General features: G+C 58.1%; 1 protein-coding gene and 1 long non-coding RNA gene across 2 annotated transcripts; both read right to left on the bottom strand.

Annotated features, from left to right (window-relative positions):
• Nucleotides 1–32,704: 32,704 nt before the first annotated feature.
• Nucleotides 32,705–33,903, bottom strand: LOC127027989 (uncharacterized). Its single transcript, XR_007767911.1, has 2 exons — nt 33,747–33,903; nt 32,705–33,101 (listed from the first exon to the last, which is right to left on the bottom strand). It is a non-coding gene; the product is annotated as an uncharacterized LOC127027989 (long non-coding RNA).
• An 8,358-nt stretch (nt 33,904–42,261) lies between these two features.
• Nucleotides 42,262–54,291, bottom strand: LOC127027988 (adenylate cyclase type 10-like; the record flags this gene model as incomplete). The annotated part of the gene is made up of 15 exons (XM_050913823.1): nt 42,262–42,439; nt 43,122–43,300; nt 43,459–43,566; nt 43,953–44,167; nt 44,932–45,270; nt 45,964–46,218; nt 47,117–47,233; nt 48,105–48,241; nt 48,863–49,146; nt 49,586–49,672; nt 50,219–50,411; nt 51,113–51,266; nt 52,747–52,799; nt 53,724–53,913; nt 54,215–54,291. Coding segments are annotated over 15 exons (2,566 nt in total), but the record flags the coding sequence as incomplete, so codon positions are not given.
• Nucleotides 54,292–54,594: the final 303 nt, after the last annotated feature.

Raw genomic sequence — 54,594 nt, 5'->3', positions numbered from 1 at the left:
GCCCACGTGTCACGGCTTGTGATGACAGCAACTTGAGATCAGGTGGCTGGCCCCATCCCCATTTATGGGCCAGTCGCCCAGAAGGGCCTGCCTCTGGCACCAAGGAGCCTCTCGCCCTTGCGAGGGCTCGTTCCAGCGCGGTGGCTAGCAGGCTGTGCTTGGAGAGACTCTGCCTGGCTGCCGTGGGCTAAGCCCAGGGGTCACCTGCCATCTCTCAGGGCGCTGCCTCCTTCCTGCCAGGGACAAGGCGGGGCAAGCTAGAAGGCACGTCTCTTTCTGGTAAGGCCCCTTGCGCCGTCCCAGGTGGCATGCACCCCCCCGCACCCCTGCCACAGGCTCACTCGATTTCCCCGAGCATCGTGGAGCATGAGTTGAAGATCTCAATAGCACTCTGCAAGGCGTGAAGGCTCTCGTAGGGCAGCTTTTCTCCAGTGAGTCCAAACACACAGAGGAACGTGCAGCCCTGCCAAGGACAGATGCAGCACATCTTGCTACAATGCCTAAGAGGGAGTCTCTCCCTCTTGCTCACTGCCCACCCTCTCGGGATGGGGGAGGCGATTCCTCCCCCACTCTCACTTTATCAAACAGGAGGACTTTGTTGATTTCGCCCTTGTGAGGACAGAGGATTTCTACCATCATCCTGCTGGCATTGTGGAGGATCGTGCCGAGACCCACTGTGCTGATATCTGCAGCAAACTGCAGTTGGACAAAGAGGGTGGTGACTGGCCGTAGCTCAGAGAAGAGGTCCAGCGGCACTCTGTCATCAAGCTGCAAGACAAGAGCACGACAGCTTCACCAGCCTGCTCTCCTGGGGGCTTACTGCCCACACCAGATACCGAGGGAGAGCAGGCGTACTGGCAATAGCAGGTACTACCGGAGGAAGGGATAAATCCTCCTCTCAGTGCAAATGGCGGGCAGGCCGCCCAGCCTGCGGCAGGCAGATACTGAATCATAACACAAATGACAAAGGAGAGAAAGGTGCTCCGGTAACACCCCATCTTGGGACAGGTATGGACATGAGGGGCGACCCTCAGGGATGCTCTAGGGACTTCAGTGGAATCTCCCCTTTATCCCACCGTCACGACTGCAGCACATCCAGAACCACACCCATGGAAAAGACAGAGAGACAGAAGTCCGCCTCCCGCCACCCGTGTCTCTCTGAGGACAACGCACGCAATGGTGCAGCACCGGTGCCCCTTGGCTCAGTTTCCGCGTGCTGTTGTCTCAGGGTGCATTTTCTTTTGTTTGTTCTTGTGAGAATGCACCACTTCTTCTGCCCTCCAAAAATGCAGCCCTCAGCAGTGGTGGCCTGGCCGTACCTTCCTGAGAGCAGCTTCTGGTATGTACTTCCGAAGCACCTCCTCTGCATTAGGATCATTGGGCAAGAGAAGAGCAGGCCTCATGGCACCTGAGGAGAGAAAATGCAGGTGGTCGCTGGGAGGATGGGACTACGAGGTGTTGGAAAGCAGGGGCAGGCACTGGAAACGGGGGAGAAAGTGTCTTCTGCATTTGCTCATGTTGCCACCTCCAGATGCTCAGGGCAGAGTTGTCCCCTGGAAGGAGGAGGCAGCAGCAGCGACTGCCCCAGCTGATGCACAGGAGGGCCAAAAGCACGAGTGCTAACTGAAAGGGGGAAGAGGGCAGAGGTGGTTCCTCTCTGGCCCCTGAAGCAGCCAGGCCCCATCTTTCCGGGCAATCACAGAACAAGGTGAAGTTGGCACTCACCTTCCCCTTCCAAGCGGTGGCTCCTTGGGTATTGTACAAGGTTGCGTAAAGCCTCTTGGCATTCTGCCCAAGACATCCGATCCATGCCCATAACCTGAAGACACACAGAATGAAAGCACTGCCACTGGCCTCCCCAGGAGTCCCAGGGGACAGAGCCTGCTCTCCACCGTCACTGCCCCGAAAAGGGGAGAACAAGCCCACCTGGCTGGATGGGACAGCAGTGCTTCCTCAGAAGCACCAGAGCTGGGCAGGAATCATCCAGGCATCCCCCAGCAGTCAACAACAGCTCCGTGACCCACAGAGGACATTGCTAGTGGGGCTAAAACCCTTCCAGTACCTCCCAACCCCTCAAACCAAGCAAGCCCAGCCCACAGTTACCCCTGGGATGGAAGGACAAGAGCTTCAGCTGCCTGCCCACTTTCACAGCTACAACTCTCTCCACATTCAGCTCCTCAGCCTTCTGACACCTCCCTCCTTCATGGTCACGTCTGGGTCCTCAGAATGGCTCTAGAGGCCATCCCATCCACCTACCTTCACAGCTCTTTTGCCTGCAAGACCCTTGGTCCTGAGCCGGTGCTGCTCACAGAGCTCCCAGGAGGTGGCCGAGAGGATAACTTCACCTGCATTTGCAAGCTGTTCGGCCTCACAAACTTCAGCCAGGGCCTGGCCACAGATACAGAAGTACCGCCGCCTCCTGTCTCCGACAATCAGGAGGTTCATGGACCCTGCAGAGATCCCTGGGGAGAGAGAGAGGGAGAAGCAGAACTGACACAGGGAACATTTTGAGCTCTACAGCCCCCAGCATCTCAGCTGTTCAGAAGCTAATCTGAAGCCCAGCGGGGGGAGACGGCCATTATGGAGGGGGAGGGCATCCCCCGTCCTACTCGGGGCGATACTGACACGGGTGTCTAGAAAGAGACAATGTGTTGAGAGCGCCGGGTGTCTTACCCAGCTGCCTGCCCCAGAAGCCCAGCAAACCAGGTGGGCTTGATCACTGCCTGCTCCGTTTACATGCAGGCACGTTGTAGCTGTCTGCTTGACAAAACACAACAGCCTGCCAAAGCCCTTCTCACAGCCCTAAGCAAAGCAGTTCCCCTTTGCTCTTGGTGAAAGGCAGAGGAGAATCCAGCAGGGGAAAGGATGCAAAGCTGCGCCCACCTGAAAAAATGAAAGGATAACTACCTCCCGCAGACATCTGTGCTAAAGCAGACATTCAAAGACCCTAATACTTGATCTGACACCCGCTCTGCCTTTAAGCTTCCTCTGCATCTGCAAATGCACGCAAACCCAGCAGTCCTGGTCTCCCATCCCCACTCTGACTACAGCTGGCCTCTTGAATGCTTGCAGGAGATGCTTTCCTTTGGCACTAGCCCCAGTAGGGATCCCCACATTCCCTGCCGGTGAGAAGCACCCTGTGACACAGGAGAGTGCCACGGATCTGCACCTGGCACAGCGCCCGTACCTATCTTCAGTTGGACCTTCTGACCCACGTGCGTGTCATGACTCCCATACTTCTTCTGGATCTGCCGGCTACATTGCAGCACCAGGCTAATGGTCTTAGCCAGCTCCTGGGGTGATGTTCTCCACAGCACCAGCACAGCATCCCCTGGGGAAAGCAACGGGAAAGTAAAGGCTCTGCTGAGACCTGACTCTCCCCGACCCACGCTCAGAGGCAGAGACAGCAGAAACCGGCTGACGTGCTGAGGAAGATGGGCTTGTGGGAGGGCATCGTCCTGGAGGACCACACCCTGGGCAACCAGAACACCTCTCCTCTCCCGGGCCAGCCACAGCAGCAGCCAGCCGGCAGCGGTGGCACCCCCTGTCCCGAGCGCTCCTCTGCAGCTGCAGCATGCCAGGGACTCCTCCTTCCCTCGCAGCCTGGCAGCCTGAGCTCTGCCATCACCAGGGCCTCCCTGCCCTCACCACCACCCCGGCACACGCCGTTGGCTGCGCTCTCTAGGGGGTCTCCTCCTCTCAGGGCTTCCTTGCGCCCACCCCCAACCCAGGGCCCTACAAGTGGGGGCAGAGTGAGGGGAGCCACAGCCCTTGCCAAAGCCAAGCCGCAGGCAGGCCTGGGAGGAAAGAGAAGCCTGGAGAAAGGGCACTGCAGGGGGAGGGGGGTGTGGCCAGAAAGCTGGCTCGAGGTGCTGCACAGAGCCGCCTGAGAAGGAGAGCAGAGCAAATGGCCGCCACAACAGTTAAATGCTGCAGATCAGTACACGTGGGCATCGTCGTCCTAAGTACATACCAGCAAACTTCAAGATGTCTCCTCCAAAAATCAGCATCTCTGCGGACAGAGAGAAGGAAAGGAAGAGTCACGCGGACACCTTCTTCCAGAAGCCACAGAGCAAGCCCCTCTGCCCACAGAGGAGCACCTGGGCGAGGGTGCAGCGTGGGGCACAGCTCAGGAAAGCACCACTCTGGCCTGTCTCCCAGGCTCACAGCGGCCACAGCCCTGGTACCCGCACAGCAGGCAGGGAGGCAGGACCTCGAGCTGCCACCAAATCTCAGAAAGGTGGAGGCTGGAAGGGACCTCTGGGGTCCATCTGGTCCAACCCCACTGCTCAAGCAGGGCTGCACAGAGCCAGCTGCCCAGGACAGTGACTAGATCATTTCTGAATAGTCTAAGGAGGGAACCTCCACAACCTCCCTGGGCAAGCTGTGCCAGTGCTCAGTCACCCTCGTAGTCAAAAAGTGCTTCCTGTCTGTCCTCTTTGCACCCTCCCTTCAGGTCTTAGACACATTACTAAGATCCCCCCTGAGCCTTCTCTTCTCTAGGCTAAACAGTCCCAGCTCTCTCAGCCTTTCCTCATAGGAGAGATGCTCCAGTCCCTTCATCATCTTTGAGGACTCTCTTGCTTTGCTCTACAAGGGCTGCCAAAGGGGTGGCCACAATGTGCTCACGGTCAGCTCGGAAGGGTCAACATGTCTGCTGTGAAAAGGAGCTTGTGAGGGTCTATCTCCATCTCCCTCCCTCCCTCCCCCCCCCCTCCCCCCCCCCCCGGTGTGTCAGTGCCAGCATCCTCAGGTCACTCGTGTGCTGGCACTTGCTGGATGCCCCCAGCCTGCTTGGGCCCTAACGCATCACTGAGCCAGGTGTTCATGCCAGAAGCACAGAGGTGGCTGCTGAGAAAGGCCTCAGAGGCCTCCTCGGCCACAGCAGGGAGCAGAAAGGACCTGCACTGGTCTTGACTCGCCAGGAGACCCTGGCTGCTCTTGCTGTTCCTCTGGGCCACAGAAAGCCCCCGCCCTTCCAAGGTGGCAGGACCAGGCTGCCCAGCATGTCTGCCTCCACTCTCCATGAGCAGCCTCACGGCCCGATGCCAGGCAGTCCCGCAGCATGGCTCTTACCCTCCAAAATGTCACCCAGGTAGTAATTGAGGGTTTGCGCCAGCTCATCAGTGCCTCTGTCTGTGCCGCTCCTCTGGATGAATTTCTCTGTCAAAGCAGTAAAACCTGTAACAGGGACACCCAGAAATCAGGAAATGCCCATGTGGGCCAAAGGACCTGGCAGCCACGCTGCCCGGCCTGAGAGCCTGTAGGTCACACCTTCCCATGCCCCGGCTCAGTGCTGGTGGTGGCAGTGGTTGACCGCCCAAGATAACCCATCCCGCTCTCTTTGGGCATCCCAGCAGAAGACCTCAGCAGTGACAAGATGGCCACTCCGTCTGAGGGGCAGGGGCAGGGCTCCAAAGGGCCTGGCGTGTCCCAAAATGGCTCGTGTCCGTGGTTGCTCCTCCCTGCTCAGCCCACCTGAAATATCCGCAAAGAGCAGCACTCCGTGGACAGTCTGAATGAGGATGTCTCTCTTGAGGGAGTCCTCAGCAAGGAGATTGGGGAGGAAAGCCGCTACTTTCTCCAGGTCTGAGTGGTGATGCTTCCTCTCCCAGGCAGAAGCCATCGTCAGCGCCCTGTGGCACACAGGGTACCTCAGGAGAAGACGGCCATGCCCAGCTGGGAGGAGGACGACGACCTCACCGCACAGTGCAAGCTGCACAGTGAGCCCGAGGCCTCTGTGCGGGACGACTGACCCTCTGCCCTCATGGGGGTGGTCACAATCACCTGGCAGTGACCTCCTCTGTAGGTCATCGCTTACCCGTCAGCTGTCCTCAAGCGACACAATCAGCTAACAGTGACATCCTCCGTATGTCATCGCCTGCTGAGCAGCTGCCACCCTGACCCAGGCTCCCTCCTTGATGCTGAGCCACTGACTCAGAGGCGGCCAGCGCCACCCCACTTCTTTGAGGACAGTGCCAAAGGGAGGCTCGTGCAGCGACCTGTTGCTGAATTTGCAGCTGCTTCCCCCATTCCCAGGGACCAGCTGCCCCCGGCACACACAGCTGTTTGCTAGCACTGGTCCTTCTCCCTGCAGCTACACAGCCTGTCGCCATCTTCCCAGCAGGCTCGCTCCTTTCTTGCTCCCTTGCTCCCTCCCCAAGCCCCAGCTGCCCCAGCTCAGACAGGGGAGCCCTCCAGCTCTCCCATCCCTCCATGTGGACCGTGCCTGTGATGGACGGTGGCCTGCCTCTGGCAGAGACAGCAGCTCCTGAGCTGCCCCGTTCCCTGGGCTGTGCGAGAGCTCCAGCAGGCGGAGCCAAGGCCTCTCATCCTTGACAGCAGCTGGGGTTTCCCAAGGGAAAGGGAGGCCAGGGCATACCCGCAGGCTGCCCCACAGCTGCCAGGTGGCAGAGTGGAGGCCATCAGAGAGACCCTGGTGGAGCAGCGATCAAGCCTCCCGCAGCTGCACGACGGCGTCCTCGGTTGTGCCGAAGCGCTGTGCCCAAGTGCCACCACTCTCCCAGGGCGATGCCAGAGGAGGCAGAGGCCATTTGCAGCGAGTCAGCAGGAGGTGCTGTGCCTCCTGGGACTGGCATGAGAGCTGTGCAACCTCTCATGCGGCAAGGAAACCTCCCCGGGCTGGGAACCCTGGGTCACAAACAGCCCGCCTCCACCAGGCTCTGCACTCCTGCCAGCTGTCGCTGTGGGCCAGGCAACACGCTACCAGAGAAGCACGAGCACTGCCAAGAGCAGGACTGTGAAGGTGAGGAGGGCTACCAGTCAGCACCACTGGGTCCTCCAACGGCCAAAGCTCTTCTTCTCCCTGTTCAGTCAAAGGAAGGGGTGGATGAGTTGGGGTGCCAGGGAGACGGTGATGCTGGGGGGCACGGTGGTCTGCGCAGCCCCCTCAGTGCCCCTCTGACTTGGCCTCTGCCTTGGGAAGTGAGTGGGGAAGTGAGCACCAGCCCTGGGAAGGGGCTTCAGGCCAGCCTGTGCCATCCTGCTGCTGACAGCAAACAGCCGAGCACATGACAGTAGAAAGCCGCCTTCCTCCTCTCCCTTCCTCAGCGCTACAGGAGAGGTTGTCTTGCCTGCCTAAGCCTTCCCTGAAAGACCAGTACCAAAAAAGGGTCTCAAAAGCAAGCAGAAGTGACTCACTCAAAATAGGTACACCCGGTGCCTGCCTGTGACATTCTGACACGCACAAAAAGACCAGGAAGGTTTCTGTGTGCCTGCCCAGCTCTCACACCACAGCGCTGGGGCAGAAGGGCCTGGGAGCTGCTGCTGCTGCAGCAAAAGGAAGGGAGAGAGCTCTCTGTTCTGGACACAAGAGGTGGAGAGGGACCAGGGACCCTTGCTGGGCCATATCTGAAGAGCACCGGGCAGCATGCAGGCAGCCAGCCAACAGTCTCTCCTGTGAGGAGCAGCAAGGGCTGGCTGCTCCCTAAGGGAAGGTGAGCGGGGAGCTGCCCAGTGCAGGCAGTGCCCTCACCAGCGGCTTGCACCGAGGGCTACGCTTGTTCCATCACTGATGGCTACAGCTCTCTCACAGGCCCTGGTGCAGGCTCATGATTGAAGACACTTCTGATTTTAGGTCCCATTAAAAACAGAGACCCTCTAAAACCCCAGCCCTCTCTGTTGCTCCTGTTCCTCACCACCCACATGTGGTCAGCTGGCTACTGCTGTTCCCTATCTTTCCCCAGCTAAAGGGGAGGAGAAACCTGTTTAAAAAGGCAAGGGTGGCAGGAAAAGCCCCAGACACCAAGGGGACTTTGGACAGGTATCTCCAAAGGTTTTGCCTTGTCTGAACCCGTTGGGGGACTTGAAACCACACACCCTTCTGCCTAGCATTGCCCCTGAGTCAGCATCTGCAGCAAAACTTTACAAACAATTATGGTGTATAAGCAGCGCCGCAGACACTGGGGAAAAATGTGGGGACACAGCATGCAGGTCGGTCATACGTCCGCTCCTCCTTCCCTTCCAGCTGGCAGCACTCCTTCTAGTGGCAGAATTCCTTAGGCTCATCCCCTCCGGCTGCCTACCAATGGCTTCGGCATGAGAAAGGTTTGCATCTGGAGGTTCTGCGCTTCACACTGAGGCACCTGTAAGTTCGTGGCAGACTTCAAAATTGTGGGCATAGTTACAGGTGTGCTCCCTGAGATGGGCAGGAGCTCACTGGTGAATTGCAGCTCGGTTAGGGAACTGCAGAATGGCAGGGGCTTCATTCCGGGAGCTTCCAGTCACCTGCAGGAGCTCTGCATATGCAGCTTTGCCACAGGCACCCTCCTTCTTAGCACAGAATTTCCATGGCCACCACAGAAACATCAGGCATGCCGAGCTTACAGCTCTGCCACGCCTTCTGGTCCGAAAGCTTCCATTTCTTCACACAGGCGTTAAGCAGGACTGGGGTCCCTCTGGCTGCACGTCATGGCCTCCCTGCTGCCAGCTGGGACTGTCAGTATGTGTGGCATCTACTTCAGTGGCCAGTTGTGCCTTCAGCCAGGAAGGCTGTGGCTGTGCCACAAACGATTGCCTTCCTCCTTACGTTTCTGTCTTACAGGGTATGGATTTAGATGTCCAGCTGGCTGTTTGAAGGTTGTAGATTTTCACCGGCACGGGCACGCACTGCCGTCCTCAAACTCCTTGCAAACTACCTCCTTGCAAACTCCACTATCTTTTCCATCCTTTCAAAACGGTATATATATTGCAAACGGACACCTGCCAATACCTGAGAGTAACATGAAGGTTTGGTGGAAAAAATAAAATAAAATAAAATAAAATAAAATAAAATAAAATAAGATAACATAAAATAAAATAAAATAAAATAAAATAAACATACATATTTGTCCATAGCCCCTTCTTCTTCTTCCTCCCTCTTTTTCCTCTCACCTATTCTTTCTTCTTTAATTTCTACTCGGCTTCTGTGCCGACACAGCTGCACTGTGTCTGGTCTCTCTCTCTGAAGCCCACCCTTGCAAACCATCCACCTCAGAGCAGTTTGCAAAGTTGTCCTGTTGATCTTTGCCTGTATCAGCAGCTGGAAGCAAAACAAACTCCAAAGCTTCTGTTAAACTCTGGGAGCGTGGCTGCACGGACGTGAAGAGACTGAAAGTTGGTACTGTGTCGAACCCAAGCCAGGAGGAGTGTTCAGTCGAGATTTTGCGGTGGGCATGCAGAGGTTGCAGATCGAGGTAGACACGCTTCTGCATAGGCTCCCCCTTGACATCCAAGCCCTCCCACCCAGGAAGCAAACCTTTGTCGTCCAGCTGTTATTCTTGTAAGGTTTCAATTTAGTGAATTTCAGAAGATGCTCTCTTTTTCTTCTGAGGATGGCGTAGTGATCTACTATCAGAAAGATTTCATAATCCATCCGGACTGCTCAAAGCCTCCATGGATGGTGAGGGCTATAAGAAGTCAGAGGCTGGGGCAGTGGGTAAGGTGGTGACTTGGCCTTGGCTGGGAGTCAGGAGGTGAGGTGACTGCTCCAAATGCGCTCCCTGCCATGGTGGGGCCTGGTGGCTGCCTGGGCACCTTTCCAGGCATGGACCTTGTCACAAGCTGGAAATTCTCTTTTTCATCCAGGCAAGAAAAATGCAGGTCTTCCTGCCAGACTTGATGGAGGTCCTGCAGGATGGCAACCAAGATCTCAAGAGGAAGGCCCTGGCGGTCTTCTGAAATGTCATGGCTCACCTGAAGAGGAAGGAGGCCAGCCCCATCGCTGTGCAGCTGGTGGAGAAGCTCCTGTCCCTCTTTGCCGAGGTGAGGCTGATGTGGGAGCCTGAGCCCCGCAGATGGGCACTGGGCAATGACAGCTGCCCTTCAGCCCAGCCCTGCGAGCGGCCCTCGCAGCAGGGGCTTCTCCTCTCCTTTCTCCCCCGGGCTCCTGGGCGATGGCTCCTGGCTTCTGCAGCCCAGCCCACCTTCTCCCTGAGAGCTGCTCTCAGAGCCCCGAGGGCTGCCCCAGCTGCGCTGCAGGGCAGGACCAGATGTCCTCCCCAGACACCGTGGCGAGGGGCTGGGGCTGGGGCTGAGCCACTGGTGCATGGCCCGGAGGCATTGCCGAGGACCAGCCCGGTCTCCTCCTCAGCCCGTCTGGGGGAACCTCTTCCCTAACGCGGCCGGTGCAGCTGCTGGGCAATGCTGGGTGGCCGGGAGAGCACTTGGAGGCACAGGCGCTGCCTGAAGGAAATCTCCTGAGGGGCCTTGCACGAGCCCGGGGCCAGTCAGCCGCGCCTCCACACCTGGCCCTCAACTCCACTGTGCCGAATCCGGCCCTGCAGCATCTCCCCTCCCATCAGCCGTGCCAACGCTTCTGCTCACCGTGGGCAGAGCAGCTGTTGCTCAAGGGCTGCTGTGCTTCTCCCTACCAGGGCTTCAGCCAGCTGAGAGAGCTCTCCATCAGCCTCTTTGGAGACTTCACCAAGACTGTGGTGGGCAACAACAGGAGACAGATGAGGGACAAAGTGCGAATGGGCCTGCTCCCGCTCTTCTTTCGCATGAGTGACCAAACGCAGAGCGTGGCCAAGGTGCAGATTTCAAAGCTAAGCAGTGATGCAGGGAAGAGACCCCCACATGCTTGGGCCAGGGCATCTCCCAGCTTCCTAAGGGCGGGATCACCCCAGGAACAAAGCCAAGAGGAGGGGGACGCCAGGTCTCCTTCCCCAGGCCGTGGTGCCATCTCCCAGCTTCTGCTCTGGTTAAAGGTTATTGGTGCAACACTAAAATGGCTCCCTTTTCTCACAGAAACAAATCCTTTGCTGGGAAAAATCTTTGACTTGCCTCTGACTCAACTTTGAACACGGCTTCTACCTCGCTAGTCTCTTTTTAAATTCCCCAGCTATTGCTGGTCTCAAGGCACTTAATCTAAACCAAATCCTTTTTTTTTTTTTCTTCTGCACATTGGCATGGAAATCCCCCGTAGCCAGGGGAGCTGGATGGGGGAGTTGTCAATGAGTGTCCTTCCTCTCTAGGCGTAGCCATTTGTATGAACCTTGAAGAAATGTCATGCTAAAGCATTCCTGCGATTAAGTTGTTTTGTCCAAAAAAAAAAGAAGAAAACCAAAAGAGAGGAATAGTATCGTCTGGCCAAGTTAAGACAACCGTTGTGGGGAGCTCTGAGTCCACCTCTGAGGTGGGGCAAGTTCTCTGTTCTCTGTGGGCACTGTTGGGCAAAAACCTCCTCCAGACCGGGCAGGGTACATTATTTTGAAGCGGAGCCATTTTCAAGACGCCTGCCATGCGTTGCGAATGCCCAGCAGGTGCAGTCCTGAGGAGAGGAGGCCAAAGTCCACCCCCTTTCGTGTGTTGAAGCTTTCCAGCCTCTCCAGCCTCAGCATGGGGAACAGGCAAGAGAGAGACGTGGTGCTTCTTTTTGACAGAGATTGTGCTGGCTCAGCTGGACCGGATAAAGCCGCTGAAGCAGATGGTTTTGAAGTTTGCCGCTGTCATCGGGCCGGTGTTTACCACCCAGCTGCTGTCACACATCCTTCCCGCTGGCGTCAGGCACAAGATGAATTGCTTGTTGGACATGCTGGTGAGCGACAACATCCTTAAGTGGCTGAAAAACACAGAGGTGCCAGAAGGTGTGCAAGATCCTACCAAGGGGCCAGCCACCTCTCCGCAGGCAGAGAGAAGTAAGTGGTAGCAGTAAGGTGGACAAGGAAGCTCCCCGCTGTGTCCCGGCAGGGCTCCCCCAGGGCATGGTGCGCTTTCCCCCCCCGGTGCTGGGTGGGTGGAGCTCAGGCAGGCATGGCTGTTCGGGATGGGTTGTTCAAAGATCTTACAAGTCAGTCTCAAAGCACACTGGCTTTGTGCTGGCGGGAAGTTCCCACCAGCCGTCCCAAGTGCCTCTGCTCCCCTGCCTCCAAGCGCTGCTCGTAGCACAGGCATGGGAGGGCGTGTGGAATCCCTGACATCTTCTCCCAGCTGCCTGCAGCATCCAGATCAAAGATGCCTTCCAGAGTGCCCTGGGGCCTTCAACAGGCTTTAATGCAGCTTTGATTCCCCTGTGGCACAGGAAGGGAAGCTCAGGAGGCTGGGGACTGCCTGGCCAAGAGCGGGGAGAAAGCGCTGGCTGGGGCTTGCTTTGGCTGGTGGCAACACCCCCAGGTCCTGCCTGGAGCGCAGCTGAGCACTGCTGTCCCCAGGGCTGTGCTAGCATCAGCAAGGCAAGCCAGGCCCTTTTGCCCCGTGCTGCAAGGCTCAGTGTGCAGCAGCGCTGGTTCGCTGCCAAGGATGCGCACCAAGGCATGACTTCTGTGCCCCGGGTGGGACGGCCCTGAGCCCTGGCCCCAGCTCGGGCTGATGCAAAGGCCCTTTGCCTTGCAGGTGTGGAGAGGCCCTCTCCGAGCAAGAAGACCGTGGAGCGGCAGCCTGGCGTCCTGGCCTTCTGTGTCCCGCTGCTGCGGGAGGCTGCCTACGAGCTGTGGCCCGAGAGACAGCGGGTCGCCTTGCACCACAAGTGTGCCGCCTTCCTGGAGCGGTACGCGCACAAATGCGAGAGCTGCCGCCAAGGGGACTTTGTTGCCTTCCACCGCTTTGCCGTCACCAGCACCCAGGATGGAGGGAGCTGTCAGGGCCCTGCGGACCCGGGCGACTCATGCAGCTGGGAGGCCTTGGTGCTCGCAGGAGAACAGCTGAAGAGGGATAGGACCCACGCCACTGAGGGTATGCTGTGCACCATGTTCCGCAGCCCGGGCCCTCTGGGAGCCCAGCGGGGTGTGCTGGGGATCGGGTGGGAGGAGATCTGCTAGGGACGAGCCCAGGAGGTGAGGACGACCACTGCAGACTTTCCTCAGTGTGTCGGGACCCTTGCAAGGATCCTTGCAAGCCCGCCGGGAGAGGGAGAGCAGCTCTTACCCCAGGGTACGTGGGGAGGTGTCTAGCCCCCTGTTTCCTTTCCAGATGCTGCAGATGCTCCGCAGCAGCAGGCGGCTTTCATGGAGGAGGATTTTGGGTGAGCAGACAAGGTTTTGATTATTTTTGAAGGCAGGGAGCTCAGGGTCTCCAGAGGAGACAAAGGAAGTGCCGGTTGTGACTCTAGCTTAGGGAAGAGGCTTTCTGTGGGGTGGGAGCTGGGAGGAGATGGCCATGGAGATGAGGGAGTGCTTGAGGAAGCCCATGGGCTCAGAGTGATCATCACACTACGCTGGAGCAGCCCTTGCTTTCCAGTTCCTACTGGAAAGCATGCCTTTGGATAAAAAGCAGCTCGCAGCCGGGGCTGTGTCTGCTGGCACATGTTGGCTGCGGCAGGGGATTGGTGGTGGCTGGGAGAGAGAGGGCTGTAAACAGGGAGTAGAGGCTGAAGAGGGGCAGGGGGTCTGGAGGCAGGACCAGGACACGGGGAAGGAGCAGGAGGTGGAGGTGAGGTGTGAGAACGAGGAAGCTCAGAGGGCGATATCCGCTTTCCTGCCGGTTCCTGGCTTTGCTTGGCCCCCCTGGTGCTGTAGTGCCAATACGTCCTCTTGAGCGGTCAGCTTCCCCCAGTGACACTTCTTCGTTTGCCCCCTTCTCCTCCGGCAGCCCTCCCTCCATCAGCTCCCTTTCCTCCGAGGAGGTGTACCTGGCTTGTCCGCCGCCCTGCTTTCCCCCGGCCCTGTCCGATTTAGCACTGTACAGCTAGAGGCTCCGGGCCCAGCAGTTTCTCTTGTGTGGCAGGAGGAAGAGGCTAGCCTGGCTGCTGCGGCAGAGCTGCTGCCTTTCCTTACTGGAGCACGTCTTCAGCCTGGAGGGCACTTCCAGCGGACGAACGTTCTCCCGCCTGGCAGCGCGCATGAAGGACAACACGGACAGGGCAGCGGACTCCTATCAGGCAGCAGACTCCCGCCACAGATAGACTTAAAACAGAAGGGTGGAAATGAAGTTCTCATTAAACATCTCCTTTACTATGACCTTTGTCATTGGGCCTGCCTTTCTTTCTGAGGCATGGAAAGATACACTGTCTTGTCTTTTCTGTTGAGGGCAACTGTTGCTCCATCAGTGATGGCTAGAGCTCTCTCGCAGGCCCTGGTGCAGACTCGTGATTGAAGACGCTTCTGATTTTAGGTCCCATGAAAACCAGAGACCCTCTAAAACCCTAGCCCTCTCTGTTGCTCTTGTTCCTCACCACCCATGTACGTCAGCCGGCTACTGCTGCTCCCTATCTTTCCTCAGCTAAAGGGGAGGGGTTCCCAGGGTTGGGGGGTCCCAGGTTTGGGGGGTCCCAGGTTTGGGGTCCCCAGGGTTTGAGGATCCCAGGTTTGGGGGTTTCCAGGGTGGAGGGGTCCCCAGGGTTTGGGGGCCCTGGGATTTGGGGGCCCCAGGGGTCTGGGGGTCCCAGGCTTGGGGGGCGTGCCTGGGGTTTCGGGGTCCCCAAGATTTGGGGGTGCTGGGCTGGGGGGGGTCCCAGGGTTGGGGGGGTCTTCAGATTTTGGGGGTCTCATGTTTGGGGGTCCTAGTTTGGGGAGTTTCTGAGGTTGGGGGTACCTGGCGTTTGGCGGTCCCAAGTTTGGGAGTTCCCAGGCTTGGGGGGTCCTGGGGTTGAGGATCCCCAGGATTTGGGGGTCCTGGAGTTTGGGAGTCCCCAAGGTTTGGGGGTCCCCGGGGTTTTGGGTCCCTGGGGTTTGGGGGTGCCAGGGTTTCAGGAATTGCATGTCTGGGGGCCCCTGTTTTGGGGGATGCTGGGTTGGCAGTTCTTGGGGTTTGAGGGGTGTCCGGATTATGGGGGGTCCTGGAGTCTGGGGTTCCAGGTTTGGGGGTCGTAGGTTTAGAGGGGTCCCTGGGATTTGGGGTTGCAGGGTTGGGGGGTCCCAGGGCTGAGGGGTCCCCAGATTTTGGGGGTTCCTGGGTTTTGGGGGATCCCAGGGTCTGGGGATATCAGATTTGGGGGTCCCAAGCTTTGGGGGGGGGGGGGGGGGGCGGCCTGGAACTTAGGGGTGCTGGGTTGGAGTGTCCCAGGGTTTTGGGATCCCCAGGGTCTGGGGGTTCCCTGGGTTGGGGTGTCCCTGGGGTTTGGAGGTCCCAGTTTTGGGGTTCCTGTGTTTTGGGGGGTCCTGGGGTCTGGGAATCCCAGGTTTGGGGGGTCCCAGTTTTGGGGGGTCCCTAGGATTTGGGGTCCCCAGGGTTTGTGGAGTTCCATGTTTGGGGGGGATTCAAAGGTTGAGGGTCCCCGTGTTTGGGGGTTCCTGGGGTTGGAGGTGCTGGGTTGAGAGGTGTCCCATGTTTGGGGGTGACTTTGGCAGGGTTGAGGCAGTGCCACGGCTTCAGCTCCAGCAGGGCGGGGTCAGTGGTCCCCAGGGCCAGGGTGACCGGGACTCCCCAGCCACAGCCCCAGCACCATCACTGTTAGGGGGGCCTGGGGGTGCAGGGTGTCCCCCTGCTGTCCCACCCCCACCCGCACCTGCCCCCACTGGGATGAGCCAGGGAGCCCAGTGCTCCCAGCACCCCTAGCCCCTCCCAGTCCCTCCCAGTGCCCCCAGTGCCCCCCAGCACCCCGCACCTGGCTGTGGCAGGAGCCCACCACGGGCACCTCGCAGGCTCCCCAGTCCCCCCAGTGCTCCCAGTGCTCCCAGCCTGCCCAGTGCCCCCAGTGCTCCCAGTGCCCCCAGTCCCTCCCAGTGGTCCCAGTGCCCCCAGGCCCCCCAGTGCCCCCTGCCCCGCACCTGGCCGTGGCAGGAGCCCACCATGGGCACCCCCCTGTCCCCCCAGTCCCCCCAGTGCCCCCAGTGCTCCCAGTGCCCCCAGCACCCTGCAGCTGGCCGTGGCAGGAGCCCACCATGGGCACCCCCAGTCTGCCCAGTCCCCCCACTGCTCCCAGTGATCCCAGCACCCCTAGCCCTTCCCAGTCCCTCCCAGTGTTCCCACTGCCCCCAGTGCCCCACATCTGGCTGTGGCAGGAGTCCACCACCAAGACCAGGTGGAGCCGCAGGGCCATGGCTGGCCAGGGTCACCGGCAGCGTCACCTCCATCACCATCCCCCAACGCACCTGAGCAGGGCCGGAGTAAATCCACGCACCCTGTGCAGGGAAGGGGCAAAATGAGCCTCCGCAAGCAAGAGAGGGGAAAAACTCAGCTGTCCCGAGAGGGACATGATGAAAGCAAGAAACCTGAGCAAGGCAGTGACCAAACTGGATGCCTGAAGCAAAATATAAAAAGAAAAAAGCCTCCCTGAGTGGAGCAGGAGCCAAACTAACTGCCCTGAGCTGAGCAGGAGTACAACTAACTGCCCCAAGCAGGACTGGGGAAAACCAGATGCCATGAGCAGGGCAAGGGCCACACCAGCCAGCTCAAGTGAGGCAGAAATAACAACCAGCTGCCTTGCCAGGGCAGGCGCAATACTCACTGCCCTGCAAACAGGTCAAGGAATTAAACCTGATGCTAAAAAGCCACCCACGAATGTTTTTCGGAGCTCGAGGGTGAGAGAGCAGCTGGGTGGGGGCCTGGCAGCCAGCCAGGGTCAACCCAGTGCAGTTGCTGAAGGTCTTTCTTTGGTAGCGCTAGTTCAGAGTCAGCCTGTGGCTCTGTCTTGGGGGGCAGATAAAATTCATTGGAAATGAACCTGTAAGAGACCACGTGCTTTGCTACACGAGTCTCATGGACACAGTCCTGTACCTGGCAAGAGTGGAAAAGAAACCCTCAGCAACCCGAATGTGGCAGCCAAAGCTGTGAGCAGGCACACTTACGGCCCTGGGCAGGTTTTTATTCATCTGGCTGGTGTGGCTCCAGGAAGAGGCGGGAGCTCTGCCAGCAGATAGACAGCCCTTCGCCAGCAGTGCGTGGGGAAGCCCAGCAGCTGCCGGCTGCGGGAGGTGCCTGGGCTGTGGCGGCTGCATGGGGACACGTCCCCATCCAGCCCCGTGTCAGAAAAGGGCAGTGATGCGGCACCTGCCCGGCGCTTGTGAGCTCACCTGGCCAGGGCTTGGGATCCTGAAAAGAGGGCCAGTGAAAGCTGTCTGAAAAGGTTTGAAGATTTCACCGGCCGGAAGATCAGTAAGGTGTGTACGCAACTGGCGTGCAACTTTCTCTTCCTGCAGCAGGAGATTTCCCAAAGCAGTACACTCTTTCACAAGTTGTTCGTGTTGGGCTTTTTGTGTTCTTTTCGGGTGAGATGAGAGTTCCCGTGGGAAGACAAGCATGTTCTCTGCTCCGACAGAGCTGCTTTGGCTGAGAACAGTTTCCTGCCACCCAAACCATGACATGTTGAAGGCTATTTCATGTAGTATTTCAGGATAATTTCTGAACCCTCTTGGTCTCTCCATAGCTTGTGGAGTATCCCAAGTACTTGGATCTTCAGCCATACACGTCTCAGACAGCTGGAGAACCGCTCCTCTACACCTTATATGCTGTCCTGGTACATAGCGGTGGCAACTGTCATGCAGGACACTATTTCTGCTACACAAAGGGAAAGAGCAACTTCCTTCCTAACGGGGGAAAAATGTGTGCTGGGGAAGACAAACCTTCACAGCAGTGTTACTGGCAGCCAAGGTTTTGGGGGAGAAGGTCTCCTTAGGGGCTGGATTGGATTTGTTTTGGCGTACTCTTAGTTCTGTAGTTTTCTGCCTGTGTTTTTGTTGAGAAACCATGCAGTTCATCTCCAGATATCGATGCCTTTCTTTGCAGGCCAGCAATGGACTGTGGTAGGAGATGAACGATATGTCTGTGGGTGGTCATGGCATTGACCCAGTTCTGAGGCAGCAAGCCTATTTACTGTTTTAGGTCAGGTAATAACAAGTATTAAAATGTGTTCAGAATACATTTCCTTTTCCTGGCTTTGCTATTTTTCTTCTCGTCATCCTGAGTGTTTCTCTTTGTGTCATAAGAGACAATTACTACCTGCATCATTCAGTGCTGTCAGATCTGAACTACTCCACGTCAGTCCTTAGCTTCCCTTGCTGGGCTTTAGGCTGCTGCCCTGGTGTAAACTGCTACTTGTCTGCTATCTGAAGCTGGCTAAGGTAGAGAAGGGTACTTAAAGGGGGCCTACAGGAAAGACGGGGAAGGACTCTTTATCAAGGAATGTAGTGATAGGACGAGGGATAACAGTTCTCAACTGAAAGAGGGAAGATTTAGATTAGATATTAGGAAGAAATTCTTTACTGCGAGGGTGGTGAGACACTGGAACAGGTTGCCCAGAGAAGTTGTGGATATCCCATCCCTGGAAGTGTTCAAGGCCAGGTTGGATGGGGCTTTGAGCAACCTGGTCTAGTGGAAGGTGTTCCTGCCGGTGGCAGGGGGGTTGGAACTAGATGATCTTTAAGGTCCCTTCCAACCCAAACCACTGTATGATTCTATGATTCGATGGAATGGAGGCCATAGGGGGTATAAAGACGCGGACTTGCTCTGACAGGGGCAGACCTGGTGGGAAGACCCCAATCAAATTTCCCATTTGTAGACTTGGTTACATCTTCTCTCTGTTGTAGACACCGCTCCAAGAAAATTACTGAACCCCAGAGGAGGCTGCAAGAACAGCCTTAAACGGAGATCACTTTTTTCACCTCCAGGTGCTCTGATTTGAAAATTGGAGAAAGGGCTTCTTCCTCACCGGCACCATCGTATGGCCGTTCCTTCCTCAGTCAGTGGGGGGCCAACAGCAAGCGGCAGATTCTGTGGGACCGCAGGGTCTGCCTCGTAGGACTAAGGTAAGTCTAGAGAGATGGGTCAGGGCACCAGCTGGACAGTGGATTTCTTTCTGGGATCTTGGCATTGCTCTCTTTTCCCTCCCACACTGCAGCTTTCTTCACAGCCACAACGCTGCTCCCTCTCAAAGCATCCCACCTAGATCCATCCCATTTGTCTGCCTTTGGCCCTTCTGCCTTTGCAGCCCTCCAGGAGACCCTTTGGGAGGCCCTTAGCTCTCCCCTCCCACAGCTTCTGGGGTTTCCCCACTGTTCTGGTCCTTTCAGGAGCAAATGGCAGGACCTTTTCACAGCTCTCTTTGCAGGACTTGGCGGTGGGCATGGAGGACTCTCCAGAGGACAGCAGCTCTTCTGCAACAGCCAGCACCAGCCAAAGAACCTGGGCAGGTGCACGGGAGGTGTCTGCAGGCTGGCCGTGCCCCATCTGGCCCGGCAGGCTCAGCATCGCCTCCTACGTGGGCTTCTGCTTGCATCGCTTCTTCTGCGGCTGTGTAAGGCTGGTATCCAGAAGGAAAGCTGCATGCCTGGTCTGCTGTCAACCATTTGACCATGTGCTGCACACCATGCGAGAAGACAGCAACAAAGAGGAGCACGGATTCAGCCCTTCTTCCCCCTGCCAGAGGAACAGTGCCAGGGAGAGGGCCCGGAGCAGATCCCTGCAGTGGGGAAAATATCTCCGCAGCTGGTTCATGGACACCACGGACTACGACCACTCAACAGGGAGGAGGAGGAGGAGAACTAGTCGTCCAAGTTGCGACCACGCTCCGCAGCTCCAGGGCCCTCCAACAGCAGCTCCCAGTCAGCTCCTGCACCCAGGGCTGCTCGGGAGCAAACCCTGCCCATGCAGAGAGAGCAAAGCAGATCCCTGTGGCAGGGCTATGATCTCTGCAGCCGGTTCGTGGACATCACGGACTACAACCACTCAGCAAGGAGGAGGAGGAGGAGGTGGAGAACAAGTCCTCCACACCGTGACCGAGCCCCAAGGGATGATGCAGCTCCAGGGCCCTCCAATGCCAGCTCCAAATGGGCTCCTGCACCCAGGGCTGCTTGGGAGCAAACTCAGCTGAGGCAGAGAGAGCGGGGCAGATCCCTATGGTGGGGCTCCGCAGCCGGTTTGTGGACACCACAGACTACGACCCCTCAGCAGGGAGGACAAGGAGGAGAGTTTCAGCACCCCAGAGATGCAGGTCGGACAAAGACTCGGGGTGCTGCAGGGGTGACGGGGGCAGATTGCGACCCTGGATGAGGGAGAAGCACAGCATCTGACTTCTGCAATGCTGGAGAGGAGGAGGAGGAAGAATCCAGGAAGCACCAAAACTGCCCCCAGCAGGGACCAAGCTGCACAAAGGGCACCAGCAGCCCACCCTGTCCCTCCTCCCAGTGCTGCCTCTGGACAGGAAGAGCTCAGAGCAACCTTCCAGAGACTCAGACAGCTCTGCCAGCTGGCCTGCCTGCCCACAGGTCCCTCCAGGAAAAGCTTCAATCCGTGTTCAGCTTTTGGGATCGCCTTGCCAAAACAATACTAATTTGGAACCAACAGGCAGAAAAGCCAAAGCCACAATTAAAAACACTTGTTAGCCTTGCATATGTAATTCACGGGGTGTTTCCTTCTCTGTAGGTTTTGGGAAAAATTGGTGGAAATACCCAGTCCGAGAAGTTTATGTTATGGGATTTTGAAAGCAGTGTGCTTGCATTTGCCCATCTTGCAATCTCTTCTTTTTAAATAGGGATTTCAAGTCACTCGAACAGAAATGGGCTGGATGAGCTGACAGCAAGCGGGACTGGAACGGGCTGAACGGCCGGGCCCAGAGCGTGCTGCTCAGTGGCACCAAGTCTAGTTGGAGGCCAGCAACTAGTGGTGTCGCCCAGGGGTCAGTACTGGTTCCGATCCTGTTTAACATCTTCCTTAACTAATGGTCTGGGTGATGGGCAGAGTGCACCCTTAGCACCCAAGCTGCTGAGTGCATCCCTTGGGATGCACTAGGGTGCGTCAGCGCGGAGAGGCGTCTCCCTCCTCCAGAGAGGAGGCTGCTGGGGCCCTGCCGCGGTTGTGGTGCCGGGTGGGTGCGAGGGTGCGGGGCAGTGCCGAGTGCCCCCATGGGCTGTGGGCACCTGGCTGCACGTGGGAGCTGTGGGCACGGATTGCTCCGTGCAGAAAACGGGGTGCCCCGCACCCCTCAGCTGGCGCTCTGCTCGCCTGCCCATGGCTCGTGTCCTCTCGACCCTGACCATTGTGACCTGCCTGCTCTGCACGTGCTGGGAAGGAGACCTGACGCCAGCAGGCCGAGGGGACCAAAGCTGGGCACGGTAAGGAGATGTCACTGGTACAATTCTCACTTTCTATGGCCATGTCACCCCTTGTTGTTCTTACTTTCTGACCTTGCTCTGCCTACATCTGTCGCTGGGTCTGCTCTTGTCGAGGCAGGGTCACTTTTAACTAAAACTTAAGAAAACTTTTAACTTCCAAAAAGAATGCCCATGAATTGAGAGGCCAGTTAGAACATCTTACAGCAGAAATCTCAGTCGAGTCTGGCCAGTAACTAACTTGGCACTCCAGAATACCCTACCTCTAAACGCTTCATGCAGCCATCTAATGCAGAAGTTTGGCAAAAAACCCTCCCAAAAACTCACCGTTTTCTCTTCCTCCACAGACAGATCACACAACCCCCTATCAGCCCGAGCAGCATGGAGGCCAAGACCACCACGGCACCTTCTATACAGTACTTCTGGAAATCCATAGGATCCCTAGCATTTGAGTTTCTCTTGCCATCCACACCCGGAGGAACAATTCTGCACGTTAATGCGTCCTGTGCACTACTGGTAATCTCACAGGAGGTCTGTCATTGCCAGGAAATGTTCTTTCTCACTTTGTTAACATCTCTGAAACAGTGAACATCCTGGGGCTGCAACATTTCCTCGGTTTCAGTGGAAACAAAGGAACCTCCCAAAGCCGTTGCAAATAACTGCACGCTGGAGCCTCTCTTTCTCCTCTCAGCTTTGTTTACACGCTGGGATGGCCGTAATCCAGTTTTCCCAGCGTCATGGGTTTGCTCCCCTTCTTGGCCACCCTTCACATTTGCACACAATTGTTTTTGCGCTCGCCCACCCTCCCTCTCCAAGGCTTGCTAGTGCTGCTGCATGGAGGCTCTCTCTGACCCTTTGGGACAAGTCGTACCACTGAACAGAATTCACGACGCCTGATGGAGAGCATGCGGGGGAGCGCAGCTGTTTGACCAATCGCTCCTTTGAGCGACACAGACAAAAACCATCCCTGCGTCAGGGAGTGCCACCCCCAGCTCTCGCTCCCCAGCCCAGCACCCACACCCCGAGGGGACGGAGTCAGGCCCTCTCAGGAGACACCTGAACCTTGCTCTCCCCTTTTGCCTTTTCTCCAGCATGGGCACCGCTCGTATGCCTCCAGTTTTCAGGACTTCTCTCCCACTCACGGCCCCCTGCAAGACTGCTCAGTACCTGGATTCCTTTGAAAAAATCCATATCCCTGGTGTGGTGGGCTTCCCCAGGGCTGGACAGCACTGCCAAGAATCAGAGAAAGGTGAAGCCTCAGCATGGCTCAGGCACAGAGGATGCAGAAGGATGGTGCAGGTTCCCTCTAAGCCTGTGCCTGATCTATGAGTCAGTGCATGCCTTTGGACCTCAGTTCACAGGAGGGATCTTCCTCTGTTGTGCCTAGGGCCTCTAGGGACTCACAGCAAGCTCTGGGGTGCAGGTACTGAGGGAGGTACATTCGATCAAGAGTCACATTTCCCATCATCTGCTGAGCATGTGTGGTGGGTTGACCCTGGCTGGATGCCAGGTGCCCACCAAAGCCGCTCTATCACTCCCCCTCCTCAACTGGACAGGGGAGAGAAAATAAAACGAAAGGCTCGTGGGTCGAGATAAGGACAGGGAGATCACTCACCAATTACCTTCATGGGCAAAACAGACTCGACTTGGGGAAAAATGTGTTTAATTTATTACTAGTCAAAACAGAGCAGGATAATGAAAAATAAAACCAAATCTTAAAACACTTTCCCCCCACCCCTCCCTTCTTCCCAGGCTTAATTTTACTCCTGATTCTCTCTACCTCCTCCCCTCCGAGCGGCGCAGGGGGACGGGGAATGGGGGTTTGGGTCAGTTCATCACACGTTGTTTCTGCCGCTCCTTCCTCCTCAGGGGGAGGGCTCCTCACACTCTTCCCCTGCTCCAGCGTGGCGTCCCTCCCACGGGAGACAGTCCTTCACGAACTTCTCCAACGTCAGTTCTTCCCACGGGCTACAGCTCTTCACGAACTGCTCCAGCATGGGTCCCATCCACGGGGTGCAGTCCTTCAGGAACAGACTGCTCCAGCGTGGGTCCCCCATGGTGGCACAAGTCCTGCCAGCAAACCTGCTTCAGCGTGGGCTCCTCTCTCCACGGGGCCACGGGGCCGCAGCTCCTGCCAGGAGCCTGCTCCACCACGGGCTTCCCACGGGGTCACAGCGTCCTTCGGGCATCCACCTGCTCCGGCGTGGGGTCCTCCACGGGCTGCAGGTGGAGATCTGCTCCACCGTGGACCTCCATGGGCTGCAGGGGGACAGCCTGCCTCACCATGGTCTTCACCACAGGCTGCAGGGGAATCTCTGCTCCGGCGCCTGGAGCACCTCCTCCCCCTCCTCTTCACTGACCTTGGTGTCTGCGGAGTTGTTCCTCTCACATCTTCTCACTCCGCTCTCTCTGGCTGCAACTGCTACTCCCCTGTAACTTCTTTTCCCTTTCTTAAATATGTTATCACGGAGGCGCTACCACTGTTGCTGATTGGCTTGGCCTTGGCTAGCGGCGGGTCCGTCTTGGAACCCGCTGGCATTAACTTTATCGGCCATAGGGGAAGCTTCTAGCAGCTTCTCACACAAGCCACCCCTGTAGCGCCCCACCCCCCGCTACCAAAACCTTGCCACGCAAACCCAATACAACACGACAGCTCCCGGCCTGTCCTCACGCCAACATGGCTGCCCAGAACTGCCGTGCTGGAAGACGACAGCTCCCAGCATAGCGACGACTGCGGCCCTCAGAGTTGTAGCCTGCTGGATGCCATCCTCCTCCCCTCACCCCGAAGCCACAACAGAGGCCGCAGCGCAGCCCTGCTACACCAGCCCAGGCCTCCTCCGCCCCGGCGCTACCGCACAGCCATGCCCTGGGGGCAGCTCCAGGTCCCGCAGAGGGGCCTGGCGTGCAATGAGGGCCTCAGGAGGGGTCCTGAGTGGACCAGTGCTGGAAGAGATTTTCAGAGTGGGGGAAAGGCTGTCATTGTGACAGGGTGTTCTCCATCACGGTCACGAACCAGACCGAGAAGAAAACCAGGCAGGCAGGAATCTCCATTGCTGGCAGCTTCCAAATCCTGCAAGGGCAAACTCAGTGGCAGAAGTTTCCGTTTCTTTTGCCTCTTTTCTGCATGAGCTCTTCCCGTTTGGTGGGAGGAAGACAAGAGTTGAGGCGACAAAAAATAAAGATTTCGAGTGAATCTTCCACATTTTACGTGGTCAAGGGGGAGAGGCAGGTATCTGCAGTGCGCCAAAGGGAAAGGGATGTCCTGGGGCCACGCCGGGGTTTCTGAACATGGGGCTCTGGGACACAGCGGAGGGCAACAGGGAGGTCCCGAGGGGACATGAGGGCAAAGGGCGGCCTGGAGGCACCCAAGAGCACCCAGGTGCCCAGCGCTGAGCCGGCTCCGTGCCCCCCCAGGGGACGCCCTGCCCCTCCCTGCCCGGGCGGCGCATCACAGTGGGGCCCTTTGTGACCTCCCTTTGTGACACCCCACTGCACTGCATGTGGTCAGTGCGGCTGCGGCCCCCAGCCCACAGTGTCCGGCAGGACGGTGACGGGACAGGGCAGGAGCACGGAGACGGCGAGGAGCCCCCGAGCGCAGCCCACGTCTTTCCCTGACGCCCCCGGCAGCCTCACAGCGCCGAGGCGTTTCGCTGAAGCTTCCCCCTTTCCCGCCCCTACCCTTTCCTCCGTCCCGCAGGATGGCAGAGAGACCCCCCAGCCGCCCCAGGGTGGCCTGGGAGGAGGACGGGGCTCCCACGAGAGCAGCTCTCCACCGGAGCCCTACGAGGTGTCCATGGTCCAGCTGGTGCAGCTTGGTGAGTGAGGGGCCCTGTCGCTCTCGGCAGGGCTGGGGCCAGCGAGCGCACCCGGCTCGACACCACCATCACGTTTCCCCGGCACGCTGGCAGCGGGGGTCCCATGGGGGCGGGCATGATGCTGCCTGAATGACAGGGCTGCTCAGGGCTGGGAGCTGGCCCCAGCATAGCCTCTCCTAAGGAGGGAGGGAGCAGAGGCGAGCCAGCTCCTGCTCCGGGGCACGGGCAGAGAGAGGCAGCTGCTGCTGGCAGGAGGCAGCGGTGCTGTGGGACGGGGACCTTTCCTGCCCATGTCCGCAAGCGAGTTCCTCAGCCCGGTGCACTGGGGGCTTTCCCCACTGCGCCGTGCTTCAGCATCGCAGCCCGTCTGCCGGGCACCCTCCAGCCCTGACACGCACGGGAAGACTGCACCAGGGGAGCGGGCACGGGGCTGGACGGAGGGCAGAGCTCCTTCCTCTGCTTTCTCCTGCCGCCGGGCTCTCTCTACAGCCCTCCCTGCTCTCCTCCTTTATTAGATGCCAGCTGGTTACCTGTGTACGAAGAGAAACAGGAAACCGTGGACTTCATCCGGGCCTTTGTCAGCAGCCCAGAAAAGGTAACCGCGGCCATTTGAAGGCGGCTGTGCCGGCCTCTGCTGACAGGGGCTCTGCTGCCTGCTGCCGGGCTGCTGGAGGTGTGCTGGCTGGGCAGAGCTGCTTCTCCCAGCTCTCCCACACGGCACTGCACCCCCAGGGCTCCCGTCCCCCTGGCCCTGTGTCCCCCCCTCTCACGCTCCCTCTTTGTCTCTCTGTCCCCCGGCTGCCAGGACGAGGGCCACAAGATGAAGTTTCTTGACAGCATCTGCATCCTGTGCAGAACTGCCAGGCACCAGGGCTTGTCACAGGGCCTGGATGTCTTCTGCCACAGCTACGAGCTGGCAGAGAATATCAAGGTGAGGGGACACCCAGCACCGGCACCCTGGGAGGACACCGCTTGGGCGGGGCGAGGCTCTGGTGGCACTGGGTGCTGGCAGCTGCCACGTCCCATCCCGCTTGTGCTCTGCAGGTGCTGCTGGAAGAGGAGCCCAGGGACCAACTGTGCACGGCGCTGCGCCAGCAAGCCATGCTTGCCATCGCCGAATTGAGGTACCTGCCAATCCTTCCTGGGGACCCCTGACCCAGAGGTCCGTCTCCACCTGCACGAGGCCTCGAGGCACCGCTCCCAGCACCAGCCTCCGACGGGCCCCTCTCTCTCTTGGCAGCTCAGTGGAGACGGTGCTGGAGGGCAAAGAGAAAAGCCTCCTAGAAGCCTGCTTCATGAGTGTCTTGTGGCTTCCTCCAGAAGAGGAAAGGACAAACCTCGACTCTTCCCTCTACGTTCAGGTAAGGGCTGGCTGAGCTACAGGAGCCCCCACTCCCTCTGGGCTGCTCCCTGGCCACCCCGTGCTGCGCTATTCCAAGGCAGGGCAGGCTCTCGCCTTTGCTTTCCCACCCTCGTCCCTTCGGCCCCTTCCTCTGCGCCTGGCCACGTCCAGTGCCGCAGGCTGCGCTGCACGCAGCAGATGATTGTCTGCCCCTCGGTCTCTCGCGGGCACCGCGAGAGTCCTCCCTTGGCGCTGGGACTTGCGATCAGTCTCCTGGGGCTGGGAGGGACAGCAGGAAACACTGCCACAACTCTCTGGCCTCCTTGCAGACCCTGGAAGCCATGGATACCATGCTGGAGACGATGGTGCTCAGCTTTCCTGCCTCCAGAGTCAGCGAGGAGCTGCAGACTATCTTGCAGGTCTGGCAGGGGTGAAGAGGGGGCTTCACAGGGGCTGTTCCTCACCCCAGAGGGAAGGGATTGTCCACTCTGGAGTGGACGCTCCCCACGCCAGTGCCATGCGGAGAGAGCACACTGCAGGGAGGGTGCCCACCTCCCTTGGGTAACCAGGGGCTGCCCACCACGCTCTTCTGGAGCACAGTGGCTGCAGAGGGTGGCATCTGCCTCCCTGCCTGCCATCAAGGTTGGCCCGGGCCACTTGTCCCAAGCCTCAGAGGGACCCTAGGGGCAGGAACCCCGCTACAGGCTTGGCTCGAGACCAGAGGCAGCCTTGGTGGACTCTGCGAGTCCAGCCCAGGAGCTGAGCAGTGCTGCTTCTGCTGGAGCGCGTGTCTGCTCCCAGGGCACACCAGCAGCTTCTCTCTTCCCAGATGCTGCTCACTTTCACCAACTCGGAGACAGCAGCTGTGCGGGAGAGGACCGTGGGGAGGATTAGGATGATGAGCCATTTGCTGGCTAACAATCCCACACTGAAGGTAAGGAGACAGGCACCCTCCAGCCACGCCATCTCCTCTTCCCTGCACACCAGAGCAGCCGCCAGCTCTCCCCGCACGGGGCTGCAGCCCAGCTAGCTGCTTTGGGAGCCGTGGCCGGCACGGCCCTGCAAAGCCCTGACTCACCAGGGATCCAGCCCTGCGCACACTCTTGGGTTCAGGCTTTGGCCTGATCCAGCAGCTTGGGTAGAGCAGGCTTTTGTGTGCAATGAGGGCCAGGGAGGGTTCCTGAGGCTCCAAGGGAGGGTGCAGGGAGGCTGAGAGCGGGGTGCTGTGGGGACCAGGGGGCAAACTGAGGCCTCTAGAGCACATCAAAAGGCGCATTGGCGTGCTGAGAGGTGCTGAGGGGCCAACTGGGTCAGGCTGAGGCAACTCCAGGACAACAGAGGGGTTCAGAGGGGACTAGTGGATATGAGGAGGGCTCTCGGCCTCAGGGGACTGGAAGGGAAAATGAACAAGTCTGGAGGGGCTCCGATGGCAAAAAAGAGTCACCCCCATCTTGAATTTCCAGGACAGCTAGTCCTTAGCCACCGCTTTCCCATCCTGCCCCCACTTCTCCCCATTTGCCCTCAACAAGGCAGCCTGGACGCCCACCAGCTGCCTGCCCTCAACCCTTCTGCTCTTCTGCCTCCCTTGCCCAGGCCTGGCACCGCTTTGGAAGAGACATCTACGGCCCTGTCTGCTCTGGAGACATCCAGATCCCAATCTTGGGACAGCTGCTGGGACATCTCATCCTTTTCCAATCTTCCAAGGAAGAGACAAGCTGTCCAGCTTTGGATGCTATTTATTGCCTCAATGTATTCATGCATAAGCAAAAAAGTAAGACAAGTTGTGGTGGGCTTCATCCCTCCGCACACACGTGTCTCCCGATAGCTCTGCTTCTCTTCCTGACCTCCCTGCCCCTCACAGCTGCTTCCCGTAGCATCCCAGCTGTCCTTTTGCTGCAGAAGCTGAGTGCTCTCCTGAAGTCCAGGATCTGTTCTCTGCTGCTCTCCTTCCTCCCTCCTTTCAGGATCCTTGTAGTCCCCACAGCCAAAGCTACCGTTGAGTACCATGTCCCAAAGCTACGTCTTCCCTCTTAGTGAAGAGCACATCCATCTGTGCATCACCCTGGCTGGTCCCTCCAGGGCTTGTAGCAAGAAGCTATTCCTGATGCCCTCCGGAAACCTCCTTGACCGCTTGTGTCCTGCCACATTGCAAGCAGATCTCAGGCCGGTTTGCTAAGCTTGCTGGCAAAGCTGCTGTGTCTTATTGACTCTTCTGTGTTTTCCCCGCTCTTTAGGCAGGTCAGTGCTAAAGGATAAAGCACCACAGCTCCATTGGGAACCTAAGCCCACCTCCTTGCTGTATTTGGCCAGCACCAGAGACATGGTAATGAGCTTCCCCCTTGCTGGGCCTCTTGCCCGTGGCATCAGCAGGGCACTTGGGTGAGCAAAGGCATCCAGAATCGGCGGCGCTGGCGGGGCCTCACTGTCCCTGGTGAGAGGGTTCCTGCTGGCCCCGAGCAGGGACCATGCGAGGGCTGCACTCCAGTGTCCCACCAGCAGCTCCAGCCCTCCTGGCCACCAGCAAGCCCTGCTTCGCTGGAGGGCCAGCACGCTCTGCCCAGGAGCCCAACCTTCTTCCCTCACCCTGAGGGCCCTCTCTTCTCGTCCTGCCCCGTGCACTGACTGCAGCCCCTGCTGCCAGCTTGCCTGCTGGCACTGCCGCCAGCACTGCTGGGCATCTCTCGCCGGGGCTGCTCACACTGCCCAGCTAAGCAGCGCCACCAGGGCACTCAGTGTGACATGTCTTCGCTCCCTTCCTTCCTCACATAGGATTTTGCAAAATACCTCCAACCTTCTGAGAGGACAGACATCGTCCTTGTGGCCATCGAGGCAATGAGAGACTCCAGCATCTATGAGAAGGAGGCGGCAAGTAACACACTGGATGGGATCATGAGAGACCCTGACTTCTGGCTGGCGGATGTAAGTGGCCTGTGGCTGGACTGCCCTGCCCTTGAGCCCTGTCAGGCCTTGTTCTCCCTCCATGCCTCCCTCCCAAACCCAGGTGTTTCGCTGCACTCCAGTGGCGGCATCACCCTCACCTGTGTCCCCTCCAGGTGCCAAAGATCATGAGCTGCATCCACGAAAACCTGGCATGCATCCACATGCAGTCAGCCCGGCAGAGTGTGGAGTCACTCCTGCTCCTGCTGACCGACGAGTACCCCATGCAAGTGGTCAGGAGCCTGTTGAAGTTGTCTCCACCAGGAGACAGGTACTGGCCCAAAAGCCATGCGGGCTTGTTCCCTGAGGGGAGAGGGACCCAGAGACTCTCTGCCTGCCAGATCCAAGGAGCACTGCACGACACCCCCGAGGAGCAGGGCCCTCCATCCCACCATGCTTTCCAGCCCTGCTGGGGCGGCCAGGCCGCGGCAGCCAAAGCTGGCCAAGCCAGCCCACAGCCCTGCCACCACGCTCCTCCCACACCCATGGCGAACGCCACCTTGGCCCTCTCCTGCTGCCCAGGGCATCCCAACCGAGGGGCAGGCTCCGCGTTAGGCGGGGCTGACCCAGGCCACGCTGCTGTGGCCGAGGCAGCCCTGATGACACAGCGCTCTGCTTTGCAGCACCAGCATGGCCATGTGGGAGGTGATGTTCTCCAGGCCCCAGACTTTGGAGAAGGTTTTGAAGGAGCTGTTCGTCACACTCCAGGGCCGGCACAACAGGCTCTTCCCCACTATTCCAGAGGACACCTGCATCCTTCGCTTGGCCGTGAGTTACCAGAAAAAGCCCCGGTGCCCTCGTCCTCACCTGCCGGTGGCAACCAGGAGCTGCACGGTGCGGGGAGCCCCGCCAGCTCTGCCGGTCGCTCACCGCTGGGTTTCTTGCAGCTGCTGGCCAGCGACGATTTGGAAGAGGAGGAATTTGCTCCCATGTACAACTGCTGGAGGTTTCTGAGGCATCCAAGCGCGGCAATGCTCTCACTGGTGCTCACAGGCCTCATCACTCTGTCGCAGAGAGCCCAGATGGTGAGCAGGGCGTAGTCAAGGGCAGCCATGTTGGCAGCCAGGGGCTGGGGCACTGGGTGAGGGGGTGGCTTGGCCTCGCCTGGGAGTCAGGAGGCGGCGTCACTGCTCCAAACGCCCTCCCTGCCAGGCTGGGGCCTGGTGGCTGCCTGGACAGCTTTGCAGGCATGGGCCTTGTCACAAGCCGGAAATTCTCTTTTCCATCCAGGCAAGAAAAATGCAGGTCTTCCTGCCAGACGTGATGGAGGTCCTGCAGGATGGCAACCAAGATCTCAAGATGAAGGCCCTGGTGGTCTTCCGAAATGTCATGGCTCACCTGAAGAGGAAGGAGGCCAGCCCCATCGCTGTGCAGCTGGTGGAGAAGCTCCTGCCCCTCTTTGCCGAGGTGAGGCTGATGTGGGAGCCTGAGCCCCGCAGACGGGCACTGGGCAATGACAGCTGCCCTTCAGCCCAGCCCTGCGAGCGGCCCTCGCAGCAGGGCTTCTCCTCTCCTTTCTCCCCCGGGCTCCTGGGGAGGGCTCCTGGCTTCTGCAGCCCAGCCCACCTTCTCCCTGAGAGCTGCTCTCAGAGCCCCGAGGGCTGCCCCAGCTGCGCTGCGGGGCAGGACCAGATGTCCTCCCCAGACACCGTGGCGAGGGGCTGGGGCTGGGGCTGAGTCACTGGTGCATGGCCCGGAGGCATTGCCGAGGACCAGCCCGGTCTCCTCCTCAGCCCGTCTGGGGGAACCTCTTCCCTAACGCGGCCGGTGCAGCTGCTGGGCAATGCTGGGTGGCCGGGAGAGCACTTGGAGGCACAGGCGCTGCCTGAAGGAAATCTCCTGAGGGGCCTTGCACGAGCCCGGGGCCAGTCAGCCGCGCCTCCACACCTGGCCCACAACTCCACTGTGCCGAATCCGGCCCTGCAGCATCTCTCCTCCCATCAGCCGTGCCAACGCTTCTGCTCACCGTGGGCAGAGCAGCTGTTGCTCAAGGGCTGCTGTGCTTCTCCCTACCAGGGCTTCAGCCAGCTGAGAGAGCTCTCCATCAGCCTCTTCGGAGACCTCACCAAGACTGTGGTGGGCAACAACAGGAGACAGATGAGGGACAAAGTGCGAATGGGCCTGCTCCCGCTCTTCTTTCGCATGAGTGACCAAACGCAGAGCGTGGCCAAGGTACAGATTTCAAAGCTAAGCAGTGATGCAGGGAAGAGACCCCCACGTGCTTGGGCCAGGGCATCTCCCAGCTTCCTAAGGGCGGGATCACCCCAGGAACAAAGCCAAGAGGAGGGGGACCCCAGGCCGTGGTGCCATCTCCCAGCTTCTGCTCTTCTGCAGGCCTCCGGGGAAGCCCTCCTTGCTGCAGCAGAGTTCCTCAAGTGGAAAGAGCTCCGACACCTCGTGCAGACACAGCAGACCTGGAGGATTGCAGAGTGCTTGGTGAGGACAACCCCCAAGCCCCCGGGCCCAGGCTGGACGAGGGCTGCCCCCCGTGTCTGGGCTGTGGGCTCTGCAGCCGCGCCTCGCCTGCCCTGCTCCAGCCCGGAGCCCACAGCCTGCACCTGCATCCTTGTTCCCGGTCCTCAAGAACAGAGCCGCCAAGGGCTCTTCTCCACGCCCCTCTCCCCTCCCTGCACCCAGCGGGACAGAGGGCTCTCAGCAACTGGGGGTGCTGGGAGGAGGCTCTGCTCTGGCCAACTGGGGAGGCTCTGTGACACGCCCATACCCTTGTGCTCTCTCCAGCTGGTGCAGGACAGGAGCAGGGCTGAAGAATACTTGAAGCAGAGCCTGCTGTACCTGGAGGATGCTCAGGCCCTCTTGCGAGAGGCGGCCGTGAGGTTCATCGGTGAGCCACAGCCCCCGGGGTCCCTCTTTTGGCAGCCTGGCCCCAGTCCCCGCCGCTGCACTGGCAGCGAGGAGCAGCCCTGCGCCTGCCAGAGCCCCACCTGCCCCGTGCAGGGCCTTGGCCTCCCTCTCCCACCCTTGCCCACACAGGGGGGCTTGGTGGCCGCCTTCCTCACTCCCATCCCCCTCGGCTACTGCTCTTCCCCGCGGTCAGCCCTGATGAGGGGGAGGAGGCCGGGCAGTCGAGCCGGCAGGGCCGGTTGCTGTGCTGCTGGGAGCGTGCTGGGGAGCGGGAGCTCTGACGACACTCTGTGCCTAGGCCTTGCTGTGCGGCCCCTGAGGGACCAAAGCGAGGAGAAGCTGGCTGAGGTCTGCCACGGTGAGTAGGGAGCATGGTCTAGAGGGGATGCCTGGGGGTCTCTGCAGACACGGCGGTTCATCTTGGCTCTGTTGCTTTCCGTCACAGCCCTTCGGACCCTGGAGAAAGACAGCGAACCCTCCATCTATTCCCTGGCATATCAGACCATCCTCATCCTCGGCTCTCCAAAGGTGCAGCAAACATCACGACGGAGCCTGCGAGCGCTCTGCTGCTGGTGCTGCTAAGCCAGGCAGAGGGGCAACTTTCCGCAGGAAAACGGCTCTCATTCAATAAACCGGGAACAACAAGCCCAAACCACCGGTGTCCTTCACATGCGTAGCGCCCTGAGCGTGCTGAGCAGACCCTGTCATTCCCGGCCTGTCCCGCTGCCTGCAGGACAGCTCCCGCCTCCGCACACCTGGGCCCCAGGCTTGGTTTACAAGTGTCCCCCTCGGTGAGGCCTTCCCCAAGGAACTCACTGCTTTTGGCCAAAATAGATTTATTATTTATTCTAAAAAGCATCATCTTCTGAGGTACAGTATCCCTGTTGGCACTGGTAACGGGCACACCACAAGTGATTAGGCTGAGGTGAGTCCAGAGAAATCCAGGTGTCCAGTGAAGAGGCATCGTCAGTGAGACAGCAGGTGGGACAAGTGGGCAGAGGTGAGGGGTCTGCGCTCACATTCCTGTACAGCTGGGCAAGCTCTGCCGCAAAGGGCCACGGTGATGGGCTGGAGCTGTTGTTGAAAATCTCATTTGCTTGGGCAACCTCACCCTTTCTTGTTCCTTCTCCTGACTCTGCTTTGCCTTTGTCTCTAGTTTGATCTTCACTTGTACAGGAAGAGTCAGTATTGGCTTGTCCCAGTGCTTCTTCATCTCTCTGGGTCCTTCTGTGCAAATGGGTTTCAGAAAAGACTACTCATTGATATGAATTAAGAGGCCAGTTAAAAAAATCTCACAGCAGAAATCTCAGCTGGGGACCTGCGGTTCATCCAAGGAGAGCACTGCAGGGACAGAGCAGAAATGCTCCTGTTTTCCCAAGTGGACATCTCCCGAGCACTCCCCTCCAGGACGTCCCCGAGGCTGAAAGACGGGATCCAGCCCACGGGCTACTGCCTGGCTCCTGCAGTACCGCTTGCTCATCACCCCCGGCCCCGACGCACACGTTGGGGGAAGGCTGGCCCTGGGACAGCGCGGCGCATGGCTGGGTTGTAGCCCTCAGATGGCCTCATTCCCAGAAGGGCAAAGTTCCTAAATTCCTAGGAACTGGGTGTGGTGGGAGGTGAGCAATCTCTAACTGCATCCAGAGAGGTCTACGAGCGTCTCTCTGGCATGCTCCTGGCAATAACCACACAGCAGAGGTGACAGTCGTCCTCAGAGAGCCGCTCCTGCCTTCTTTGACAACACCTTCTCTGCACTAACACTTCCAGGTTTGGCTGCTGGCATGACGTGCAAGAACGGGTTCCGGGGGAAGAGCCTGCAGGCACACACTGATTCTGACTGGTGACACCGGGTGACCACGGGACAGCAATTACCTGGCATGCCGGTGTCTCGCATTGCCTCTCTTTCCTCATCTGAGACTGGCACTGCGTGACTGCTTCCCTTCTGAAAGGCCTCCTTCTGCACAGTCTCACAGTCCACCTCTTTAGAAAGAAAGCAGGACAGTTTAATTAGAAGTAACTGTTCCTCATCAGCAACATGATACCTTCAGGAGGCAATACTCTCCAAATACATTAATAAAGCTTAGAAACAAAGCCTGGGCTTTTGGGGGTGCATCTAGTCCAAACAATGTGTCATTCATAGAGAAAAAATGAAGCACATGACCCTTTTCACTTTACCAACACAGACAGCGAGACCTGACCTGCTGGGAAACCAGGCAATTGCATGGGATCTTCTTGTTCACATTACATGTAGTGCATTTTTGGCAAATTGCAAAATGATGCTAGATTACGGCCTTCAAAGAGGATGGGAAAAAGCCGCAGCCAATTCAGCTAGGGAAAGAGCCTTTCTGAGAAGCACATCCCACCATGCCAACCCCACCACACGGGAAGGGTAACAGACACACCCGGTGGACTGAACCCCAAGCTCTTGCAACCATGCTCTGGGCACTTTCACAAGAGGCAGCCCACTGTCCCCCAAAACAAGAGGAAAACATCAGCCAAGTTTTCTGAAACACAACTAGAAACGGAGAGCTAAACTGCCCAAGATTGAATTAACCAAATGAACCACCCAAGCCCAGCCTCAAGCTGGGTGTCCAGCTCCGACCCACCCCTGACCCCAAAGTGTCACCGAGAGTCCACAAACATCAAGGAGAGCAACGAGGCTGGACCAGGCTGTGAAGCCTGGGCTGCCCCAATCCCAGCCGGGCTATGACGCGACCTGCCTGCGGGTCAGTTCCCCTTCGCTCTTGGTGAAAGGCAGGGGAGAACCCAGCAGGGGAAAGGACGCAAAGCTGCGCCCACCTGAAAAAATGAAAGGATAACTACCTCCCGCAGACATCTGTGCTAAAGCAGACATTCAAAGACCCTAGTACTTGATCTGACACCCACTCTGCCTTTAAGCTTCCTCTGCATCTGCAAACGCACACAAACCCAGCAGTCCTGGTCTCCCATCCCCACTCCGACTACAGCTGGCCCAGACTCCTCCCAGGCATCTCCAGCAGAATTTTGCTTTCCCTTGGAGATGGATGAATTCCCAGGCAGCAGCCCCAAACCTTTCTGGAGTAGCTACCAGAAGAGCAATGCGAGAAGGTCCATGGCCGGGTACCTTCCTGGGACCTCTACCAGATCTGTAGTAGATAAAGCGCTGAGCCCCGCTGTTGGTAGGGCTGTGGAGGGACTGCAAAGACAAGGTGAGAGATGCCAACAGCTCTCAGTCCTGGCCACTTCTGGGGGGGATCCCTAATTAGTAGTTGTTCATTAACGAGCTGGGCTCTGGCCAGGGTTAGGTTTGGGTGGTAAAGCAAGCGCAGAGCACGGTGTTGGTGGAGCTGCAAAATAAAATTGAGAGCTAAAACCACCTTTCAGTTCCGGCACCTTCAGTGTGGGAGCCCTCGCTGGAGGGCTCCCTCTTTTAAAACAGGCCTCTGACAAGAGCGTGGCACAGGGATAGGTGGTAGAGCAAGCGCAGAGCCCCACTGTTGGTGGGGCACTGAACAGAATGCCAAGGGAAGGAGAAGACTAGCAAGAGCTTTCACCCCAGGCTGCTTCTCTGTCAAAGTCCTAGGTGGTAAGCGGTGTTCTTGTTGCTGGGTCTGGCGCGGGTAAGTGTTAGGTGGTAGAGCAAGCGCAGAGCCCCAGTGTTGGTGGAGCTCTGAAAGTGTGGCCAAGTAACGGTGAGGGCTAGCAACAGCTTTCAGTGCTGGCACTTCCTGTGTGGGAGCAGTCGCTGGACATTTTCAATTTTGGAGCTGAGCTCTACCTAGACTGAGAGAGGTAGAGAGAAAGCATAACGTTTGGTGGCTAGAGAAGCACAGAGCCCCAGTGTTGGTGGTGGTGTGAAAGGGCTGCCAAGGGAAGGTGAGGGGCAGCAACAGCATTAAGTCCTGGCACCTTCCGTGTGGGAGCAGTCGCTGGACGTTTTCAATGTCGGAGCTGAGCTCTACCGGCACTGAGAGAGGTAGAGCGAGAGCATAACGTTTAGTGCCTAGGAAAGCACAGAGCCCCAGAGCTGGTGGGATGGTGAAAGGGCTTCCAAGGGAAAGTGAGGGGCAGCAACATCTTTCAGCCCAGGCCACTTCTGTGTCAAAATCCTAGGTAGCGAGCTTACATTTTGTTGCTGGGTCTGGCGTGGGCGAGTGTTAGCTGGTAGATCAAGTGCAGAGCTTCAGTGTTGGTGGAGCTGTGAAAGCGCTGCCAAAGGAAGCTGAAGGCTAGCAACAGCTTTCAGTGCTGGCACCTTCCGTGTAGGACCAGTCGCAGGCTGTTTTCAATTTCGGAGCTGAGCTCTACCTAGACTGAGAGAGGCAGACAGAGCATAACACTAGGTGGCTAGAGAAGCGCAGAGCCCCAGTATTGGTGGTGGTGTGAAAGGGCTGCCATGGGAAGGTGAATGACAGCAACAGCATTCTGTCCTGGCACGTTCTGTGTGGGAGTAGTCGGTAGACATTTTCAATTCCGGAGCTGAACTCTCCCTAAACTGCGAGAGAGAGAGCATAACATTACGCAGCTAGACAAGCACAGAGCTACCGTGTCGGTGGGGGTGTGAAAGGCTGCCAAGGGCCCGTGAGAGCTAGCAACAGCATCAGTCTTGGCATCTTCTGTGTGGGAGCAGGCACCAAACGTTTTCAATTTTGGAGCTGAGCTCCACCTAGACTAAAAGAGAGAGAGAGAATAACATTAGGTGGCTAGTCATGAGCAGAGCCCCAGTGTTGGTGGTGTTCTGAAAGGGCTGCCATGGGAAGGTGAGGGACAGCAACGTCATTAAGTCCTGGCACCTTCTTTGTGGGAGTAGTTCGTAGATGTTTCCAATTCCGGAGATGAGCTCTACCTAGACTGAGAGAGGGAGACAGAACAACATTAGGTGGCTAGGCATGAGGAGGTCCCCAGTGTCGGTGCGGGTATGAAAGGGCTTCCAAGGGATAGTGAGGGCCAGCAACAGCTTTCAGTCCTGGCCATTGTCTCAAAGTCCCAGGTGTTGCGTTCACATTTTGTTGCAGCGTCTCGCAAATGTGAGTGTTAGCTGGTAGATCAAGCGCAGAGCCCCACTGTTGGTGGGGCACTGAATGGAATGCTAAGGGAAGGAGAAGGCTAGCAAGAGCTTTTAGCCCAGGCCACTTCTGTTCCAATCTCTTAGGTGGTGAGTGTTCTTCTTGTTGCTGGGTCTGGCACGGGTGAGTGTCAGGTGGCAGAGCAAGCGCAGAGCGTCAGTGTTGGTGGGGCTCTGAAAGAGTAGGCAAGGAATGGTGAGGGCAAGCTGTACAAGCCAGGTGCCTGCTTCTGCCTGATCAGAAGGGCAGCTTACTATGAAAGCAGCTACATTCCTATGACATTCCCCAGCTACCTATAACATCACAAGATGATGCACAAGCCAGCTGCATGCTCCCGCCCTACTAGGTGCAGAGACACCACTGACATCACAAAGACCTGCAAAATCCTGGTGTTCATTCATACCCAAACAATCACTTAGACACCAGTGACATCACAGGCAGCTGTACAAACCAGGTCCTGCTCCTGCCCTATCACCTACTCAGGCACATGCGACATCACAAGCGCATGAACAAGCCGCGTTACTCCTTCTACCCTATTACCTACTCAGTGACCTATGACATCACAACCACCTGCACATGCGGGGGTCCTGCTCGGCACCTATTGGCTACTCACTCAACAGTGGCCATTGAGGAACCTGAATAAATCAGGGGCGTGCTTCTTTCCTATCACCTCGTCAGCCATCAGTTACATCACAAGCAGCTGCAGAAGCCAGGTGCATACTACTGCCCTATGACCTACTCAGGCACATATGACATCATAAGCACCTGCACAAGCCAGCTGAATGCACCTGCCATAACGGTTACAGAGCCACCAGTGACATCACAAGCAGGTGCACACACCAGCTGCATGCACCTGGCCTATCAGCTACTCAGCCATCAGTGATAACATAAGCAGCTGCACAAACCAGGGACTTTCTCCTGCCCTATCAACTGCTTGGGAACATGACATCACAGGCACTTGCGCAAGCCAGAGGCCTGCTCCTGCCTTAAAAACGACTCAGCTACAAGTGACGTCACAAGCAGCTGCACAAGCCAGGGGCCTGCTCTTGCCTTATCACCTACTCCGCCACCTATGACATCACAAAAAGCTGCAGAAGCCAGGTACATGCTCCTGCCCTAATAACTGCAGAGACACCAGTGACATCACAAGCACCTGCACGAGCTAGGTGTCCATTTCATACCCAGTCAGCTACTTAGCCACCAGTGTCATCCAAAGCAGCTGTGTACAACCACTGCTGTTACCTATTTTCACAAGAGGCACAGGCTTCACAAGAAGCTGCTTCAGCTTCTACCTTTCAGTCTGTTACCTATGAGAAAATGGAAGCGTGTTTTATTGTAAGAGGAAACCCTTAATTGGAAACTTAGTTCATGGCCGAATTTGCCTCTCTATGCACATATCTAGTGAATAGCCCAGGAAATGTTGCAGAGGAGATTAGCAAAGCAAACCCAGGAAACCTCAAGAGATCTCGTAACTACACGAGCCTGTCTTTCCTTTTCACCCCCCGAGTTCCCAAAGCACCAAGGCAGGAGCAGGCAGGGCAGTCGTGCGCTCAGGTCGCACCACGGAGGAGAGAGCAGGAACAGCCCTCTGGCACTCACGATTAGTAACAAGAATTTCTGCTCTGAACTGGGGCTTAGTCCATGTGCAAGTACAGTACTGATCCAGATACGAAACTGAGGGTGTCCGTTAATCCCAGGTGCCACACACACTGTACCTTCTTCCATCGCCTCCTCCCGATGAATGCATTTCCAGTCTCTTCCATCTCATCGCAGCTTAGATAACTGCACTGTGCCTCAGGGCTGACTGGGGGCTGATGACCCTCGGAGCAACAGCAGGAACCGCTCTGACCCTGGTTGTGGGGTTGTCCCTGGGGCTAAGCACTCGGGCTCAGGCTGGTGAACTGGGCCATGGCAGGGCCTGTGGGCAGTGACGTCCCCTCTCAAGCCCGTCCATGCTGGCAGGTACCTGCTCCTGCGCCTGCGCCTGCGCCTGCAGCACCCCTGGGCCCGGGCCTGGGCCTGGGCCTGGGCCCCCGTCGCCTCGGCTGGCCCCAGCCTGTCTCTCACCCACTTGCCCTCAGGCTGCTCGGCCTCTGCACCCCTCGCCCCCAGGCCAGCTGGGACTGGCAGGCTGCCTCTGGCTCCGCTGATTGGCTCAGCCATGGCCAATGGCGTGGCTGTTGCTGGGTGGGCAGGGGCAGCCTGGGCCTTTCCTCACAGAGCTGCCTCCCCACACCACAGCTCGCTCCTCAGCCAGCCGCGGCACTGAGCCTGCGGAGAGACAGCCTTCAAGAAGGGCCATTTCACCTGGAGCTGTTCTCTCAGCAGCGCAAGGTGTTTGCAGAGCTCTGCCGTCCCTCGGTCCACTCACGGGGTCTGGGCCTGCTCACGGAGGGAGGGAAAGGGAAACAGGCGGAAGGGGAGGGGACATGACAGGAAGGGAGGGGACAGGAGGGGAGCCGCCCTGGATTTGCTCTGGATCAGGAAGTCTTTCCCAAAATGTGGGTCTGTCTGTGCTGCCAGCCACAGCCCTGGGCAGGAGGAGCTGCGTGACAGGAGCCGCCGGTGTCAGCCAGGCCGACACCTGGCAGGAGACAGGGCTCTGCCCCCGGTCACACCGCCCGTGCTGAGCCCAGCACCCAGGCCTTCCTCAGGCCTCACCTTCCCCCGGGCAGTGAGGAGGAGAGACGCCCTCTCCTGGCGTGGCCCAGGGCATCCTCCTGTGGCCCGAAGGAAGGACAGAGCCCCCATCACTCTCCCCACGGGGGCTGACCACTGTCCTTTGCGTTTCTCCCAGGGGCTCCCCGGTGCTGACAGGCCCCGCAGGGCTTCAGGGCCAAGGAAATGCTGGGGCGCCAGGGCCTTCTGACCCCCTTCATGGTCAAAACTGTTTCTCCTCGTGGCATGTGGACTGGGCAGATGCCACGTCCCTCTTAGTCTGGGAGGACTGCAGGGAAACGAGGAAGTCACAGCATGCACACAGGTAGGAGGAGAGTGAAAAGGAGCCCTGTCAAGGTTTTTCTGCTGTTTCATGTCTGAAGTCAGACATCTGCGTGCATCAAAGTCAGCTTTTTTTCCTCCAAGCCGCACAGCTTTTTGCCAGCTACAGCGAGGTGGTCTCAGCTGGTCTTTGGGATAACTCAGCTCCTTTCTTTTTTAATTGTGTGCCTACGCTTTTCCTTTTTTCCACCTATTCTTTCTTCCTCTTTCCCCCTAGTTCCGTTCTCTATTAAAGGTAATGAGGATTTGATGTTCCAGACAGAAGATAGAGTAGGTACATACAGGAAATAGGTATAGGCTGATCTATACGTTCAGAGCTGTAGGCTATAGACTAGCTAGATACAGGCTACAAGTAGAGTTACTATTTGCTAATTATAATTTCTTTTCCATATTCTAGAATAGGTAAGCATGGGGACAGAAGTGTAGTCCTCCTCCTGAGAAGTTGGGCACAGTCTAGAATGACAAGAAGCCCACCCTGACTGATACAGTAGGAAGCCAGACAGAAAAGGAGCACGGCCAAGAGAGCCAGTGAAGTTGCAGCTGAAAGCCGCTAACTCCCTCATACAAGATGGGAAAGCGTGGGCTGGAGAGCCAGAGGGAGCACTGGGAGCACTGGGGGGACTGGGGAGCCTGTGAGGTGCCCATGGTGGGCTCCTGCCATGGCCAGGTACGGGGCGCTGGGAGCACTGGGAGCACTGGGAGAGGCTGGGGGTGCTGGGAGGGGCTGGGGGGACAAAGGGACTTGGGGGTGCCCGTGGTGGGCTCCTGCCACAGTCAGGTGCGGGGTGCTGGGGGGCACTGGGGGCACTGGGAGGGACTGGGAGGGGCTAAGGGTGCTGGGAGCACTGGGCTCCCTGGCTCATCCCAGTGGGGGCAGGTGCGGGTGGGGGTGGGACAGCAAGGGGACACCCTGCACCCCCAGGCCCCCCTAACAGTGATGATGCTGGGGCTGGGGCCGGGGAGTCCCCGGTCACCCTGGCCCTGGGGACCACTGACCCCGCCCTGCTGGAGCTGAAGCCGTGGCACTGCCTCAACCCTGCCAAAGTCACCCCCAAACATGGGACACCTCCCAGCCCAGCACCTCCAACCCCAGGAACCCCCAAACACCGGCGACCCTCAACCTTTGAATCCCCCCCAAACATGGAACTCCACAAACCCTGGGGACCCCAAATCCTAGGGACCCCCCAAAACTGGGACCCCCCAAACCTGGGATTCCCAGACCCCAGGACCCCCCAAAACACAGGAACCCCAAAACTGGGACCTCCAAACCCCAGGGACACCCCAACCCAGGGAACCCCCAGACCCTGGGGATCCCAAAACCCTGGGACACTCCAACCCAGCACCCCTAAATTCCAGCCCCCCCCCCCCAAGCTGGGACCCTCAAACCTGATATCCCCAGACCCTGGGATCCCCCAAAACCCAGGAAGCCCCCAACCCTGCACCCCCAAAACCCAGGAACCCCTCTAAACCTACGACCCCCAAACCTGGAACCCCAGACTCCAGGACCCCCCCATAATCCGGACACCCCTCAAACCCCAGGAACTGCCAACCCAGCATCCCCCAAAACAGGGGCCCCCAGACATGCAATTCCTGAAACCCTGGCACCCCCAAACCCCAGGGACCCAAAACCCCGGGGACCCCCAAACCTTGGGGACTCCCAAACTCCAGGACCCCCAAATCCTGGGGATCCTCAACCCCAGGACCCCCCAAGCCTGGGAACTCCCAAACTTGGGACCGCCAAACGCCAGGTACCCCCAACCTCAGAAACTCCCCAAACTAGGACCCCCAAACATGAGACCCCCAAAATCTGAAGACCCCCCCAACCCTGGGACCTCCCCAGCCCAGCACCCCCAAATCTTGGGGACCCCGAAACCCCAGGCACGCCCCCCAAGCCTGGGACCCCCAGACCCCTGGGGCCCCCAAATCCCAGGGCCCCCAAACCCTGGGGACCCCTCCACCCTGGAAACCCCCAAACCTGGGATCCTCAAACCCTGGGGACCCCAAACCTGGGAACCCCTCCCCTTTAGCTGAGGAAAGATAGGGAGCCGCAGTAGCCGGCTGACGTACATGGGTGGTGAGGAACAAGAGCAACAGAGAGGGCTAGGGTTTTAGAGGGTCTCTGGTTTTCATGGGACCTAAAATCAGAAGCGTCTTCAATCACGAGTCTGCACCAGGGCCTGCGAGAGAGCTCTAGCCATCACTGATGGAGCAACAGTTGCCCTCAACAGAAAAGACAAGACAGTGTATCTTTCCATGCCTCAGAAAAAGGCAGGCCCAATGACAAAGGTCATAGTAAAGGAGATGTTTAATGAGAACTTCATTTCCACCCTTCTGTTTTAAGTCTATCTGTGGAGGGAGTCTGCTGCCTGATAGGAGTCCGCTGCCCTGTCCGTGTTGTCCTTCATGCGCGCTGCCAGGCGGGAGAACGTTCGTCCGCTGGAAGTGCCCTCCAGGCTGAAGACGTGCTCCAGTAAGGAAAGGCAGCAGCTCTGCCGCAGCAGCCAGGCTAGCCTCTTCCTCCTGCCACACAAGAGAAACTGCTGGGCCCAGAGCCTCTAGCTGTACAGTGCTAAATCGGACAGGGCCGGGGGAAAGCAGGGCGGCGGACAAGCCAGGTACACCTCCTCGGAGGAAAGGGAGCTGATGGAGGGAGGGCTGCCGGAGGAGAAGGGGGCAAACGAAGAAGTGTCACTGGGGGAAGCTGACCGCTCAAGAGGACGTATTGGCACTACAGCACCAGGGGGGCCAAGCAAAGCCAGGAACCGGCAGGAAAGCGGATATCGCCCTCTGAGCTTCCTCGTTCTCACACCTCACCTCCACCTCCTGCTCCTTCCCCGTGTCCTGGTCCTGCCTCCAGACCCCCTGCCCCTCTTCAGCCTCTACTCCCTGTTTACAGCCCTCTCTCTCCCAGCCACCACCAATCCCTGCCGCAGCCAACATGTGCCGGCAGACACAGCCCCGGCTGCGAGCTGCTTTTTATCCAAAGGCGTGCTTTGTTCCCATGACTGCGCAGGGGGGGAAGGAGTGTGGGGCTCTGCCGTTCCCTTTTCTACCCGCACATCGCTCCTTAATGCCTCGGTCCTGCTCAGGCCTGCGCGTCAGGTTTGGTGTGGCCTCAAGTCTAGGCAGGTCTGGGCCTGCGTGCCTGCGACCAGGTAGGAAATGGCTCTTCCTCCCCTGGGTTCTCAGTTCTGCTTCTTACCGGGCCTCCTGCGGAAGGGAGGATGCTCTTCTGGACACATAAGCGGCACACGGCAACTTTTCCACCTGAGACTTGACAAAGGCTCCAACGGAGGTCTTGGGGAATTGCCTTTTGAGCAGGCTCAAAGCCTCCATGATCATTTTCTTTGCCAGCTCCATGCGTCCCATATGACAGCAGACCTGCACAGGAAAAGGCAAACATCCCAATATGGACTAGTTGCCCAAGAGACTGCAGGAACCTGCCAGTGGCTGGAGATGCCAGGCATATCCCCTGCAACTGGGGAAGGCATCCAGCTCTGTCCCCCAGGAGATCCCTCTGGACCTCCCTGTCTCTTTACCTCCCCTTTGAGGCTGAAGAAGATGGCCTCTTCAAAGCGGGCTATCCCATTCGCTTTCTTCTCTACCGAGTTCCTCAGGACCTCCGCTTCGTTCAGCTTCATGAGGGCCTTTGCGCAAGCACACAGAGAGCTGGTGAGCAGGGGTGCAGAGCCCAAGGCCAGCCTGGTCCTCCCCGTTGCCTCTGGCATCTGTCTTAAGAGGGCCTGTTTCTGCCCCTGGTGATGCCCGCCCAAACACAGTCACACTGGCTCAGAGCACAGGCACCAGTGATCCTTCAGACTGCCTCCCTGCTAATGCCCCTCGTGCTAAGGGCCCAGTGCCCCGTGCCTCTTGCCGCAGAAGAGGCAAACCCGAGGAAAAAGTCAGGGTCTGACCCCAGCATTTCCCTTGCAAGGCCCCGCGAAGGCATGCCCTGTTGCAACGGGGAAGCGGTCCTGCCCAGAGCCAGGGAGGACTGCGTGCACAGTGGGTGCTGGCAAGCAGGGCAACTCACCATGTAGCTGTTGGAGGCATGCAGGTAGGCAGCCACACACTCCAGAAGGTAGTAAAAGGCTCTGGCAGCATCGCCTATTGCCATGTAGTGGCGAGCCAAAGGCACAAGCACCGATTCCACGATGGCTTTGCATTCACATGAGCATGCGCCGTTGTGCTTCCCGTCGGTCTTGCTGGGCAGCTCAGTTGTCTGCTTGCTCTTTGCCAGAAACCGCCCTGCCACACTAGACAGAGGACAGTTGCCACGGGAAGAAGAGAGCGAAGAATACACGCGCATCACCTATACTGGTCTTTCTCCCCACAGGGATGGCATCAAAAGCCCTTTGTTCAAAGCAGAGCAGGCACGACTCATACAGGTGCTTTATAGGTAGGGAGGCAAAGACAAGCTGGGCTTTCTGTCACCTCCCACAGGCAAACCACCCGACTCCCCGTGACGGCTTTTCCCCTGCAGCTTTTGCAGCACTACTCTGTAGGAACTGGCAAGCAAGGGCTGCTCCAGCGTAGTGTGATGATCACTCTGAGCCCATGGGCTTCCTCAAGCACTCCCTCATCTCCATGGCCATCTCCTCCCAGCTCCCACCCCACAGAAAGCCTCTTCCCTAAGCTAGAGTCACAACCGGCACTTCCTTTGTCTCCTCTGGAGACCCTGAGCTCCCTGCCTTCAAAAATAATCAAAACCTTGTCTGCTCACCCAAAATCCTCCTCCATGAAAGCCGCCTGCTGCTGCGGAGCATCTGCAGCATCTGGAAAGGAAACAGGGGGCTAGACACCTCCCCACATACCCTGGGGTAAGAGCTGCTCTCCCTCTCCCGGCGGGCTTGCAAGGATCCTTGCAAGGGTCCCGACACACTGAGGAAAGTCTGCAGTGGTCGTCCTCACCTCCTGGGCTCGTCCCTAGCAGATCTCCTCCCACCCGATCCCCAGCACACCCCGCTGGGCTCCCAGAGGGCCCGGGCTGCGGAACATGGTGCACAGCATACCCTCAGTGGCGTGGGTCCTATCCCTCTTCAGCTGTTCTCCTGCGAGCACCAAGGCCTCCCAGCTGCGTGAGTCGCCCAGGTCAGCAGGGCCCTGACAGCTCCCTCCATCCTGGGTGCTGGTGACGGCAAAGCGGTGGAAGGCAACAAAGTCCCCTTGGCAGCAGCTCTCGCATTTGTGCGCGTGCCACTCCAGGAAGGCGGCACACTTGTAGTGCAAGGCGACCCGCTGTCTCTCGGGCCACAGCTCGTAGGCAGCCTCCCGCAGCAGCGGGACACAGAAGGCCAGGACACCAGGCTGCCGCTCCACGGTCTTCTTGCTCGGAGAGGGCCTCTCCACACCTGCAAGGCAAAGGGCCTTTGCATCAGCCCGAGCTGGGGCCAGGGCTCAGGGCTGTCCCACCCGGCGCACAGAAGTCATGCCTTGGTGCGCATCCTTGGCAGCAAACCAGCGCTGCTGCACACTGAGCCTTGCAGCACGGGGCAAAAGGGCCTGGCTTGCCTTGCTGATGCTAGCACAGCCCTGGGGACAGCAGTGCTCAGCTGTGCTCCAGGCAGGAGCTGGGGGTGTTGCCACCAGCCAAAGCAAGCCCCAGCCAGCGCTTTCTCCCCGCTCTTGGCCAGGCAGTCCCCAGCCTCCTGAGCTTCCCTTCCTGTGCCACAGGGGAATCAAAGCTGCATTAAAGCCTGTTGAAGGCCCCAGGGCACTCTGGAGGGCATCTTTGATCTGGATGCTGCAGGCAGCTGGGAGAAGATGTCAGGGATTCCACACGCCCTCCCATGCCTGTGCTACGAGCAGCACTTGGAGGCAGGGGAGCAGAGGCACTTGGGACGGCTGGTGGGAACTTCCCGCCAGCACAAAGCCAGTGTGCTTTGAGACTGACTTGTAAGATCTTTGAACAACCCATCCCGAACAGCCATGCCTGCCTGAGCTCCACCCACCCAGCACCGGGGGGGAAAGCGCACCATGCCCTGGGGGAGCCCTGCCGGGACACAGCGGGGAGCTCCCTTGTCCACCTTACTGCTACCACTTACTTCTCTCTGCCTGCGGAGAGGTGGCTGGCCCCTTGGTAGGATCTTGCACACCTTCTGGCACCTCTGTGTTTTTCAGCCACTTAAGGATGTTGTCGCTCACCAGCATGTCCAACAAGCAATTCATCTTGTGCCTGACGCCAGCGGGAAGGATGTGTGACAGCAGCTGGGTGGTAAACACCGGCCCGATGACAGCGGCAAACTTCAAAACCATCTGCTTCAGCGGCTTTATCCGGTCCAGCTGAGCCAGCACAATCTCTGTCAAAAAGAAGCACCACGTCTCTCTCTTGCCTGTTCCCCATGCTGAGGCTGGAGAGGCTGGAAAGCTTCAACACACGAAAGGGGGTGGACTTTGGCCTCCTCTCCTCAGGACTGCACCTGCTGGGCATTCGCAACGCATGGCAGGCGTCTTGAAAATGGCTCCGCTTCACAATAATGCACGCTACCAGGTCTGGAGGAGGTTTTTGCCCAACAGTGCCCACAGAGAACAGAGAACTTGCCCCACCTCAGAGGTGGACTCAGAGCTCCCCACAACGGTTGTCTTAACTTGGCCAGATGATACTATTCCTGTCTTTTGGTTTTCTTCTTTTTTCTTTGGACAAAACAACTTAATCGCAGGAATGCTTTAGCATGACATTTCTTCGAGGTTCATACAAATGGCTACGCCTAGAGAGGAAGGACACTCATTGACAGCTCCCCCATCCAGCTCCCCTGGCTACAGGGGGATTTCCATGCCAATGTGCAGAAGAAAAAAAAATGGATTTGGTTTGGATTAAGTGCCTGGAGACCAGAGACTAGCGAGGTAGAAGCCGTGTTCAAAGTTGAGTCAGAGGCAAGTCAAAGATTTTTCCCAGCAAAGGATTTGTTTCTGTGAGAAAAGGGAGCCATTTTAGTGTTGCACCAATAACCTTTTCTCTCCTACTTGCTGCTGGAAAGCAGCCAGCAGGCTCACAGCTGGTCCACACCCAGCAGGGAAAAACAGCTGCCCACAACCCCAGGCCTGTTTTTGCTTGTACCCGAGCCACCTTCCCAGCAGAGCCCCCAGGCTGAGAGGGTGACTCTGCAGCACACAGATGCCCAGCCTCCCTCTACCCGATGCCGCGGGTAGGGGCCCCAGCACAGCCACGAGCCGGCAGAGCGGCGCTCAGCCCCTCACCTTTCAAGGTGGCGGGCAGCACCATGTTCTCCAGGTTCACATCTGGTCTGATGGTGCAGACGATGCCATCGTTCCCCACGCTGGAGCTCGATGTTGCTGCGAGGGCTGAAGCCTCGACTGCAGATGCTGGGTGGAGCAAGAGAGCACAAATAAGGCAATTTGCAAAGTGACTTGCAGCTTGCCAACGTTTCAAAAGTCACCTGAGATGGGACAAGTTCCACCTTACATAGTCCAGCGCGGGCGCACTGTCCTGCCTGTGCTGATCATGGTCATTAAGCAGAGCGAAACAGTTTCCACTGCAAGCGTTTCTTTGCATAGCCCTCCCGGAGACGTCCTGCCTTCAGACCAGCTTTCCCAAACAGTCCCTCAGCCAAAGCTTCCAGATTTCCCAGGGGGCGACTGAACGCCCCGGGACAGAAAGCAGCAGCATTGCTGCCTTCGACAGTGCTACCTCCACAGCCAGAGAAATTGCCGGTGATCGTGCACAATGTAGCGTCAGTCCTGGCTGTTCCCAAGGCCATGGCACTCTGGCTGGCATTGCTTTCTCGGTGGCATTACCACTGTTTTCTTCCATTACCAGCACCCTTGTGGGGATTTATGGGTTTGGATTCACGTTTCCCAGGCCTGTCCCTCACCTCAAGCTGGGGTTTGTTCTCAAGTGAGCTGGTATTTGGCCAAGGTAAATTACATGCCCATTAGAATGCCTAAGAACCACCAGAAGCACAGGTGCTCCGGAACGATTTCCCCTGTGGTTTAGCCCCCCAACCCCCAGCCCAAGAATTTAGGCCCCTCCAAGCCACCAGAACTGCTAGCCCCTGCTTTGGCTGTCCCCACAGAAAGGCACGCAGGAGCCCACACCTCCGCCAGACCAAGTTTTGCACCGCTGCAAGATCTGACTCTGCCCAGATCCATGGGGGAACAACGGGGCAAACCTGTGCTGCGGAGAATGTGCCACAGCAACTGGCTAGTCAGCTGCAAAGGTGCTTACTGATCAGGCTCTCCCAGTTGTCCTCTGCTTTTTCACCCCGCCTCCGGGTGCGGAACCAGAGCATGGTATTGTAACAAAGGCAAAACAGCAGCTCCTCGCAGTAATACGGGTTCCCCGAGCTTCTTTGGATCAGGAACCTGGGCAGGAGCAGACCCGCAGTGATCAGCACAAGGAAAGTAAGGTGAAACACAGTTCAGGTGAGCGGCGAGTCACTCGGGCATAACAGGATAGCCAGCATCTTTGTCACAGCTACACCTCACTTTTGAAAGGGATGGTCCTCCCGCTGCCTTGGGCTTTTGGGTCCCCCTGAACCTCTAGCCTTCGCTGAAGTCCATGGGAGAAGAATTGCGGACAATGCCCAAAGCACAGAGCAGCGAGCCCTGCCTTTCCTCTCCTCAGGAGCCTAGATCCTCTCTGGCAGCAGGGCGGACCTCTGCCCCAGGGAATCTCCCCCATAGCCTGGCCACTTAGACCAAGGCCTTTTCACACTCCAGCCACACTTGGCCTCGGGACTCTTCCTCCCTTCCTCCCTGTGCAACAGCAAAGGGCTGACACCTCCCACGCTCTGTGTCTAGGGAGTTGCCCACTCTCAGCTCACTCCTGCCGGGGCCAGGCATAACAAGCAACCCACCTCCGGTACTCGCTAGAGTCAGTGATGCTTCTAGCGGCCCTGCGCTCCCTTTCCTGGGGGGTTGATTCCCTTCCATGGTCTGCATAGGTTCAAGCCCTCAGGAAGAGCTCCCCTGCCTCGAACTTACCTTGCCAGATCCCTGGGGATGCTGACCACTCCAAGCTCCTGGCAGACTTTCTGCACCACAGCTGAAGGTTTCAGCTCGTCCAGATGAAGATAGGTGATTTTTGGAGACGTTGTGTTGTCTGCTGCGGCTTTGCAAAAGCTCTCTGTTCTCGCGTAGCCCGGAGCTAAGCTCACGACCATGAAGAGGGAGACGTTTCGGAGCACGGGTGACATGATACTCCAGGAGGCAGGGTCGATGAAATGGGCATTGTCGATGACAAATATGCCAAATTCTCCTCCAATGACCTGAAAAAAGCAAGTTGTTCTGCGAGGAATCTGGTGGATTCTCAAGTGTCTTCCAGGAGAGGAGATTTAGCCCCTGTCTCTTGAGAGGATGCTCTGAAGTCTCTCCCCAGCCACTTCCCTGCTCAGAAGCTTACCGACTCTTAATTTCTTTGAGACTTCAAGGTCACACCTAACATCACTTGCCCTGCAGAAGGAGGGAGCTTGGGCAAGGGAATGCAGAAGCCATTGTTCCTCCTCCAGGGCACACTTTACGGGAGGAAAGTTATTGGGTGTGTTGGTGGGGCTGCGGGGGGGTTTCTCAGGCCCTGCAAGGGTGATGATCCAGGCGTGTGGTCGTCCCGCCCTGGGTACAGCCCACCTGCTGTGGTACAGAGCCCACAGCCGGCAGGGTTGTTTTCCTTCTCTGCCCAGGAGGAAGGAAGGAAGGAGAAATGCTCACCTTCTCTAGCACTTTCGCCCAAGTCGAGTGCAATTCCGTTTTTCTTTGAGTTTCACGCATCTCGCGAACCTTGTCCGAAACAGGAAACTGGCCAGAAAAGCAGAGTCAGGGAGGAACATCACTCCAGGGCTAGGCACACCTACCCAAGCAAGACCACAGAGCAAACCGCCTCTGCTGGCCTCAACACCTTACCTCTCCCCAACACAGGTGCAAGGAGCCACAGAGGGGACTTCACCTGGAGCCTAAAGCAGAGGCTCTCTGCTGAGGGTCTCTGGCAGAGCTGGGGCTTGGGGGTGGGCTGAAGAGCTCGTTCTCTGGCTGTGGGAGTCTTGGGCTGGCTGGAGCAGACCACTCACAGAGCGGTGACCTCAGCACGAGGTCAGCAACAGCCTCTCTCCAATGCCACTTCCAGGGTGCTGAACAAGGCACCGGGCACTGCCAGATGCAGCGCGGGACATGAACTCACCACAGACAGGGAGCCCCTTGGGCCCAGGAATGGGAAACGTGTGCTACGACCCCTGCGATTCCCACTCCTGACCTAAGGCCCTCCCAGCAGCGTGCCCACACGACGTCAGACCCAGAAAAGCTCACGAGAAGGCCTTCTCCAGGGCCAGAGAGGCCTCTCGCTCTCACCTCGACAAGGAAAATGTCATTGAGCAGGCAATAGCTGCTCTCCTCAATTGTCCCTCGGAGCTTTGTCTGCAGCATGCGCTGCCTGGCACTGCACGGTTCACAGTCCTGGAGGCCCAGGGCCCTGGCCGTCAGCGTACGGATGGCAGAGAAGGACTGCCTCACGTTGAGCTCTAGCAGTTCCATGGCAACTACCCTGCGGTGCAAAAGCAAAAGGGACTGAGATCCCCAACAGCCCAAGCCTTCTAAGACAAAAGGGGTGGAGATGCCCTTGGAGGGCGCTCTTCAGCCACCCATCTCAAAGGGCTTTGCAGAGAAGGCCAAGCTTTTCACTCCTCGTACGAGAAAGGGCACAGAGGGGCAGTTGCTGCCAAGCCACCGGGAGAGCCGGGTCCAGACCCTGTGTCTCCGCAGCGCTGGCCCAGGTCTCGCTACGCCCCCCCTGCAGAGGAACTCACAGGGCTAAGAGGCAAGGATGGAGCAAGTGGTGAGTTTGCCTTTGGGTTCCAGAGCTTAGCAGTCTGCCTCCTAGACCACAGGAAAGCTTTTCTGCCCCAGTGCTCCTTCTGGGAAACAGGCAGAGGGCTTCTGAGACAGGCCACCCTGCTGTCTGTTGGGTCTGGAGTCAGATGAAAAGCACTGAGCTTGGGCTCTTCCCTTCTATCTGTGCCTGGCCCAGAGGTGAAGGAGGAAAGGCCATGGCTCAAGGAACCACCTCCAACTCCCCGAAGAGGCAGAGGTGGGAGCAGAGCACGCAGGTGCTCCTAGGGAGTGTCTCCAGGAGGCTTTGTCGTGAGGCTGCAGTCCAAGGGCCAGGTGCACCAGCAGAGGGGGTGGAGTGTTCCATGGCTGTCAGGGGATGGGCAGGGGCAGTGTCCCAAGGCTAAAAACCTGTACCTGTGGCCAGCCTCCTGGCCTAAATAGGCCAGTTCGGTAAGTAAGTGGCTCTTTCCGGAGCCCATCGTGCCCTCAAATGCCAGGATGTGCCTTTGACCAAAATCCTCATAGGCTTTCAAGCACCTGACAAAGAGGTCAATCTCCTTCTCCCGACCTGTGAAGACAAACAAGAAAAGGAGCTGCTGGGGTGTGCTGAAAAGCAAAAAGAGCCGTCCCTTTTGCTGGCACCCTCCACCGCAGCTTCCCTCCCCGCCACCGCATCCGCCAGCCTGCCTACACCCAGGCCTCCTTACTGCCCACTCGTCCTAGCTTTTCCACCTCTGCCTTCCTCAGAGGGGTAGTGGGCCCACCTGCCCGCCTGCCCCACAGGGCAGCTCCCATGCCCTCTTCCCTGCCCCGACCCCTCCGCTCCCCTCCCACAGGCACAGATTCAGCCGGCCCCATGCAACTCCCCACAGTGATCCAGCACAAGACTGGAAGGGACGAGTTGAGTCGCTGCAGGCAGCTAGGTCCCAAACAGACTCAAAGCATCTCCTCGCTGTACCATGAGCCACAGAGCGCTTCCTGGTAGCTAAAAGGCAGCGTCTTCAGGCCTGTACAGGTTTTGGCTGGGCTAGAGTTAATTTTCTTCAGCGATAGCTCGTCTGATGCTATGTTTTGGATTTGTAACCAAACATCAGTGTTGATAACACAATGATGTTTTAGTTATTGCTGGAGTGCTTGCACAGCGTCAAGGCCTTTTCCAATTCTCACGCCGCCCCGCCAGCGAGCAGGCTAGGGGTGCACAAGAAGCTGGGAGGGGGCACAGCCGCAACAGCTGACCCCAGCTGCCCAAAGGCCTAGTCCATACCATATGACGCCGTGCTTAGCAAGAAAAGCTGGGGGAGAGAAGGAGGAAGGGGGGACGTTCAGAGTGATGGCGTTTGTCTTCCCAAGTCACCGTTACGCGTGACGCAGCCCTGCTTTCCTGGAGATGGCTAGGCACCTGCCTGCCGATGGGAAGCAGGGAATGAATGCCCGATTTGGCCTTGCGCGCGTGTGCAGCTTTTGCTTTACCTATTAAGCTGTCTGTATCTCAGCCCAGCAGTGTTCTCACTGTTACCCTTCCGATTCTCTTCCCCATCCCACTGTGGGGAGCGAGCAGCTCTGTGGGGCTGAGCTGCCTACCGGGGTTAACCCATAACAGGGCCCAAAACATCTGGCAAGACACCGAGTGATTAAAGGCATCCCGTGTGTCCTGACATTTCCATGCCTATGCCCAGATGCTGCCAAGAAAGGAACTCTGAGGAGTACAAGGGGGAGAACCCACCGCCAAAACTCTCCGCCAGTCTAGCAGAAGGAAATCTCTTTCCTGATCCCAAAGACAGGGGTCAGTTTAGCCCCCAGGGTGTGAGCAGCTCCAGAGTTGAAAGGAACCTTCGTACCAGGTGTGGAGCATGGCAGGGAGCACCAGGCGCCTCACCCTGCTTTCCACCCCAAAGACAGCAACCAAGTAGGGGCCAAGACAGGCGGCACTTCCTTAGGGCCGCTGCAGGCAACACCAGCCCTGGCAAAAGCTCCCTTCCCAGCGTGGCACTAAAAGTTACCAAGGGGAAGAAACTGGGGCTCAGAAGAGCAAGGCGTTCTCCACCTACCCAGCAAGGGGACGTACTCCGACCTCTTCTTGGTAAGACCCATGCCAAATGTGCTAGAAGCAGGGGAAAAGAAAACACAAGTCAATTAGCTGGGGAGAAGCCAGGGGACATAGAGAAGCAGCCTGGCATGGAGGGGCAGGACGTGCTCCTTGGGTACCTGCTTTTCTTTCGAGCAGCGTGTTATCCCCTGCACACTCCCCCAGCCAAAGTTCAAGCTGCAGGCTAGGACAGCTTCAAGCATAAAGAAGCCCAACAGCCACGGCAGGACAGGAGAACGTATCAAGAGTCCATCACCAGAGGCCAAACCCAGGGAAATCGGAGACATGTGAAAGAAGCCCGGGTGTGCTGTTGACCACGTTGGCCAAGGAAAACAAGTGTCTTGGAAAGGAGGACTTGTGTCACTGAACGGGTTGGGATGCCAAGCACCTGGCACCTTTGGCTCAAGTCTTCCGGTAGTTTCAAAGAGACGGCAATGTTAACATTCAAACCGTCATCCAAAGAGAAGGTCAAATCCTGGCCCAGAGGAAGAGCTGAGATTTCAGCAGGAAGACATGAGGAAGAGTGTCCCGATGGTCCATGTTTCCCCATGGGAACCGGACTGGCCCACAGCTTCCTGCTCACAAGCAGCTGGGACAAAAATCTCCGTGGGTCAGCGTTACCACGGCACGTGGTGGAGCAAGCACAGCACGGAAAGCACAGTCGAAGGCCATTTGGACAGAGCCTGCAAGGCCAGGTTGTGTCTACCAAGACAGACAAACCTTCCCCATCCCTGTGGCTTCACTCCCGCTCTCTCAGCAGCAGGAGACAACGGGGAGAGAGGCAAAAAGCCTCCCATGCCAGGGCTTCCGACCGTCTCAGCCACAGCGAAGGGAGACCAGCTCGGTCTCTCTCTCTCTCTGCAGAACTCCTCTTTGCTGGCCAAGTCTGCACCCTTGGTGCCACCGTCCCCTCATCCAGCCCTCTCAGAGGACACTCACCTCCTCTTGGTGATCCCCACATATTGATAGATAGTGCCAGGATGGCTAAGGCCTTTCATCTTTCTCTCCGGCAGCTGCTTGAAGTAGTAAGGGGGCAGCTGAGAGGCGGCGTAGGTCGCTGCATCACAGGACACCAGCCCAGGGTAGTGCACCATCATCCGGGCTGCCAAATTCACCTTCTGGCCAATGACTGCCAGAGACAGAGAGAGAGCACATGTTGATGTGCCTGTGCCACCAGCCCTGCGGCGCCCTTCCAGGCCAATGGCTGCCCCACCTCCAGCACAGGTCAACCCCACAGCAAGGTCAGCAGAACCCAGGGGAACAACCGGCCACGGAGACCATTCTCCCACCCCGGGCCAGGACCGGCACCGCCTGGGCCGTTCCTGACCAGCTGCTGGGCAAGCCCTCTCCCAGCCTGCCTTCCTCTTCCAGACTGCTATGCTTAAGCAGGCCCACGCTACCCTCCCGCGCCTCAGACACATGCCTCGTACCTGTGTATTCATGCCTCTCAGGGTGGCCAGTGACTCCGCAGAACACCGTCCCGCCGGTAACTGCAACAGACACTGCCCTGGCACACAGGGAAACAGTGCGGCTTCAGCAGTGCCCCAGGTGCAGTTCTGCCCGCCCGGCTTCATCCCTTCCCGCACCTCCCCTCGGCACTAGCCTGGGCCACCTGCCATCCTGCCCTGCCAGCACGGGTCTCGGGGCATGGAGAGCTCAGGGGCGCAACATACCCGGGTTGCAAGGGACAAGGGACAGGGGTAGAGCGCAGGCAGGAAGTTTTGGACACTTCCCCTGAGGCCACATTCCCTGAGCTGTGACCTGCAGAAGGCCACAGCCCTCTCGTGAGCAAAGAGGGAGGGAAGAAGGC

This window comes from Gymnogyps californianus, unplaced genomic scaffold (genome assembly GCF_018139145.2).
Source record: "Gymnogyps californianus isolate 813 unplaced genomic scaffold, ASM1813914v2 HiC_scaffold_118, whole genome shotgun sequence".
Classification (NCBI taxonomy): domain Eukaryota; kingdom Metazoa; phylum Chordata; class Aves; order Accipitriformes; family Cathartidae; genus Gymnogyps; species Gymnogyps californianus.
This window is presented reverse-complemented; position numbering and strand designations above follow the sequence as displayed.